General features: G+C 45.7%; 1 protein-coding gene and 2 non-coding genes across 3 annotated transcripts; 1 reads left to right on the top strand and 2 right to left on the bottom strand.

The window, feature by feature from the left end:
* Positions 1 to 3,353: 3,353 nt before the first annotated feature.
* On the bottom strand, positions 3,354 to 3,425 carry TRNAQ-UUG. The gene has a single exon. It is a non-coding gene; the product is annotated as a tRNA-Gln (tRNA).
* A 12,650-nt stretch (positions 3,426 to 16,075) lies between these two features.
* B4GALNT2 (beta-1,4-N-acetyl-galactosaminyltransferase 2) lies at positions 16,076 to 40,786 on the bottom strand. Its single transcript, XM_021704368.1, has 11 exons — positions 40,759 to 40,786; positions 35,785 to 35,959; positions 34,868 to 35,005; positions 28,073 to 28,179; positions 26,830 to 26,867; positions 25,065 to 25,245; positions 23,832 to 23,918; positions 19,754 to 19,941; positions 18,891 to 19,031; positions 16,755 to 16,974; positions 16,076 to 16,281 (listed from the first exon to the last, which is right to left on the bottom strand). Exons 1-11 carry the CDS (start codon positions 40,784 to 40,786, stop codon positions 16,076 to 16,078), a joined length of 1,509 nt encoding a protein of 502 aa, XP_021560043.1.
* On the top strand, positions 24,366 to 24,472 carry LOC123326757. The gene has a single exon (XR_006541304.1). It is a non-coding gene; the product is annotated as a U6 spliceosomal RNA (small nuclear RNA).
* Positions 40,787 to 71,658: the final 30,872 nt, after the last annotated feature.

The raw sequence follows: 71,658 nt of genomic DNA on the forward strand, positions 1-71,658 counted from the left end.
ATTTTTTCCCAGATTTATTGAGATGTAATTGACATGTATGATTGTGTAAGTTTAAGGCGTACAACATGATTTGTTTTACATGTGAATTGTGAAATGATTACCACAATAAGTTGGGTTGTTTTTTTTTTTTTAAAGACCGCAATAAGTTTAGTTAGCACATCCATCATGTCACATACTTACAATTTCAGAACATTCGAATTGCTTACCCAAATGCACCCAGTTAGTGGCAGGGTGATATTCATCAATGTTCTCCTGCAATGCCTAGGATTGAACCTGATTCTTCGAATGCCCTTGGGCTGGCTCAGAGTAGAGGATCTCTATCCTGACTCCCCAATCTGAGGACAAACTCTTGATCTCAGATTTCTCATCCGTGACCAGGACAGAAACATGTCTCTAGATAGGTACTTTTTTTTTTTTACTTTTTACATTGAAAAATACACATTCAGAATAATGAATACAACATAATGTGCATTTTAACAAATTTTTGTCGTGAACAAGCCATGTAACGTCCACCCAGGACAAGAAACGGAATAATACCAGTAGCAGGGTATCTGGCTGGCTCAGACAAAAGAGCATATGACTCTTAATCTTGGGATTGTGAGTTCAAGCCCTACATTGGGTATAGAGATTACTTTAAAAAATAATAATAATAATACCACCACCCCCGGAAGACTGTTGCTTTTCCAAACATGGCCCTCTCTCTTTCCCAGGGGTACTGGATATCCTTACTTACATGGGAATTTTTGCTTTACTTGATAGTTTTACCATCTAAGTTTACAGCTCTAAACAATATACAGTAGTTATTTTTGCCTGTTTAGCAACTTTATATAAATGGAGTCATATATTATTTGCTCTTTTGTATCTGCCTTCTTTTGCTCAATACTTTTTTAAAAAAAGACTCATCCATTTTGTTGGTGTATAATATCCTATTGTATGGCCTTACTGTAAATTATTTATCCATTCTACTGTTGGACATTTGAGTTCTTTCCAATTTTTGACTATCATGTTGCCAAAAACACTCTTGTACATGTCTCTAAGTGCTTAAATGCCCACATTTCTGTGGATATATGTACCAGAGCGAAATTGCTAGATCATAGGGTGTGAGTATCTTCAGCTTCAGTAATGTCAAATTAGTTTCTACTAGTTTACATTCCTGTGAGAGTTCACATTATTCTCTGTTCTTAAAAAGAGTCAGCACATCATTCTGGTGGGTGTATAGTGTTATCTCATTGAGCCTTTAATTTGCATTTTGCTATGATTAATGATGCTTTGCATCTTTTCATATGTATATCAGTTATTTTTTTAAAAGATTTATTTATTTATTTATTTATTTGAGAGAGAGCAAGCACAGGGTGGGCAGAGAGAAACGTAAGCAGACCCACCTCTGCTGAGTGCAGAGCCCTACAGGAGACTCGATCTCAAAACCCTGAGATCACCAACTGAGCCAAAAATCAAGAGTCTGAGCCTTTACCCACTGAGCCACCAGGGTGCCCCTTAAGATTTTATTTTTAAGTAATCTCTACACCCAACTTGGGGTTTGAACCCACAACCTCAAGGTCAAGAGCTGCATGCTCTACCCACTGAGCCAGCCAGGTGTGCCTATATCAGTTATTTTGGATTTCCTTTTTTTGTGCAGTGCTAGTTCAAATAGTTTGCTATTTTTCTATTAGGTTGTCTTTATTCTTACTGATTTTTTTATTTTAAATTCTTACTGATTATTACAAGTTCTTTAAATAATCTAGAGACCATTTCTTTACCAGTTATACATTACAAGTATCTTTTCTAATTCTGAGGCTTTTTCACTTTCTTTTTGGGGTTTTTTGATAAGAAGAACATAAGAGTATCATACTAATATGGTGACATAGACTAAGCTTTTAGAACTTTTTGTGTCTTGTTTAAGAGGACTTTCCCTACCCTGAGGTCATGAAGATATTCTCTTATGTTTTCTTCCAAAAGCTTTATTGCTTTTCCCTTCCCGTTAAGGTCTATGATTCACATGGAATGTATTGCTGTGTTTAGTGTAAGTTGGGAGGAATTTGATTTCATGTTTTTCCATTTGTACATCCAATCCTCCCAGAATAATTTATTAAAAAGTAGATTATTTTCCCTCCTGCTCTGTTGTGCTACCTTTGTCATGAATCACTTCTCCACATACGTGTGGGGCTGTATCTGGGCCCCCCGCCCCCCTTATGTTCCATTGGCATGTTTGTCTCTCTTGCACCAGGACCACACTATCTTAATTCCTATAGTTTATAGTTGATAATAAGCTTTAGTGTCTGGTAGAGCAAGCCCTCCCACCTCTCATGCCTACGTATTTTTGAGGGTGGGATCTTTCATACACACAAATTCATTCAAACGTATTTGCAGTGTGTGCGGGTGGGGGGGTGGGGAGGAGGGGTGCTCAGGGGAAATAAGAGCAAGGATCCTGTTTCCATGGCATCCTCCCAAGGGGCAGGCACATAGAGCCACAGTGCCAATCACCCTGTAGGGAGATCACAAATGCGTCAATGGGCTCCCTCGTCACTCACCCCAGGGGGCCAGACACCTCTCAAAACCCAGATACAATTCAAAGAGGACAACACTCCAGGCGCACCTCTTCCCCTCTATCCCAGAGACACACCCTTTCCTGCAAATCACGCGCGCCTGGCCGCCACCCAAAACACCACCAGTCCTGGACAGATTCGCCAAAAGACGTGCTCAACCCTGTTGGTGAACCCCATAGAGATTCCTACCCCCTAAGGGAGAAACATCCCACCCAGAGGGTGAGAAACGGCGAGTGGAGCTCCCCTGACCGGCTGGCCCCGCCCGAAGAACAGACACGGACAACCTCACCGCCTACTGCCTGAGTGCCGGACAACCAATCAGACCCACTTCGCCATCTGACCGACTCACAGACGGAATGGATCCAAACACACTCCCTTCTCCCCAGCCTGTTACTGTTTCCCGCGCTCCTTGGCTCCGCCCAGCATTTCATTCCCGGTTGACGAAGCAGCAATCGATCGCACTCCGCACACCCGCCAATAGGAAGAAGGATTCCCAGCGGCAGGGGGTGGGGGTGGGGGTGGGGGGGGTCTCCTAGTTCCGAAGGCTGCGGTCGGAAGCAGGCTCCCTGGGGTCCCTCGGGCTCCTTCGCCCTCCTTTCCAAGGTAAAGTCACTCTCGGTCTCCACCAACACTTTTCCGCCCGGCCTCTCACGCATGCGCACTGCGACTCTCAGGCCGGCCCTGAAAGGAGAGAGGGGGAGGGACCCTAAACCGCGATCCCCTAGGTCACGGGGGTAACGGCACAGCCCAAAGTGGCCGCCGCCGCCAGCAGTCCTCAAAACAGGAATTGTAGAACCAAAAGGTTTGAAGAGGTCCCACCGAGATTTGAACTCGGATCGCTGGATTCAAAGTCCAGAGTGCTAACCATTACACCATGGGACCCGCTGGCTGCTTTAGGCGGCCGGGAGGCTTCTCAAGCCACATGGCGCGCGGAGCTGCCTTCCCAGAGCGGCGGCGGAGGCCCGGTTCTCCCGCCCGGGCTCTGCGCTCCGGGCCCGAGGCCGCTCGGGCGGGCGGAAGCGGGGAGCCGCAAAGCATTTCGGCGGCCCCGACGTTGCCAGTGCCGGGTGTCATCTCCTGTCGCCGCTCTTCCTGCTCTCCTCCCGGGGTCCTGCCCTGCGCCGGGGAAGCCGGGAGGACGGCGGGCTGCGGCCGCTGCCGGGAGCGGAAGGCTCGGCGCGCGCATCCCGGGCTCCGGGCTTGTTTATTTATTTATTTCCACGAGCCGTTCCCTGCGCGGCCACTGTGGCCAAGCGGGGAGGGAAGCGCGCTGGCACGAGGGGGGACGGCGGTTCAAGGCCCGGGCCCCCCAAGCGCGAACGGTCGGGGCGTGGACTTGAAAGCCGCTTCTTTACCGAGAGCCAGAACGTTCTGCTTCCGCGTCCCGCTTTACGGGAGACTTAATGGGACTGGCGGGGGGGGGGTGCGTTTCAACCTGCGGGTTTTTGATCAGCGGGAGACAGACTCCCTCTTGGGCTTTTCCAGGTCAACTTTTTAATAACCTTTTGTAACATTTGACTCAGCAGTTTCACTTTTGTAACTTTATCCTAAAGGACTACGAGGGCCAGTGCCAAGTGTTCAAGGATGTTCTCTGCTGCGATGTTCACAACGGTGAAGAATAGAACATAAAGGCGAAAATCGATTTAGTAAATATTGACAATATCTGAACGATTAATACTGTGCAGGAATTTAGGGGACGAGTTTTTATTGTATTGACATAATTTTGATGTATTATGTATTACGCTGATTTATTGTATTAACATGAAAAGAGCGACAGGCCTAACCAAACCAAACCAACACCAAAAATCTACTTACCGGTTAGTATGTATAATAAAATCCCACTTATCTACAAACAGAAAAACTGTAAGGATGTGTAATAGACATTTGCCATTTATTTGCCCTGTGACTTGGGACCGGCTGCCTTTCTTGAGGCATCCAGCATGGTGTAGGTCTGGGTGACAGCAGGGCTATGCTCCAAGACAGATACACTCTCTCTCCAGAGTGACTGTGTGTCCCTTAGCCTGGCCAACTGGACTTAGAATCCAAAGCGACTGATGCCCAGAAACAGGGACGTTTTAGAACTTGTTCTGCTGCTGGTGGTAGCTGTGACACCCAGTGTCTCAGGGACACTGACAGCAGCCATGCCATGTCCACTGGCAGCCGAGGTCGGATCCTAACCAGAATGCCCCAGATCCTGACCTTGGCTGGGTTCCTGCTTGCCTAGTTTCCCCTCGTTCTTGTTCATTTTCTTGAGTTGCTTTCCCTCTGATGCCATGAGCTATCCGACTTCCTTCCAAGGAGTCCTGTTCCTGTTTAAATTAACCTAGAATCTGTTTCTCTTGCCTTCGGTCAAAAACCTGCTTAGCTCCAATCCAAAAAGGTCTGCTGTAGACAGATATCCCTGGGGAATACATTCTCACAGTTTATGATTTACTGTATTGCTTAAAAAAATTTTTTTATAACTCTTGTATATTGTCAGAAGAAACATTACAGTTTTTCCGTTTTGAGGAGTGAACCAAACTCACACTGAGTTCCTATGGTGAGATAAGGGTGTCTCTTTATTAGGCTGGAGTAACAATATCGAATTGACTTGATATCAAATGGCTTTAGTCTCTCTGGTTTCCCATCTGTTTCCTTCTTACAACTGCTCTGTACCCGTGAAAGTGTATTGAAATTAAATTTTCAGAAGCTACGTAGAAATCCTAAAGAGTTGCGATTATGCCCTTTGAAAGTGTACAGGAGATAGTTCCTTCTGTCCAGTAGGAGGACTTCTCCCTCCTCCCACTCCCTAGTTCTTCCTTTCCAGTACCCTCCACTTCTCAGCTGGAAACATCTTACCAGCCCAAATGAGACCCTCACTGAAATCCCCACTCGTGAATTCCTCAAGTAACATAAAAGGATCATCTCCCTGACAGCTTTTGTCATTACTTGCTGGAATTATAGGTAATTGTGTTCTGTGGCTCAGTCTCTCCCATCGTCCCTCCCCCATGTCCCTTTGGTTGGACTGTGAATTCTTCTGGGGACAAGGCTCAGGACTGGCTGATTTTTAAATATGGCTAGTGCCATACCAAACACACTCATTGAACCCCCTCAGAGGGCGCAGGAGAACTCAGGAGGGAGAAAGAACATTCTCTTTAACATCACATTCGTTAATTTTGAGACAACAGAGAAAAGAGAGACAATAGGTAATCCCCCTGCCCTGCATCACTAGTTTCTTTTAACATTAAATCCGTAATGCATGACACCCCAGGGATGGCATCGGCTTTGAGCACAGACTCTCAACCTCCACAAGGTGGCTCCTCAAGTGCAGGGAAGTCTGGGCTCTGTGGGAGGCGGGGTTAGCCTGGCTTCAGCGGTGGCACCTGGGATTGAGGGCTGAACTGAGGCAGAGGGTACCCCAGAAAGTTTAATGAGGTCAGAGGTTAAGAAAAGACAGCTAAAGTCCGGATTAGGGACTGTTAAGGTATTCTCCCAAGTTTCTTGTGAGCCTACAAACAGCTAGCGAATGGAACAATGGGTACAGTAATGTTTTGAGTGAAGTGGAAAGAATTCATGTTCACTGTCAAGTCCAAGTCAGTTTCCTTTATCCATGCTGACGCTGCTCACAGCTAGCTGCAATAGAGTCAGCCTTGCTCTGTGTCCTTGCCACCCAGGACAGGTGACATGTGCCACAAATCCCCTACTTTGCCTTGGGAGCCTCAGCTATGCCAGACAAGCCATAAGCCCCACCTTATGCCAGGTGACACGTGAGGCCCTGAGTCTCTGAGCCTGCTGCCCGGCCCCCTGCTCTGGACCTGGCATTCCAGAGGCTCTGACGGGGAAATCTGGCTGCTTACTTTCTTTGAACAAAGCAGCATCCACATTTTATCCTTTTCTTGAAGGTTTTTCACTTTCTCCTTTTGAAATAATTATGTTATCTTTTCAGGTTTTAAAGGTGAAGCATTTATTATGGAAAATGTAGAAAATGCAGTGAAGTAGAAAGATTTTTAAATAACTACAATTCCAACACGCACTTTTTAAAAAAGTTTATTTTCTTTTGAAGATTTTATTTGAGAGAGAGAATGAGATAGAGCATGAGAGGGGGGAGGGTCAGAGGGGAGAAGCAGACTCCCCGCTGAGCGGGGAGCCCGATGCTTCGCGGGCCTCGATCCTGGGACTCCAGGATCTTGACCTGAGCCGAAGGCAGTCGCTTAACCAACTGAGCCACCCAGGCACCCTAAAAAGTTTATTTTCTGTAGTAATCTCTCCACCCAACATGGGGCTCAAACCCACGACCCTGAGATCAAGAGTCCCATGCTCTTCTGACTGAGCCAGACAAGTGCTCCCCAACAAGCATCTTTGACATTTGATTTTGTCCACTTCCTGTTTTAAACTGCATTTTTACATAGTCTTCACTGTATAATTGTATGTTCTGCTTTTGTGCTTAACGTAATAATGACATGTGACTTAAAAACCTTGTTTCTTCTTTCCTTAAAACGTTTAAAATATTTACATGGGTAATACATGAGCACAATACAAAATTCACAAGGTATAAAAGGAAATGCACAGACAAATAAAACTTCTTGACTATAATTTTCTGCTCTCAGAGACAACTTCTGATGCTCTCCTTCTAGAGATATTTTATTCTTACATAAATATACATGAATATGCATACTCCTTTTTTTTCCTTTTTTTTTTTTAAAGTAAGCTTTATGCCCAACGTGGGGATTGAACTCACAACCCCGAGATAAAGAGTCTCACGCTTCACCAACTGAGCCAGCCAGGCACCCCATACTCCTTTTCTTTTAAAATAAGTGGAGGACGCCTGGGTGGCTCAGTTGGTTAAGCGAATGCCTTCGGCTCAGGTCATGATCCTGGAGTCCCTGGATCGAGTCCCGCATCGAGTCCCGCATCGGGCTCCCTGCTCGGCAGGGAGTCTGCTTCTCCCTCTGACCCTCCCCCCTCTCATGTGCTCTCTCTCATTCTCTCTCTCTCAAATAAATAAATAAATAAATAAAATCTTTAAAAAAAAAAAAGTGGAAACACTGGGGCATCTGGGTGGCTCAGTCGGTTAAGTGTCTGCCTTCAGCTCAGGTCATGACCCCAGGATCCTGGGATCGAGCCCCTCATCGGGCTCCTTGCTCAGTGGGGAGCCTGCTTCTCCCTCTCCCTCTGCCTGCTGCTCCCCCTGCTTGTGCTCTCTCTCTCCCTGACAAATAAAATCTTAAAAAAAAAAAAAAAAGTGGAAATACTGTTCTGCACTTTGTTTTACTCAGCACCATATCTTGAGGATTGTTCCATAATAGTACATACATCTAATTAAATGGTATTTTATTGAGATATTATTTACATAAAGTAAAATGCACAAACCTTAACTGAAGAAATCAATTATTATTATTTTTTTTACAAATGTATGCATAAACCTGTGTGACTATCACCTAGATCAAGATATACAGCATTTCCATCATCCCAGAAAGTTCCCTGGGATCTTTTCCAGTCATTCCCTGTCCTGCTCCCCTGAAATCACTACTCTGGTTTCTATCACTGAAAAATTAGTTTTGCCTATTCTTTAAGCATATATATATATATAAAGAACATACCACAAAATGCTATCTTTTGCTCAACATAGTGTTTTCAAGATTTATCCATGTCACTTTATATATCTGAGGTATGGTTTTTTCCTTTTGTCAAGTAGTATTCCATTGTAGGAATACCAAATGTATTGGTCCAGTTGATGGACATTTGGGTTGTTTCCAGTTTGGGGTTAATACACATAAAGCTGCCATGATCATTCTTGTGCAAACCTGTTTCGGGCTTGGGTATACACCGAGAATGGGATTGCTGGGTCATAGGGTAAGCGGACATTTACATTTATCAGGAATTGTCAAAGAGCTTTCCAGAGTGATTGTACTATTTTACCCTCCCACCAGCAGCATATGAGAGCATTTCAGGGGCTTCACATCTTAGCTAAGAGGTGGTATTGTTAGTCTTAAATTTAACCACTCTGGTGGGTGTGCAATGATCTCTGCTTGTGGTTTTAATATGCATTTCACTGGTAGCTAATGATGTTGAACTTCTTTTTTACATGCTCCCTAGCCATTTGGATATCTTCTTTTCTAAGTGCTTCTTCAAGTATTTTGCCCATTTAAAACAACTGCCTTTACCTTACTGATTTATAGGAATTCTTTATATATCTGGGATATGCATCCCTTTTTAAAAAAAAGATTTTATTTATTTATTCATGAGAGACAGAGAGAGAGATGCAGAGGCAGAGGGAGAAGCAGGCTCCCCGCGGAGCAGGGACCCCGATGCGGGGCTTAATCCCAGGCATCCCTTGCATGCAGAGAGCTGGGATCCTTTGCCAAGCACACAGGATAGGAGAGGGACAGATTATTCAGTTACATAATTAAAACTTTGATAATCGCTTGGTAAAATTTCAAGTAGGATAAGAGACATAGATTTTTATAAGGGAGACTTGTATGAAGCCAGAGCCGGAAGGCTGAAGGGCATAAGGCCCGCTGGAGCATCCAGGCAAAGGATTAAGAAAAAGAAGAGCTGCATTCAGGTATGAATCCTCTGTGAAGGTCATTCGATGTACGGTTCAGCGGAAGAGATGGGGTAGAGACAGCGACCAACTGGGAAACTGGTGATCCTGAAACTTGCTGGTGTCCAGAACACAGACTATGTGCCTATCAAGACTCTAGAATATCAAGAATGGGAACTGGTAGGAAAAATGAGCGTGTTAGCATGTATTAGTTATTCGTCTTTAGGATGGTCCCATAAGGAAGACAAGTTTCAGGCTGAAGGTGCCCTGTTTTAAAGCAGGTGTAATATGGTTTCTTTAAGAGTGGCTTGCAATCCAAGTTTCCTGGAAGTCCTATAATTTGGAGCCTTGCAGGTCCAGAAAAGCTGAATTCTCTACCCCAAGAGAAAGCACCAACGGAGACAGGAGACTTAGCTGGAGACCAGGTTAAGCAAAAGACCAGCCTATTTACATTACAATGTTTTCATCATTTTCTGCTCACAAAGAGGAGAAACCTGGGAGCAAAGAGCAGACTATAGTCTCTCTGTCCCTCGGAGGAAGATTTCAAATAGCCTCAAGGCAGAAGCCATTTAACTGAGTGCCAGAGGGTAAAAGAGGCATAGAGTCCTGTGGTTACCAGAACAGGTTTCCCAGTCTCAAAGACCATGTCTAGACAAGATGTCTGGAATTGACTGGAAATGACAGAAAACCTCTTAAGTTTTAGAAACCTCTAATAAGATTTCATTAGCAATTCAATTTCCTTAAAAATCTTACTGATAACTGCCAGTTAGTTTTACGCCTACGGCCATCCCCGGGCAGGAAGTGGGCAGTTAAAGCTTTGACAGGCCACAGAAGGGTCACCCTGCCCGAGGACCACTCAGATGGGGATATGGACGATAATGGACAAGGGGACCCCTCCTTGACAGAAGAACCTGGAACTGCCAGATGGGCTGAGCAAGGCACCCCCTCTACTGCTAGGCTTGGAATCCCTGATCTTCCTCCTGATCATAGCACACCTGTGGTCTGCCCCGCCTCTTTACCCCACCTGAGACCGTTTAAGACAAGTTTAAACTTGGGTCAAGTTTCTGGTACTTTTGTAGGTAAAAGCATTCTAATAGATAACCTTTTCATAGTGGCTTATACATATTTTTGGTCTATTAAAAGTCAAAAAAAGGGGCACCTGGGTGGCACAGTTGGTTAAGCCTCCAACTCTTGTTTTCAGCTCAGGTCGTGATCTCAGGGTCGGGAGATCGAACCCCGCGTTCGGCTCTGCGCTCAGCACAGAGTCTGCTTGAGTTTCTTTCTCCATCTCCCTCTGCCCTTCTCCACCACTCAAACTCTCTCTCTCTCTCAAATACATAAATCAATCCTAAAAATAAATAAATAAAAAACAGTTAGGGGGGAAACTTCCCGGGTGGAGGAGAGAGTATTCAGAAGAAAGCGGATCCCAATCCCATTTCCACTTCGGCCACGTGAAACGGACACACCCACACATGGCTGGTGGCCAACAGATTCCTCTTTGCTGAAAGTCATAGCAGCAGTTTTCCTTTCCTGAGCAGGGGGTGTGGAATGGGCGGGGAGAGGGGGAGACAGAGCAGGCTCGAGCTCCCCCTGGAGGCCCACACGATGATTTGCACCAACTTGTCCTGGAATCGGGGTTTAGCCGAAGTCTTAGAAAGGATGATTTCACTGCCTTCCTTGTCCTTCACTGTCACTTCCCTGCAAGGGATACTTCACTGTCCTGCAGTGCCCTGGAAGGAAACCTCTGTTATCGGTCTGGTCCGGGCTGCTTGGTTATGTCTGAAATGCAAGGCTGTTACTGTCTGTGACCTGATTTTTCTTCCAAACCACCCAAGGAGAAAACTTTTTAGTTACGCTTTTCTGTTTTGAAAACAGGCAGACACACAGAATGGTTGTATTATTCAGGACACTGTGGTTAGAAGTAACAGGGGCCAACTCAAATTAGGTTAAGCAAAAAGGAAGAAGTATAAGGGTATAGTGTTTCACAAAATCCCAGGGCAGGACTGTAGCCAGACCTCAGGAAAGAACCAGAAGGCTGTCAGGAGGCTCTTGTTTCAGCTCCTCTTTGTGCGTAGGTTGCTTTTTTTTTTTTTTTTTTTTCCCCTGGCCGAAGGCTGGCCTTCTCAGCTTTTCAGTCTGCTCGGTGTAAGGGGGCACATCTGTAGCTCCTGAGTGTGACATCTGGAGTCCAGCCATCCACAGAGCTTTGCTTTGCAGACTCAATTCAAATTCTAAGACAATCTGATTGGTCGCTGGCGCAGGAGCCTGGCTTTCCTGGTCCGATACATTTTCACCAAGGAGTAGGGTTCCACACTCTCTGGGTAGTTGACCAGCCTGCAGAATTGGCTCCCAGTTTAGGCAAACACCCTACAAGAGCTCCATTGTAACTACTCCTCCCTGCTGGAGTAGAAGGTTCCAGATCTTGGGAAAATGTGTCTGGAACATACTGATGATAAGCATGTCAAAATGGTCCCCACTGGGGGGACGTTGGAGAATGGTTTAATGGCCATGAAAGTACACAACTGTATCCTCCTGGATCACGAACACAATATTTAATCAGGAAGGCCAACATTTATGTGGAACCAGGCCTGGGACAAATCGAATATCTGTCTAAATATTTAAATATTTTATCTATATCTTAATTATTTCAAAATATTTCAATATTTAAAAGCTATGATACCTAAAGTCAGCAAACTGTTATAATACATGCTTTATCCTCCTACCTTGACAAATATATCTTTATAATGGCAAAATCAAAAATATTATCAAGCTGTGGTTTTCCATATGACTAAAAGTTGACAACATACCAAAGCAATGGAATTTAACAATCATTGTGCATGTCTGGTTGTTTAGTTGATGATCGGTGACATTTGGATAAGAAAAAAATATATGGATAGATGATGAATATAATTCATAATTTATCATATATTTATTCTGTATAATTTAATTTTCTTGCTTTTGTTTCAGCAAAATCACTAATCATGCTTTTATAATCAAGATTTTTCACGTAATTTTGTAGCCAATGACAGTTTGGGGTTGCTTTTTGTTTTTTGTGGGGTTTTTTGTTTGTTTTTGGTTTTTTGGTTTTTTGCCAATGACAATATTAATCTGCCAATAAACTATATCCCATGGACCAAAGGCAACCTATGGCTTGGTTTTACCCCCACAGGCTCAGAATCATTTTTACATTTTATTTTATTCTTATTTTTTAAGAGAATAATTTTATTTATTTCAGAGAGAGAGCGCATGCGAGCAGGGGAGAGGGGCAGAGGGAAAGGGAGAGAGAGAATCCCAAGCAGACTCCACGCTGAGCATGGAGCCTGATGCGGGGTTCGATATCATGACCCTGAGATCATGACCTGAGCCGAAATCAAGAGTCAGATGCTTCACCAACTGAGCCACCCAGGCGTCCCCATTTTTACATTTTATAGAGTTATATATTAAAAAAAGAAGAAAAGACTTCAGTGGCTCACAAAACCTAAAATATTTACTATCTGGTCCTTTACAAAAATTTTGCCAACCCTTAATCCAAAGTACGCCCCAAGGTTTGGTCTGCAAGCTGTCTGCTACTAGTTTGCATTGAGGTAAGGAGCTTGTATTAGAATCAAAACCATGTACATCCTGAAGCACACTGATTTAGTTGAGCTGACACTTTTTCATGGCAAGACTTTCTCGATGAAGAAAGCATTGTGTTGATTACATTTTGATGCATGCTCCTTACGGATTTGCGGACCAGCACACCGAGTAGTAATAATTTGAGGAATTAAAAAAGATGAGTGTGGGGGTGCCTGGGTGGCTCAGTCATTAAGCGTCTGCCTTCGGCTCAGGTCATGATCCCAGGGTCCTGGGATCGAGCCCCGCATCGGGCTCCCTGCTCAGCAGGAAGCCTGCTTCTCCCTCTCCCACTCCCTCTGCTTGTGTTCCCTCTCTTGCTGTGTCTCTCTCTGTCAAATAAATAAATACAATCTTTAAAAAAAAAAAGATGAGGGCGCCTGGGTGGCTCAGTTGGTTAAGCGACTGCCTTCGGCTCAGGTCATGATCCTGGAGTCCCTGGATCGAGTCCCGCATCGGGCTCCCTGTTCGGCAGGGAGTCTGCTTCTCCCTCTGACCCTCCCCCCTCTCATGTGCTCTCTCTCTCTCTCTCTCTCTCTCTCTCTCTCGTTCTCTCTCTCTCAAATAAATAAATAAAATCTTTAAAAAAATAATAAAAAAAGATGAGTGTGTTCAAAGTGCACAAAATTTAACTCAAGGGTAAATTGAGGCAAATGTAAAAAATGCTTAAAATTATTTTTTATGTTTTTAGAAATTATTTTTCTTCCAAAACACTCAAAGTTGGGGCATCTGGCTGGCTTAGTCAGTAGAGCATGTGACTCTTGATCTCAGGGTTGTGGGTTCTAGCCCCACATTAGGTGTGGAGATTGCTTAAAAAATAAAAACTTTCGAAAAAATTTTAAATACTCAAAATTATCTATTAAGATTAAAAGATAGGGGGCTCTGGGTGGCTCACTTGGTTCCAAGTGTCCGACTGTTGGTTTCAGCTCAGGCCATGATCACAGGGCTGTGAGATGGAGCCCCATGTCAGGCTCCTTGCTCAGTGTGGAGTCTACTTGAGATTCTCTTTCTCCCTCTCCTTCTGCCCCTTCCCCCTACTCACGCACTCTCTCTCTCTCAAATAAATAAATAAATGTATAATTTTATTTTACTTTATTTTTTTAAAGATTTTATTTATTTATTTGAGAGAGAATGTATAATTTTAAAGAAAAGATTAAAAGAAAATCAAAGTTACAACGGACACATACCAAATTTAAAAATCAAATTTATTTATTTATTTAATGAAATTTATTTATTTGTTGATTTAATTTTTGAAAATTTAAGACATTAAATATTTTTATAAAAATAAAAATGATTGCAACATCAGCTTTCAATGACCAACCGACTTGCCAAGTGTAAAGAATTTGTGTCACGTTTCAAGCATGATACATCTAGATCTACATATAGAAGAAGTAGTGCGTACAGATGGTTTCCTACTTTCAAATGTCCCTGAAGTCACGAAATGCAGTCACTGTGAATTCTATGCTAATTTTTTTAAGCACTTTTAGAACCACACATGGAGGGCAAGAGGAAACATTTGTCTTTTTCTTTTTTTTTTTTAAGATTTTATTTATTTATTTGAGAGAGAGAGAATGAGAGACAGAGAGCATGAGAGGGAGGAGGGTCAGAGGGAGAAGCAGACTCCCTGCCGAGCAGGGAGCCCGATGCGGGACTCGATCCTGGGACTCCAGGATCATGACCTGAGCCGAAGGCAATCGCTTAACCAACTGAGCCACCCAGGCGCCCTTGTCTTTTTCTTTTATCCGAGCAGCTGGCAGATCAAGTCTTACCTGCGCTCTAAGGCACTGCCACAGACTTTCTGTGCATCTGGATGCAGTCGTCTTGTGAGGACATAAGGTGTGGAGAAGCATTTCCCTGGGGCTCGAACACTATGAGTCCTAAGAGTGGATGTCTAGGGTAACAGGTTGTGCTGTACTCATGCTGAGCACTGGATCCTGAGCAACAGAGATGCCCAGGTGGTCATCAGCAAGCACTCGTGTCTGTGATATACTGTGTTCTCTAGAGCACAGGGCCCAGTGAGGGGCTTCTCTTTCCTGCTTCTCAAGGCAGGACTGAGTGGGACAATCCAGCATCATCTTCCTGTATAGCTATGTTATTGTAGGTAAAGTGCATGTCCTATTGCACCAAATGATTGTCCAGGTTAGTTAAAGCCACCAAAGCTTTTGCAACAGAATCTTGATGACATATGCAGTGGAATGAGGCATGTGTTCAATTCTGGGTTTGGGAGTATAAAAAACAAAAAATGATTGCCGGTCTATATCCATAGCTGGGAAATGCTGAATTAAACAAAATTAACCCGATTTCTTTACTGTGGGACTTCTCAGAGCCTTTAATATGCTAATGTGAATTGCAACTTTCCAAGAGGGATATGCAACTTTTGGTATTTTTCAAAATTATTGGGCCACCAAAACATTTTTCATGGAGTTTTATGCGTATCTCTGAGCCACATTTTCAGACATCCTGACCTACCTAGAGCATCTTCAGCAGGAAAGAGTGGAAGCCCAGTAGTTGCAGGAGCTGCCGACTCCTGAGATAACAGAGAGGGCCTTCCTCCACAACACGTGATGGCTCCTCTCTGCAGATGACATGGGTCTTGAGTGGTCAACAGGTGCACCACTGCACTTACGTGGGCTCTCACGGCACCTAGCTCAGGGTCGGAGTTCAATCCCTGGCGTTCTGGAATGTGTCCTGGCAGTAGCGCGTCTGATGCCAGGGAAACCTCTGTTCAGGCAGACAGGGGATTACAGTGCTCCCCTCCCTCTGCCTGAATCCTGTCCGTCCTCCAGGTTGCAGCCAAGCTCTCTCCACCGAGTCTCCTTCAGCTGCCTGGCCCTTTGTCACTCCTCCCTCCTCTGATCCCCTGATCCTGGCTGCGAAAGTCTGCTAGTGGACTGAACTGGACCAGGCTGCAACGTCCTCAAGACCAGGACCCTGTATTAGTCACATCATCTGAGTCCCCAGGGTAGCAACAAATAATCATTTGTGGAGGCTGGAGAGGATGCTTCTGACTCTGATATAATTTCTACCAAATAATCCTCAAAAACCCCCGCAGCCATTCTTTTGACCAAGGATACCAACCCTACACTATACTCTCTTGCAGGACATCCAATGAGAGGAATCGAGATACCGTGTGTGCGGATGCTCCGTAAATGGTACCGCATCATACAAATAATGATTGTTATTGATGGGCCTCTGTCGCCCTGCTCAGGGAATGGTCCATTTCTAATGACCCTTAGCCTCTGATGGGTATTTCTAGTAACTGAGCCCGACCCACCTGCCCCGCCCGCTGGCTTGTCCTTTACAGCATTCGTCTCATTAGGAGTCCCACCACCAGTATCCGCTGTCTTATACACCCACCCCCCAGTAAGTCTAGAGCATTTCTGATGCCCAGGCGCCTTCATGTAGAGCACTGGAGATGATTCTTGAAGTAGTGGAGAGCCAGCTTGAACTGGACCTGCTTCCTGGTGTTGGTCCGGAATGCTCTGTAGGTCTTCTCCAGGGTGGCCAGCTCCGGGTCGGCCACCGGAGAACGGGCCTGGTGACCTATTATCACTTCTGGACATGACCCCACGAGCAAGCTCCCGAGCCCATCGATAAAGAACTCTGCCAAGAGAGGGAGAACACGAGCTTCAGCCAGAGACGCAGGGCCGTATTCCAGGTCTGGGGGGGGAGAGGCAGGTGGGGAAGGGCGCAGAGCCCCCTGCCCAGGCTGACCGAGTTGGAAGGAAACAAATAAGCACATTTGTCAGAGGTGTAGCCAGAGAGGCAGAGAGACCCAGGTGAGCTTTCCAGCTGGACAGAACTGTGAACTCCGGAACTGAGGAGATCGGAGGGAGGGGACAGAGCTGCAGGGGAAGGGTGTCTCGCATGGGAGCAGCAGACGGGAGATAAGAAGTTACAGTGAGAGGGAGGAGGGAGGCAAGAAAGACCCTGAGCTCCCTCGTAGGGGGGTAGGAAGGGAGAGAAGCCCACTGTTGCAGGCAAGGACCACGATCAGTGGCTCGTGGCTCTTGGAAAGGACAAAGTCCTGAGGTCAGTCCACGGGCCAGCACCTTCCTCACTCAGCTTGTCCCTACCTGAGTGAGCCACCCGCTGCAGGCGGGGGTCGAAGCCAACTCTCTGGAGTCGCTCCGTGTGGGCCAGGAAGAAGTTGACAACACCACTGGTCACCACGCAGCGGGGAAAGCCATCCAGGGGTCTAAAAGAGCCTGGTCTCCGGTGAAGACAGTCCCCATTCTGACTCTTCTCCAGCAACAGCTTTAATTGGAACACATTCCCAAGTACACTGCCACCTACCTAACCAGTGGGCAGAGAAATGCATGTTAGAGAACACAGACTTGATATCCATGTTGCCTCTGCCAGGAAGCCTTCCTGGACTGAACCTCAGTTACAACAAGAAGCACACCTGTGCTACTCTCTTGTTGCTGTTGGGGCCAGAGCCTTCCACACATCACGGCTAGGTCCCTTGATCTTTTAATCCTGCTCACCCCAGAAAATCTCCTTGGTGGGAGCAGAAAGCACCGAGTCCAAAGGGCACACAACCCTGCCCTGCTCACCTGACAGCAAGCTCCCTCTTTCCAGAAGGTAGGGCACTCCGTTTCACAAGGAGGAGCAGTATTTGGGGTGCAGGCAAGCAACAGCCTGCGTGCACACGGGTCCCTTTGTGGAGTCCCCACTGCCGGGCTCCTTGCAACAAAACAAGCCGTGTGCCGTGTGTCTCAAGCTGCCTTCCCCCTCCTCCTCTGCTCCTGGCTCTCCTCCCTGAGCTGTCTGTGCACGCACTCACCGAAGATATGTGCGTTTCTATGTGTGAGCCCCAGCAAAGCAGGATGAGTCCTGAGCCATCATAATCATCTAGGGTGGCTCCTTGTCCCCCATCTTCTTCCTTTAGCAAACAGACCCTCTGCGTTGTAAGTGGACTAAATTAAGATACAGCCAGCTACGCCACTAAAGACGGACCCTCCCCACTTCCCTTGCGAGGTTTGACCATGTGTCTTAAGTCCTGGCTGAAGGGATGTGAGTTGGAAGGGATGTCTGCAACATCTAGCACATTTCGCAAAGACAAATGCTTGTTCTCCATGTTCTCTCCCCCTTTCTTCCGGCCACGCAGCTGAGGCCCAAGAGGATGGCGCAGCACCAAGGGAAGGAGGCTGGTCCAGGCGGACGCTGGAAGCAAAGTCAAGGGCCAGCTTGGATTTTTACACGACAGGAGCTATGCTTTCTATCTCACTGATGCTACTGTGATTTCCTCTCTGGAACAGGAGTAGCCAGAAGGTATCTTTGGGGACGCAGGCTGTTGCTTGCCTTCACCCCAAACACTGCTCCTCCTTGTGAAAGGGAGGGCCCTACCTTCCGGAAAGAGTGAACAGATGCCTTGGGGACTGTCCTCCCGGAAGAGATAACTGTGATCACAATGCCACTGATTTTCTTATCCATTTCCTGTTTTTTCTTTTCTTTAAAAAAAAACAAAAACATAGCTTTTATTGAGCTATCTTTGATATATTAAAATTGTACATATATTTTTAATTCTATACACTTAAGGTGTACAGCTTGATGTTTTGATATATGTCTACACTGTGAAAAGATCACCACAATCAAGCTAATTACCAACATATCCATCACCTGCATAGTTACCGTTGTGCGCGTGGCCAGAAGATTGATCTATTCTCTTCACAAATTTCGAGAATACAAGAGACTATTATTAACTGTAGCTGCCTTTTGCTTTTCTATATTTCAAATGACTTTTGATGTTCTCATTCTTCTTTTTCTTCTTTTTTAAATGTCATTAGGGCTATGTGTGCTTTTAAAACTTTGTACCATTCGCGTTTTTTTTTTAAATGGCGTGTGACAACCAGAGAGCGCTGCTGGGTTTCACCTCACACCAGTCCGGCGGGGGGAGGGGGGGGGGGAATTTAAAGTGAAAAAATAAACACCCCTTTTTAAAGACAGAAGAAGGGTTAATGTGGGGGGGGGTGTAATTTGCTCAAAGAAAATTAAATTTGGAGGCAGAAGCAGAAACCGCACAGCTCCTGATTCCTGGTGTGATGTTCTCAACCCGAGCAGTGCCGGCTTATTCCTCACCTGCATCAGCCCCTGGCCCTCCCCAGGACCTTCCCCCTCCTGCCCCTTCCTCTCCCCTCTCCTCCTCCCCTTCCCTCTCCTGGCTGTCTCTACAGGTTGCAACCGGGGTAAACCTGGCAACTCTCCCTTACCACGTCCAGCTCTGTTTTCTCGAGGACATCCACCAGCACCTCTATCTTGGTGTTGTTGTTGAAGAGGAAATCATCGTCCACCCAGAGAACGTATTTGGTGGTGACCTGAGAGATGGCCAGGTTCCTACCAGCAAACCAACCCTGCAGGTGAAATGAGGTTAGATCAGTGGTTGCCATCCCTGGGAGCTTTCTAAACTCCCAACAGCCAGGCTGCGCCCCAAACAGCGGTTGAGAACTACTGGGTTAAAGGGAGTCCATGTCTCAGAGACACTGGAGGAAAGACAGTGACTCCCTGAATCAAAGGCTGAGGCAAAGAAAGGCTAGGAAGTCCTTCCTTGGTCCTAGGACCAGTGTGGATGGATTGAAGTCCTTTTTCAACTGAGTCTCTGTGGCTCTCCTTCCATTGCCCCTGTTGGTGCCTGGAAGGTATTGTAGGGTGGGGCGCTATGGTACGTATAATACCCATTTCCTTCTGCGTGTCCTTGTAGGAGGGAGGGTGTGTGTGTGGGAGAGAGAGAGAGCCTCTAGCTTGGGTAGAATCATAGGGATAACAAGTTTCTCTGCATGTCAGGAATCCCTAGAATGTCAGACACCTCAAGTCACTTAGAAGGACCTCAATTAATGTCCATACCAATCTCGAGGGAAGGCAGATTAACCACTTATTAATGCAGAAACGTGAGAGTGATCCGATTTCTCTGTGAATTTGGAATCAGCAAAGGGACTCAGAGGACGGTCCCACCCCCTCTACTCCAGGATCATGCCACCGTGGGAAAGCCACTCAAGCGTCCCCATCCGGGGTGGAACCTGACTCTGGGGTCCTCTTTCCCAGGACCCAGATGTCTCCCCATCCGGGCGGGATGTACCTTCCCAAAGGGCATGGTGTAGTACTCCACATGGTTGTCATTAATCTTCAGGGGCTCCTTGCTGTCATCGGCCACGATCACTATCAAGTCTGGGTAGTACTCACGAATGCTCCGTAGCATGGTCATGAGCTTGTGGGGACGGAGGAAGGTTTTGGTGGCAATGGTCACCAGGTCTCTGAGCTTCCTCTCTGGGCAAGAAAAGGTTGATGTCAGAACTCTGCCTTTTGGGAAGCCTCACTGATTTGACTTGCACTGTTCTGGTGATTTCTTTATGCCGCAACTTCTCAGTGTGGGCCTCGTGCCCACCACACTTAGTAAGAGTTTGTTAGTTGGAATAGAAAATAAATATATTTACAACATAGCCAGCTTGTTGAAATTTTATCCATCTTCTAGAATTTCTTTCCCTGGTTCTGTTGGCCCAACTACGCCATCTCCTACTGTCTGTATGAATGCTTTGTCTTACCAGCACTTGGCTTGCACGCTGCTGTCATGTTAATCCTAGGAATTGAGATGCACAGAGCTCTGCCCATCAAGGGGTTCAAGATGGAGGGACACGGGGCAGGGCCGGGGAGTGGAGAAAGGTCTAAAGGACTTGAGACCTGCCCCTGTCATCAGCTGCACTCCTAGAGAGAAACACACTTGGTCTCTCTCCTCAGGAAGACATCAGTGGTCTGTAGCTCTCCTTGGAGAGTGGAAGGTCTGGACCAGATAGTCCAGCTTAAGGCGTGTGATACCACAAAAACTTGGAAAAGGAGCAGCTTTTCTGCGGAAAAGGCCTCATGATGAATCACCTGGAGCTATGGTGTGTTTTTGGGATTCAGTCATCAAACGTGGAGCCACGTCAGTGGACTGAGCCTGTGGGATATCTAGTTGGGGTGGGGTGGGCTCTGTTGGGACTTAATGCATGCTGAAAGCCACAACCCTACCCGTGGCTTATGGATGAGTGCTCCAGAACCCCACTGCAGAGCCCCTTCTCAGAATGACAGAAGTCAGAAGTCTTTCCAGAATCCTCTTTTTAATACCTGTTGCACCATTACACCAGCTCCCCCTGGGTCGGAGGGCATGAGGGAAAAGTGATCAGTGGGAAGAGTCAAGTAAATGGTGTTCAAGGGCATGCCAAGTGAATCGTGTCCCCCCTTTTCTTGGGCCACATGCCAAGTTTGGTTCTTTTGTTATAGTAAAGAGAGAACCAGGGGCATGAATTACTAGAGGATGTGGTCAAGATAGGGGGCTCCTGGCTAGGTTGGGGGTGTAGCTTTCTGTTTGAGAGTCCTTATTTTTTCCAAATATATAGCAGCGATAAAAATACAAAGATATAACTATGCTCAAAAATATACATTACTTCTAAGGAACAGAAATAAAAAGCAGTGATCAGAGCTGGGACCTGCCACATTCTGGGATCCGAAGCAGCAGAGGAGGCTGATTCTGAGGGGTAATGGAATTAAGGTGTCTCATGGGATGTGTGGGTCCAGAGCCAGGCTTTTTGCTAGAAGCCATGGACAAGAGCTAGGTTGCACACCCTCTATCCCTCGTCACTAGGTAGTGTGATGGCCAGGCAAGGAACACCAGAACAGCCACCACCCCTGCACACACCTCTGGATGCAAACAGAAATGACACCACCTCACAGCCATGACCTGCGCCAAGCCACCCGCAGGCCCAGCAACTGGTTCTTTAATAACCCAATATCACCGTGTGGCAGGAACCCTGAGACTCCAGTATAAAATAGACCAGAAAGCTGGGCAGACACGGAATAGATCCAACGCTAAAGCTATGAGATGGGAAGGAGTCAGGAGAGAGAAGGGAGAGGAATAAATAAGTGAGCGAAACCTCCTGCTCAAGATGAGCTCACCAACAAATATTACAGAACACTTAAAGAGAATTAGTATGAACGACAGCCGACGAATCTACCAAATCTATCGTGTACAGATGAACCCATTCCAGATAGACCGAAAATAATAGAGAAATCTGAAAATGATTTAAAATGAGAATGTTCAAGCAATGGCATACATACATTTTTTTCCCCTTTTTCTTTTTACAGAAACAATAGATTACTCTTCCCTCTCTTCTGTACCTGCTTATAACTTGGAAAGCATTTTGCAGCAGTATTAAAAAATCCCTCCTCCTGTGTTTCCCCTCCCTCCTTCTAAATGCCACTGCCTGGAATTTCATTATATGGATGGACCACACTTGATCTCATCAGTGCCTCGCACCTGGAAGGTTTTTGTCTTCGCAAACAATGCTGCAATAGAGAACCCCAAACAAACATCATTTCACACATATATAAGTATCTGTACGATCATTTCTAGAAGTGCAATTGGTGGGCCGAAAGGAATGCACATCCCAAATGTTGATAGGTATTGCCAAATCGCCTCCGGAAAGGCTGTGCCAATTTACATTTCCCACCAGGAGTTTATAAGAATTCCTGCCCCCCCCACCCTTTGTCCAATACTTTCTGATATGAATGTATTTTTCATTTGCACTTTTTTTTAGTATGAGACTGAGCATATATTTTAATGGCTAAAAGTATTGAATTTAATCTGTTGCCAACTGTGCGTTTTTCCATTGGCTTATTAGGTGTTTGGTTTTTTGTTTTGTTTTGTTTAGGTGTTTTTAAAAAAAAAATTGCCCACCTGGGTGGCTAAGATGGTTAAGTGTCTGCCTTCGGCTCAGGTCATGATCCCAGGGTCCTGGGATGGAATCCCACATCGGGCTCCTTGCTCAGCAGAGAGTCTGCTTCTCCCTCTGCCTGCCGCTCCCCCCTGCTTGTGCTCTCTCTCTCACTCTCTCTGGCAAATAAATAAATGAAATCTTTAAAAACACTTACTTATTTCAGTAATCTCTACAAGGTGGGACTTAAACTCCTGATGGCTCAGTCGTTGAGCATCTGCCTTCGGCTCAGGTCATGGTCCTGGGGTCCTGGGATTGAGCCCCGCATCGGGCTCCCTGCTCTGCGGGAAGCCTACTTCTCCCTCTCCCACTCCCCCTGCTTGTGTTCCCTCTCTCGCTGTGTCTCTCGCTGTCAAAAAAATAAATAAAATCTTTTTTTTTTTAAGATTTTATTTATTTATTTGAGAGAGAGAATGAGAGACAGAGAGCAGGAGAGGGAGGAGGGTCAGAGGGAGAAGCAGACTCCCCGCTGAGCAGGGAGCCCGACGTGGGACTCCATCCCGGGACTCCAGGATCATGACCTGAGCCGAAGGCAGACGCTTAACCGACTGAGCCACCCAGGCGCCCCAAAAATAAATAAAATCTTAAAAAAAAAACCAAACAAACAAACTTCTGACCCCCAGATCAAGAGGTGCATGCTCCACTGACCGAGCCAGCCCGGCACGGAGGCCTACCTATTAGGTGTTCTTATGGATTCATAGGCACTTTCAAGTAAAAGTACACCTTTGACTTTAGTTTGTGTTGAAGATATTTTTTTCCCCAATTTGTCCTTTGTCATTTGTCTTTGCTTTTGGTGGTTTTCTGCCCTAAAAACATTTAAAAATTTTATGTATTTTATGTGTGTAGTCTTTTCTTTCTGGTCTTTGTGTTTTGTGTCATATTTAGAAAGGTCTTATACTCTAAGATTATGTTTTAAACTCCACGGGGTTTTTTTCTAGCACCTAAAAATATGAGATATCTGATCAATTTGGAATTTATCTTGGTATGAGCTGTAAGATAGATTCAACTTTGTATTGTCCCATGTGATTTCTTGGATCATCCATCTCTTCACCCTTTAATTTGGAAAGCTACCTTGATCACATGGTAAAGCTCCAACATATCTGTCTCTGGGTTTCCAATTCGACTCCATTGATATATCTAGCCATGGTCCAATACCACACTATTTTTATTACTATTACTTATTAAGATGTTGTAATTAATTTTTTTTCAAAATAAGCACAACCACATAATAAGTTAAATACAATTAAGCAATATTAGGAGAATTTAGAATTTTCTTTCTTGTTTGTCAGGAATCATATCAGAGCAATTATTTTCATCAATTCTTCTCCTGCGCCTCAGAGCTGGTCCCTTCCGAGTTTCACCAACTAGCTACAAGATCCCGCCTTGGAGCCCCAGGAGCAAGGGTCTTACCTGGTCCAGGGTCATATAACTTGGGGATGACAGGATAGCGGATGGTCACTGGAAACTTGACCACCGAGGACTTGGACTCCAGACTCACTGGAGGGAGAAATAAGGTCAAGGAGGGCAGCACGGAGTCTAGGTCACTCTCCACACTGCCCCAAGGAAGCCGATTTGCAGCAGGGGTAAAGGTTCAGTAGAGAATGTCTGCCTGGGAGGAGACCCCACAGAGTCGACAGCATTCTGCCTCCTGACTTGCTCTGTGTCTCTGGGGTAACTGGCTGAATGCCTCCTTCTTTTTTTTTTTTTTTTTTTTTTAAATTAAGTAATCTCCCTGCCCAACACAAGGCTTGAACTCAGGACTCTGAGATCAAGAGTCGCATGCTCCACCAATGAGCCAACCAGGCGCCCCCTGCTGAATGTCCCTTAACTCGCATTTCTTCCACTGTGAGAGTCTGGTGGGGTGGAATGGGTTTGGAATCCATCATAGGGTCTGGATTAAGTTTGACTTTACCATTTATTACCTGAACTACCTTGGGTAAATTAGCGCTTGTTTCAGCAGTTCAAATACTCAAATTGGAAAGATACAGAGAAGATCAGCATGGCCCCTGCACAGGGACTACACACAAATTCGAAACATCTTGGGTAAATCACTTACGCTCCTCCAGCTACAAAACCAGGATAACACCACCTGCCCTGTTCTATCTCGCAGGGTCATTTGGTGAAAGGAAATGTTTGGGAATCTGAAAGTAGAGAGAGCGCTCTCTTTAGTTTGTGCTCATGCATAATCTATCCTGTGTTTCAGTTTTCTGTTGGTGTCCTGGGAATGCATCCTGGGTAGCTAGTCAAAAGAGAAAAGAGTGGCTTTAATTCCCCCACATCTCTCTTTTCCTGAAGGTGCCCAGGACAAGACACTGATGCACAGACTGGGTCCCTCCTCTCTCACAGGTCTTCAGCTCTGAGAGCTACGGATAATGGGGAACAGAGCCGGGTGGTTTCCAGGTGCATAGCATGAATGATCTGAGAGATGCATGTTCTTTCCTTCAAGTCACGCTGTGGGGTCAGTGGCAACATGGGGGTAATGTTGGGGACAGTAATTGAGAAGTTAGAGGTCTAGGTTTAGAAACAAGAGCAAGGGAAACATCCTAAATGCTGGCAGGCTTCCTGGAGGAGGAAGACTTTGAGAGGGCCCGGTGGTGTTTTCCCACTCCCTAAGCGTTTTGCCATCCAAGGACAGGCTCTCACCGACATCCACCCTGTGGTGCAGGTACACCGTGCTGGTGTATATCAGGTGCTGGAGGATGAAATTCAAAAGCTTCCGGTCACTGGTCGAAATGGTCAGCTGCTTCTGGCCTCTGCCCTGCACCACACTGTCTGGGATGTCAGCGAGAGTATTCAGTGTCCCCAGAGAAGCTGTCAGGGTGACCTAAGGTGGGTGAGGTAGAAAGACGCTAAATGCAAGGGAAAGCACATGCCCCGGACTGGCCAGCAGGGGGCAGAGCGCGTGAGGCTGAGAGGAAGCGCCCCCGGATGTCCCTGGAAGCTGGGGTCTGGCTCCAAAGCCCTCCACTGCTCTATCCCCGGCGAAGTAGAATGAAGTCCTGGGGACTCGTGTGTTCAAGGGCCATTGCTCTCTTAGGTCTTGGCTTACAGGATCCCATTCTAGATTTCTTCTTACTCCCTCTGACCGCCCCTTTTGATTTCCAACTGCCTCCGACCGCCTCCTCCTCCGCCTCCGTCTGACCTCCCGGTGGAGTTTTTCCAAGGTTGGTTCCGTGCCCTTTTCTCTGACTATTCAACACCGTCACACTAGAGGAGGCGGCTTTAAATACCATTCAGATGCTAATGGCTTAAAAATGTGTGTCTCTAGCTCCCGTCTTTCTGAGACCCAACTGCCGGGCTGGTTGCTCTGCTAGGAAGTGCCACGGGCAACCGAAATCTTTACAACTGCTGATTTTTCTCTATAAACCTGTTTGCCACTCTCTCCCTGGTTCCCCCTGCCTCGTGAATGGCGCCTTCATCCATTCAACTATTGAAGTCCCTAAAGGAGGTCATTGCTCTTCTGAGGGAGTCTTGTTGGGTCTACCTTCAACATGGAGCTAGAACTGGTCCCTTTCTCTCCATCCCATTGCTACTCCCTAAAGCAACTCTCCTCTCCTGCCTTCTCGTCCTCTGGGCAGCCGGGTATTTTTATGAAAAGTACACTGGGTTATGTCACGCCTGCTGAAAACACTTCGGTCAGCCAACAGGTGTTTTCTGAGGTCCAAATTATAGGTCCTGGGAAAAGAGTAGTGAATACAACCAACTCCCCACCTTCAAGAGGCTTATATTCTAGTCGGGGAGAATGGCGGTAAGCATATCATGATGCATATAAAATAATTCAGGTACAGGAAAGCACCACGAAGAGGATAACACAGAGCACCTGGAAAGTGGCAGAGGTGGGGGAGGGATGCTTTGCTGGTAGTGGGGGAGGGCAGAGCAGGCTGTTGAGGATAGAGTAGTCTGTTTTGCAGATTTGCTCACTCATCACCCACTCCAACCTCTGGCATGCAGAGTGGGAAAACTAAAACTACATTTCCCAGACTCCTTTTTAGATTAGGGTTCTGGATGCAGTTTGCCTCCCAGCCATCACTCTATGGGCACAAGGGCTGGATTTGGAGCTACATTAAGCGGGGAACGAAAGGCAGGGCACGGAGCCCCGGTCTTGCTGACTGGCACTAACCCTGGCGGAGGCAACACGCACCGGCAACATGCAATTCCTCTGGCAGCAAGGCCAGCAGCATCTGTGCTGGCCCGGGGCTCTGGAGGTCCTTGGAACTGCAGCCACTGAATGGCTGGAAAAATCTGCCTTCTGGAGGCATCCTACCCCCTCTCCCCACCTTGGACTCGTGTCGGATATTTAATCTGGATGAGCACTCTGTCAAAATCCAAGACCCATGACCATTGGGCACGACCAGCCATCATTGGGCAGTGATGCCAAGTGCAAAAAGGGGCTGGGAAGGGGACTTGCCTCATAGATGGGGGCCTCTGGTCCTTCAAACTGGAGACCTGGAGGACAGAAAAAAGGATAAAAAACACCATTTGAGAGGATGCCAAGGGCTCCCTGATGCTCGCTACCTTCCTGATGACTCCTACAAATCCTTCCACAATCCTTTCCGGGGTCACCTCTTATCCAGGGTGTTTGCTGACCACTCCCCTCTCCCTGGGGTCCTGTTAGGGGGTGTCCCATGGTCCTTCTCAAATTCCAGTGCATCTAAAGCCTCTGATGCCCACCCTCAGCATTGGACATGTTCTGTGAATTAATCCAGCCCCTTCCAGGATCTCTGTTACTGAAGGGAAGGCAGCAATGGATAAGTAATGAATCATCTTTATGTGAGGTCCCTAGAATAGTCAAATTGGTAGAGATGAGACAAGACATTCTACTGAATGGTGGTTGCCACAGGTGGGGGTCGGGTGGGGGGAAGGGAGTCAACGTTAAATGGGTACAGAGTTTCAATGGGGGAAGATTATAAAGGTCCGGAGATGGATGACGGTCGCAGCTGCAGAACAATGAGAATATACTTAATGCCACAAAACTGTGTGCTTAAAAATGATTAATATAGTAAATTTTATGTTTTGCATATTTTACATGCAAAAAAGGGAATCATCCAAAATGGCAAATCACCTTTTTAAATGACTATTCAAAAATACTAGCAATTCCTCCAAATGTATTTACTTTAGAATCTATCTCTGTTCTCATAATATGACTAATTCAAGTTCTAATTCAAATATAGCCTCCCTATGGGGTCTTAGATAACTTAAGTCATCTGTGAAATTGGCAAAATGACATTTACCTCACAGGGATGTGGTGCTGAACTAGAGAAGTGTGTAGAAATCCCTTGTGGAGGGGGGTTTTAACCAACATAAATGTTCTTTTCAATATACTCTCCCAGGAGATGGGCTCATCTTTGCCTGGGCTCATGATGCTGGAGGACCTCAAAAAGCCAATCATGTCCTACGATTCCCTGAGGCACACAGATTTCTGTCCTCTTCTGTGTTATCTCAGATCCCCGGGGAGGTCACATCGGCTAAGGGTGGTTCCCAATGGTGGAAACACTGAGACTAACCATTAAATGAAATCATGTCAAGCTTCCCGCATTGTGCTGAGTACACAGCAGATACTCAGTGAATGACTGTTCGCATCCACTCCCCCATTTTGCTTAAGAAGAGTTAAGAAAGTTGCCTGGCTCCTCTCCACATGAAGATGTACCTACCTGGGATGGGAACTGTGTGCAGGGGCATCACCTCTACCCCATGGACCGGGTACCCAAAAGGGAGGTTGGGCTGAGCCAGCAGCGGAGGTGGACGGGGCAACCCTTCTCTGCAGGAAACAGTAGCAGAACCGTTAGCAGCTGCTCTCACGCGCCCCCCTGGTTAGTTCTGACAGTGGTACCTGTGCCCAGAGCTCCTTGCTGCCCATGGGGAGAAATGGAAAGTAGATGGTCCTGTTCACCCCTCCATTCCCTCCCTCCTTTATTCACCCCTCCATTCCCTTCCCTCCAGCCTTGAATTCTGCAAAGGAATGGAGGCAGTTTACAACAAAGCACATACAAAATTAAAAACACAACCCGGGAGAAAGAAGAAACAAAATAACAAGACCATCTGGGTGAACCCAGCGGCAGCAGCCAAATGCCAGGGTCACATGTGAACTTCCTGGTAGTCAGGGTATAAAGCGATGGACAGTCAGTACTCTGGTCTTATTATCAACAGGACAAAGCAAACAACTTCTGAGGCAAATAAACCTTTTCCTGGCACTGAACTCAAAAAGAAAATACATCACAAGAAATGTGATTTGTTGCCTCGGTATTTTCAGAGCAAACGCGGTGATGATTGTTGTATGATTTTGTTGTTATAACAACCTCAGTCAAGGGCAAGCACATAACAAGCCAGCGAGATGGATTCTTTGGGGGACTACGGTAATATGGTTGAAATGCAGCCTTTGGGGATCCAGCGTGGCCAAGGGTATCATTTAGATCACCTGGAAGAAAAATTAGACTACTCTAGTGAATATTTGAGAATACGAAAGAGACAAAATTTAAAAATGGGAAATGATGTAAATAGGCAATTAAGAGAAGAGGAAGTACAAATGGCTAATGCATAAATGAAGCGTGCTCAGTTTCAAAATTAACCAGGGAAATGCAACTTTAAAAACAATGAACCGGAGGTGCCTGGCTGGCTCAGTTGGTCAAAGAGCCTATGACTGTTGATCTCAGGGTTGTAAATTCAAGCCCCACGTTGGGTGTAGAGATTGCTTAAAATAAAATCAAATCTTAAAAAACAACAACAACAACAACAAGGAAATACCTTTTTCATTAATGTTTCAAAACGTAGTGATAAGGAGTATTGGTTAGTATTGGTTAGGGGGTGGTGCTACCCTTACCCACTCGTCGCGAAAGTGTGAATTAACATAGGTCCTCTTGAATGCAATTTGCCAGTATTTATTAAAAGTAGAGTGAGCAATTCAGATGCTAGTTAAGGGGAGAAACACCTCCCTGTGTAAACAATGACGTGCATAAGGAGGTTCATTTCAGCACTGTTGAAATGAACATCCTGGGGCACCTGGGTGGCTCAGTCGTTAGGCGTCTGCCTTCGGCTCGGGTCATGATCCCAGGGTCCTGGGATCGAGCCCCGCACCGGGCTCCCTGCTCTGCGGGAAGCCTGCTTCTCCCTCTCCCACTCCCCCTGCTTCTGTTCCTGCTCTCGCTATCTCTCTCTCTGTCAAATAAATATATAAAATCTTTAAAAAAAAAAAAGAAGTCACTTCGGGGTGCCTGGTTGGCTCAGTCAGTAGAGCATGTGACTCGATCTCAGGGTTGTGAGTTCGAGGTCCACATTGGGTGTAAAGATTACTTAAAAATAAAATCTTTAAGGGGCACCTGGGTGGCTCAGTCATTAAGCATCTGCCTTCAGCTCAGGTCATGATCCCAGGGTCCTGGGATCGAGCCCAACATCAGGCTCCCTGCTCGGCGGGAAGCCTGCTTCTCCCTCTCCCACTCCCCCTGCTTGTGTTCCCTCTCTCGCTGTGTCTCTCTCTGTCAAATAAATAAAATCTTAAAAAAAAAAATGAACATCCTCATAAGCATCTTAACAAAATAAGGAAAGAATGTAAATATAATGTAAGATTATTATAAATTATGTAAATGTAATAATGAAAATTTCCCTCAAATCTGAATACCATTCAATAGGATAATGGCTTAATAAAATTCAGTGTATTCATATTCATAGCTAAATAGCAATTAAAAGGGAAGAACTAGATATATAGATAGCTCTTAAAAATGTACTTAATGAGGGATTCCTAGGTGGCTCAATCGGTTAAGCCTCTAATTCTTGGTTTTGGCTCAGGTCATGATCTCAGGGTTGTGAGTTCGAGCCCCACGTTGGGCTCCAAGCTGTGCGCGGAGCCTGCTTAAGATTCTCTCTCTCTCTTCCCCTCTGCCCCCTCTCCTTCTGCCTCCTGCCTGTGCTCAAGCACTCTCTCTCTAAAACAAAAACAAAAACACACTTAAAAAAAACGATATTGAATGAAAAAAGCAAATTCTAGAGTGATTTGTTCTTATGGTATCAATTACATTAAAAACATACACACAGTTGGGTGAAACAGGTGAAGGGGATGAAGCACCGAATCATGTATAGTATTGTTGAATCACTATATTGTACGCCTGAAACTAATATAACACTGTATGTTAACTACACTGGAATTAAAATAAAATTTAAAAATATACACAAAAACCCAAGAGTATATGTTTATGTGGATATAGATACATATACATATGTATGTGATTATGTGTGTTCATCTGTGTGTATAGCAGTATAAAAAATTGTGTGGAATAATATATACCAAACTCCTAAGGGCAGATTGGGTTGGCAAGAGAGCATATCATATAAGGAAGGGAAGCAAGGAGAGTTGAGGGGGTTGTTCAAGTGGACTTTTTTTAAAAGAGCATTATCCATATACTACTTTTTCTTTAAAGATTTTATTTATTTATTTGAGAGAGAGAGAATGAAAGAGAGATAGCATGAGAGGGAGGCGGGTCGAAGGGAGAAGCAGACTTCCCGCTGAGCAGGGAGCCCGATGCAGGACTCGAGCTGGTACTCCAGGATCATGACCCTAGCTGAAGGCAGTCATGTAACCAACTGAGCCACCCAGGTGCCCCGTGTACTTAACTTTTTAAGTGAAGTATATTATGGAGCCAATCAGACTCAAATGAACCTGAGATCTTACCCAATATCAAGCTCCACTCATGATTTCAAGGATACAGACATTATGTGGCAGAGACCGAGCACGCAGAGGTCCCGGGCATCGGGGGTGGGTCCCGGCCACGCCATCCCACATCAGACGTGTGCTCTCTGGCAGAGGATAATAGGTGTGATCTCCAAATGGGGTTTTGTCGGATTCCCTCACACAGCAGAGAGCATGTAAGTTATGAATCATCTCCATTTTATACCCGCAGAGAGTAGTCCAGCTCCGGTGACATTTGCCAGGGGCTAAAGATTCTGGGTTATTTATTCTATGTGATCCCTTTGGCCCTGTGCTAAAGTGGGCACAAAGAGACCAAGAAAATCCCATTCCTGGAGGGGGAGAACCCAGACTGAGACACCAATAACTAGAATACTAGGTCACTTGTTCAGTAACAGGAATGAGGCCAGCTCTGAATGCTACCTTCCGGAACATTCCTTTTGTAATTCTCAGAATTGGAAACTGCTCTCACTCCTCAGACCTACCACAGCACTCCCCCTAACTAGTATCCTAACCCTGAACTCCTGAGTTCCACACCGTTTGCTGAACACACCCGGTGGGCCACAGAGCACCCATGGTCATTGCACACTGAGCTGGGGCTCTGTGCGTGATTATGGCAGGGGCAGAGACGGTGAGGTGGAGGGTGGAAGGGACCTGGAGAGGGCACGCTACTGTATCCTCTCTGGTCCGCTGTGAGCTCCCTGGGAGCAGGATCTAGATCAGCTCTGTCTCTGTACCTAACTCAGCACCTTGCTCAGAGCAGCCAGGGTGTTTCTTGGGCTAACGGAGAAAGAGTTGAGGCACGGGTGGGAGCTGAGCATCTTCTTCCCTGGCTACGGCCATGATGACAGGAGACCTGGTTCACATCACTGATTATTACTGGGCTCTGTTCTTGTACCTGCGTTGCTAGGTATAATCCCAGGAGAGCCGGGCATTTCCCCAGGTGAAGGAGGGGCAGGTGAGGACACGGCCAGCTCGTAGCCTTCCCTGTTTGGAGTCAGTTCCTTCTTATAATTAATTCCTCTGCCCAGCTCCCTCTGGACCAGCATCCCCTCCTAGGAGTCCCCTGCCTCACATTCTCCTAGCCCTTTCAGTTCCCCCATCTCACTCTCTCCAGTGTCTTCAAAGCTCCCTGCATCTTCTCCCTCCCCCCACCACGCACCTCCTGCAATGTGCACACCTGAGGTGGTCCTTGCTGGAAACAGCCCTGGCCTCTTTCTCCCAGCAGCCCCAACCTGCCCAACACAGAGACGGAAGCCATCATCCTGCAGGAATCTGCCCCTCTGTTTCCCCGCACACCATCCACGTATTCCAGAGATGCTTGTTGAGCCCTACTCTGTGTCAGGCGCCTCAAGTCCCCGACTAGCGGGGCCTCCCAGACAGTGGCCCAGAGAGACCAGGAGACACAGCGGGAACCACACTGGCAAGAGGCTATCAGAGGGGGGTACTGGGGCAGAGCCAGGCACGGGTTCTGCTTGCTGTGAGAGCTTATCACATCAACCTATAGTTGTTTCTATAGTTTTCTCCTGTCTACTATCCTCTACATTCATCGATGTTACAAACATGATACAGTTTTAAGCCCTTCCATGTGTCAATTCATTACATGTCACAACGCTAGGTACGATTACTGTCCCCATTTTACAGAAGAGGGTAAGCAGCTTGCCCAAGGTCATCTGGCTGGGATGTGGAGGATGCAGGACCCGAATGCAGCCAGTCAACCTCCCTTGGCAGCACTGTTAGCTACAGAGCCCTACTGCTCCTCACACAGCTGGGTGGGGCCAAGGTTCAAATCCATGCCAGAATCATGTGTCTATCCCGCTGGTTCTTTGACTTCAGTGCTGCCTCCTTCGGGTGCCCCCAGCTCTCTTCTGTGGAGTCATCCATTTGTATGTAGCTGGCGGGTGGGGAGTGGTAGCTGATTCCCCAGATCGACCCTGGAGGGACCCGACTCGCCCTTTCCCTTCCTTGATTCATGACTCAGGCTCAGCCAGCTGAGCACCTGGGGACCGTTCATCCCAGAGGTACAGACACCGCTGTTCCAGCAGCACAAGGAACATTGACCTTCCGCCTAACGACGCAAAAAAGCCTGCCTCCCGTACACCTTCCCTGCTGTGTATTCTCCACTGAAAAGGCAGAGTGATATTTTATAAGAGGATCTCAGATAAGAACTTGCCACTTTTAAAAACCATTCAGTTCTTGGGGCGCTTGGCTGGCTCAGTTGGTTGGGCGTCCAACTCTTGATTTTTGCTCAGGTCATGATCTCAGGGTTGTGAGATCGGCCCCGGGTTGGGCTCTGCATTCAGCGTGGAGGCTGCTTGACATTGTCTCTCTCCCTCTCCCTCTGCCCCTCCCCCCACTCATGCTCTCTCTAAATAAATAAATAAAATCTTAAAAAAAAAAAAAAAACAACTGTTCAATTCTTTGCATTACTCAGAAAGCAAAATGCACGCTCCACCTCCCGGTTTACAATGGCCATCATGACTGGCCTCTCTCTGGGCTCATATCCCACCAGCCCTCCCCTGAGTTACTAGAGCTCCAACAGCCACCACCTGCTTGCTTGTCATTCAGCCATCACGAAAGCCCCCCGCCATGCCTGAGGCTCTGGGCCCTGGATTAACTCTTCCTTCTGAGATGCTCCTTTACAGGAGATTGTGGGGACTCCAGCTTGATATACAAATCAGAGTTCAAGGTCACCTTCCTTCATCATCCCATTAAATTTTAGGCCATCAAGTAACATTCTACCACACTATTTGAATTTATTCTTCCATAGAGCACTTATAACCATCTAATATTTAGGTGATTTATGTATCCCTTAATGAATTATGTATCTCCTGGAAGAACTATAAGAGCAGTAATATTAATAGTAAACCACAACAATAGCAGTAGGTGATATTTTTGTAGTGCTTGTATATGTCAGGCCCTTCATGAGTTACTAGCTCTTTGTATGTTAATACAACGCATATTACAAAGCCTTCGTAAGTCTATGAAAGAAATATCTTTATTATAATTTTTCATATGAAGATACTTAAGTACTGGGAAGTCAAGTAACTTGCCATCCAGCCTATTCTAGAGTTCAAGTCCCTAATCATGGTGCTCTTATTTGTAGTTTTTATTATTTTACTGTAACTCATAAATGATTGCTAGAAGAAAGGAAGAAAGGAAGGAAGGAAGGAAGGGAGGGAGGGAGAAAGAAGGAGGGAGGGTAGGCCTGTCCAGCCCTTCTGTGCTCCCTTGGTTCTTGATTTCTTATCCTGGTCATCCTATCACCTATGGTTTTGAGGAGGTTCCAACATCCTTCCCACAAATACCCTTTTAATATAAGCCCATCAGAATCAATCACTGCTCTTTTCAACAATCCTGGTCCATACACCCCAAGTGTGGAATTCTGGGCCCTGCACATAGCAGGGGAAAGTATGTTCTCAACATATAAATGAATTAGAGATGCACCTTGCTGTGAAGTCACCTGCTGTGAAGGCCTGGGTGCCCCGAGCCTCTGCCACCAACACCACATGGCTGTCCCAGACTATTTTCATTCCTTTGCTCTGTTCTTACTATGAAATGCTCTAGACATGCAAAGTTTGATAAATCTTCATCTATGGGTTGTTTTCCTCCATTCTCTCTCCTTGCTTTATTCCTAACAGCTCCCCCCCGCCCAGGGACTCCTGCAAGAGAGGAGTTCCTCCCTGTTTTCTTGGGACCCACACCCTCAAGACACTGTAGAGAGAGCTTTTGCTCTACCCCAGGATCCAAGAGCCCTCAGGGTCTGCATTACCTCCTCTGAAAGTGTTCAAATTCAGCCTGTCTCCTTGCTTTCACCGCAGGGAGCTCACTCTGGCCATAAGCATCCTGAAAGTTATAGCTTTCCTGCTGTGTGGTAGCTTCGCATTTGCACTGGTTTTTCGGGAACAGCCTAAAACCAGAGAAGGACTGTGAGCAAGGAGTGGGTGGGTGGGCTGGTGGGTGAGAGAGAACCTGGGGTCTAATCAGTGTGTGGTTCACCCTGAGCATCTCCTTTCCCATATACCCAACTGTCCTACTTGGGAGGAGATTCTGAAATCCCAGCAGCGGCCCCTCCCAGAGATACAGGGGAGGGGAGGAGAGGGAATGGGGAAGGGGAAGAAGGCCCCCTCTCTGGAATTATCTCCTGCACCAAATGTCTTTAAACTTGAGTCATGTGAGGGGCGCCAGGGTGGCTCAGCCGTTAGGCGTCTGCCTTTGGCTCAGGTCATGATCCCAGGTTCCTGGGATCGAGCCCCGCATCGGGCTCCCTGCTCAGCAAGAAGCCTGCTTCTCCCTCTCCCACTCCCCCTGCTTGTGTTCCCTCTCTCGCTGTGTCTCTCTCTGTCAAATAAATAAATAAAATCTTTAAAACAAATAATAAACTTGAGTCATGTGAATGCCAGTGGCATCTGGGCCCCACCAGAAGAGGAGGCCAGCAGGACAGAAGGGCAGCATCTTTCTTGCGATTTTAGCCAAAGAGGCCCTCCAGAGTTTTAAGGGACCTTGCTGGGTGCTGTAGAGAACACACTGCACCCTGCAGACTAAACCTTTTCCAGGTCCCACAGTTTGGATCATTTGAACAACAAGCACAGGTTTGGGAAAGCAGGGAACTGGCTATAAAATGGGCACAGTAAACCACAGGAGGAGCAAGGGAGACACCGGACCAACGTGGAAGAACTTGACTCTCACCGGATTCCATCATAGGTAAAGAGGTTCCTGAGACGTTCCTCAGGTAGAAGCTTCGGCATCTGGTTAGCCAGAGCAGAATGAGGGAGCTCTGGCGTGGGGCTACTGAACTCCGCACTTCTGAACATAAGTACAACAATGCCAAGTCCTATGAGGAAAACTAAGATCCTGAAGAGCCGCGGAGACTCACACCTGTTGGAACACGAAAGAACAAATTCCATTAACATCTTTTTTCTTGATCACGTAATAAATGACTGTATTGTGTAATATACGTGGGAATAATAACTTGAAGAAAAATATAAGTGAAATATCTTATACTACTTGCCAAAATTGGTGTCTGATTTTAAAAAAGAGTAAAGAATCAAGCTGCAACAAAGAGACTCAGAAAAATCACAAAGCAAAGAATGGGCAAAAACATCCCAAGGGGGACAAAAAAGAACATAAGGTTTGCAATATTTATGTCAGCATAGTTGAATTCAAGGCCAAAAAAATGTATTAAATAGGACAAAAAAGATCACTTGCAATGACCAAATACATGACCCACAAAACAGACGTAGTGGTCATGAACTTTATCCACTAAATAATAGCATTAAGGTACAGAAAGCAGGGCACATGAGCTGCTGAGTCGGTTAAGCATCTGACTCTTGATTTCAGCTCAGGTCTTTTTTCTTTTTTTTTTTTAAGATTTTATTTATTCATCTGAGACACAGAGATACAGAGAGAGAGAGAGCGAGCATGAGCAGGGAGAGAGGCAGAGGGAGAGGGAGAAGCAGGCTCCCTGCCGAGCCAGGAGCCGGATGTGGGGCTCGATCCCAGGACCCTAGGATCATGACCTGAGCCGAAGGCAGACGCCCAACCATCTGAGCCACCCAGGCACCCCTCAGCTCAGGTCTTGATCTCAATGAGTTCAAGCCCCATGTTGGGCTCCACGCTGGGTGTGGAGCCTACTTAAAAAAAAAAAAGTACAGAGAGCAAAAAAAGAAAAAGGCAGAAGGATTACAAATACAAAGATAGTCATAGATTCCAACATTCTCACATCTAAGACCTAACACTCTCACAACTCAGTGCTTCACAAATCAAGTCTCAAAAATATATAAATGATATAATTCATATTCTGTTAAAGAGCTCTTAGAACACTTACAAAAATTGGCCACACAAAGAAAACTGTAATCAAGTAGAAATAGTTCAGATCATGTACTCTGACAGTGCAATCAAAATATAACCTAATGAAAAGTCCCCTTCCCCAACAGCATGGAAATTTTAGAAAAGCTTTCCAAAGCAACCATCAAATCAAGGACATCAGAGCAAGAATATAAAGATAATAAAGGCACTACATTCCAGAACTATGTAACACACTCAAACTGTCCTGAGAGGAAAAATTGAAGTTTTAAATACCAATTTCTAACTATGAGACATAAAATTAATAAATTACACAATCAAATAAGAAGGTTGAAAAAAGAACAAAGAAAAGCAGAAAGAGGAACTCAGTAACAATGCAAGGAGAAAGTGGTGAATTAGAGAAACCTAAACTGGAATAATTGCTAAATCTAAGCCCTGAGTAGACAGCTTTTGTGATATCTGCCTAGTTTATAACCTCCCTTCTGTAAGACTTTTCTCCTGACTCACACCGGTGACACCTAAGATCCCAGCTCCGTGCTACACGATACTCCCCTGGCAATGGTGGATTGGACCAAGGGTGAACACCTTGTCTGAGGTGGGCCAGTCAACCACAATTTCTTCCCCGGGAATTAGAAATGAGATCAGGTATCCTGGTCCCCTGAACCAAGAAGAGAAGGGGGAATAGAAAGTGAGAGACACAAAGTGAAACCTGGATCTTGAACACCCCAATGAAAGGGATGACTTTCTAGAAAAACACAAACCTCACGGGAGCTCAACAGACCCATGAAAGTCTCTGAGGAAATTGCAAAGGCCTATCTACTCTCCCTTTCAACAAAGTCTCAGATCTATGTTTCAAAAGTAAACAATTCTCGTTTATAAAAAAAAAAGCTTTAGGGGCGCCTGGGTGGCTCAGTCATTAAGCATCTGCCTTCGGCTCAGGTCGTGATCCCAGGGTCCTGGGATCGAGCCCGGCATCGGGCTCCCTGCTCCGCGGGGAGCTTGCTTCTCCCTCTCCCTCTCCCCCTGCTTGTGTTCCCTCTCTCGCTGTGTCTCTCTCTGTCAAATAAATAAATAAAAGCTTAAAAAAAAAAAAAGCTTTACAGTAGTACAAACATAAGTACTTATGAATAGTGATATAAATGTGCTAAATACATAATAGTAACAAGAATGCAATGGTATGTTACATGAACGATTCATCATTAACAAATGGAGTTCTTTCTAGGAGTGCAGGGATGATTCAATATTATGCATAATTATTATGCAATATTAATAAATTTCACCAGGTGAAAACTCAGAATACGATTTTATTGACAGATGATCTTAGAAGCATTTAATAAAATCCGACATCTATCCTTCATTTGTTAAACATCCCTCATTTAAGAAAGGACCCAGAAGAAATGACATCACACTAATCACAGGTACATCTAACACCTAACACCTGCTTCTTGGTCTCTGAATATTCTTCCCCTCTAAAGGAAACCAGAGTGCCTTGGAGAACTGGCCAATTCTCAGTTTGGGGTAAGGGAAATGTAAAGTGAGTCTAGGACATCCCATAGTGCCAGAAGGGACAGGACCTATCCGCGCGCTCAGTGCAGGGTCTGCTTGGGATTCTCTCTCCCTCTCCCTCTGCCCCTCCCACTTGTTCTCTCTCTCTCTTTCTCTAAAATAAATAAATCTTAAAAAAAAAAAATCCATGAGTCTAATGACACTTCAAGGAAAAAAGTGCACTTTTTAAAAGATTTTTACTTATTTATTTGAGGGGGGAGGGGCAGAGGGAGAGAATCTCAAGCAGAATCCCTACTGAGCGCAGAGCCGGACACAGGGCTCTATCTCACCACCTTGAGATCATGACCTGAACCGAAACCAAGACACTTAACCGACTGAGCCACTCAGGTGCCCCGAGGTGCATTTTTAACTAACTTTTTAATTATAGAAAAATTCTAAGCAGATATAGAAAATAAAGAGAGTAGTCAAATGAAGCTCCAGGTACCCATCATCCACCTTCCGCTCAAGGACAAAATGCATTTATCTATTTCTTCCCATTCCCCTTACTTTCCAAATCATTTTGAAGCAAATCTTGACGTCATATGATTGCATCCGCGACTATTCTTGTAGATAGCCCTGAAGGGTACTGGGGTAGCTTTGTACTCCACGTGACTGAGCTGGACCCATCTTTCCAGGAACTCCTTTCCCTGTGTGATGCCAGATGAGGGACAGCCACGAGAGAAATTGGCATAAAATTTGGGAGGCAGGAGTGAAACTGGAGCCATTGTTCTCCGAAGGGCGTTCTGTCCTGTCCTTCGTTAGGGGCAGTGGGGGACAGCAGAGGCACGGGCAAGTTCCATCCACTTGGTCTGCTTCCCCCCCACACCTCATCCAGCCCTCCTGCCCAGTGACTGGTCCTGCTGGCTGACAACTCTCAGGTCACGGTCAGAACTTCCTTTGTGAGCTCACAGTAGTAGCCATGAAGAATGAACGATCTTCCATAACCTTCTCCACCAGCTCTTTCTGTGGTTGTCCTCCAGAAGACGGATGCTTCTGGACTCCTGTAAGTTCCAACTCATTCACTTTGCCAAGGCTGGTTCATGAATTTTCTCTGGTCCCTTTTTGAGCCTTTACTCCCCCAGCTCGTCCCACAAGTGTACCAATTACTGTAATGAATTTCTTTTTTTTTTTTTTAAGATTTTACTTATTTATTTGTCAGAGAGAGAGAGAGAGAGAGAGAGCCACGCAGAGGGAGAAGCAGACTCCCTGCTGAGCAGAGAGCCCGAAGCGGGACTCGATCCCAGGACCCTGGATCATGACTCTATAATGAATTTCTTATTCTGTAATAGTCATAGTAGTTCTGTTTCCTTGACTGAGGCTTGACTGATACAAAGCTTCTTACACACATCACCCCTGCCACACATCCACACGATACTGTTATCACAGCTGAACAATTAACAATCATTCTTTAATACTATCAAATGTCCACAGGGTTTAAAACTCCCCATTGTCTTTTTTTTTTTTTTTTTTAAGGATCAAATCAGGATCCAAAGAAGGTCCATGCATTGATTGATATGTCTCCTAAGTTTTTTTTTTTTTTAAGATTTTATTTATTTATTTGACAGAGAGAGAGACACAGCGAGAGAGGGAACACAAGCAGGGGGAGTGGGTGAGGAAGAAGCAGGCTTCTCACTGAGCAGGGAGCCCGATGCGGGGCTCAATCCCGACCCTGGGATCATGACCTGAGCCGAAGGCAGACACTTAACGACTGAGTCACCCAGGCTCCCTCCTAAGTTCCTTTTAATACATAGGTTCCCCTGCCTCTTTTATTTTTCTTGCAACTTACTTATTGAAGAAATCGTTTTGTCTATCCTACACGGTTTGGGTTTTCCACATCTGAATTTCACTGGTTTCAGCCCCCTGGAGTCATGTGCCTTTGTCCCCAGTATTTTCTATAAATTTGTAGTTAAATCCAGAGGCTTGATCAGATTCAGGCGTGACTTTCTGAGAACACTGCTTCCGAAGTGATGACAGTCTGTGCCCCTCCCTTGAAGAGGTGGGGCGCAGAATAGCTCTGAGCTGCCCCTAATGATGATCGCCTTACTCAGCGGTTCTCAATCTTTTTGGTCTCAGGACCACTTTACAATTTTATTTTATTTTTAAAGGTTTTATTTATTTTATTGAGAGAGAGAGCACGAGTCGGGGGAAAGGCAGAGAGAGAGAGAGAGAGAATCCCAAGCAGACGCCACGCTAAGTGCAGAGTCCACCGCGGGGCTCCACCTCCCGACCCTGAGATCACGACCTGAGCTGAAATCAAGAGTCAGACACTCAACCGACTGAGACACCCAGGTGTCTCCACTTTACAATTTTAAAAAATTACTGAAGACCCCAAAGAGGTCATTGCATTGGTCATATGGAAAATATTGGTGCCCTGAGTTAATGCCAGTCTTCCAAATGTTAACGCTTCTCATTATGCAATGTCAAAAGTCCATATTCATTGGGGCACCTGGGTGGCTCAGCCATTGAGCGTCTGCCTTCGGCTCAGGTCATGATCCCAGGGTCCTGGGATCGAGTCCCACATCGGGCTCCCTGCTCTGCGGGGAGCCTGCTTCTCCCTCTCCCACTCCCCCTGCTTGTGTTCCCTCTCTCTCTGTGTCTCTCTCTGTCAAATAAATAAATAAAATCTTTAAAAAAAAGTCCATATTCATTAATATCAACACCATCCTCATCAGAGAAGTCTCTACAAACTAAGAAGCTGTCAAGCTCGTTGCAGGGGACAGAAGTTGTACAAAGTTCTAATTTTTTTTTGAAAGCTTGAATTTTAAAATTGGCAACAAATACTGCCAGTTGTTTTGCTGAGGGAGGTAACAGGATCACTTGGTCCATTTTTTGAGAAGACATCTATCAAATACCATGGTTGATGAGTCGTACTTTTAAGTTAAAAAGCTCTCCATTAAAAACAAACAAAAAAACAGCTAGTTCATCTCACAGCTCAAATTGCGCAACTGTTTTCTCTTGAGAGAACGACCACTGTACTTCAGTATATAGCAGGAGTGTTTTATGGGTACATTTCATCAAAAAGATATATTTAGAGGCGCCTGGCTGGCTCAGTTGGTAGAGCATACGACTCCTGATCTTTGGGTCGTGAGTTCAAGCCCCACGTTGAGTGAAGCCATTACTTAAAAATAAAATCTTTTGGGGCGCCTGGGTGGCTCAGATGGTTAAGCATCTGCCTTCAGCTCAGGTCATGGTAACAGGGTCCTGGGATCGAGTCCCACATCCGGCTCCCTGCTCATCAAGGAGCCTGCCTCTCCCTTTCCTTCTGCCGCTCCCCTTGCTTGTGCTCGCTCTCTCTTTCTCTCAAATAAATAAAAAAAAATCTTAGGGGTGCCCAGGTGGCTCAGTCGTTAAGCATCTGCCTTCTGCTTGGATCATGATCCCTGGACCCTGAGATCGAGCCCCGCATCGGGCTCCTTGCTCAGTGGGGAGCCTGCTTCTCCCTCTGCCTGCCACTCCCCCTGCTTGTACTCTCTCTCTCTGTCAAATAAATAAATAAAATCTTTCTTTAAAAAAAGAAAACCTCCATTTGGAAGGAAGCACAATCGTAAAGTCTTCAGACAAAAGCCGTACAGTTCATTGAGTGTTTGCATATGGTATGCAGCTTAACAGGGAAAGCCTGAAAAAGAATGAGAGGGCTATTCATATTTTTAATAAAAGGCTGTCTTTGTCTTGTGCAGAACATGTAGAATATATCCTTTAATTTAGTAACTATTTTTTAAAAGGCAGTGATGCTTTGTTATTGAAACTAAAATGAATTTTAATCATAGAATTTCTGAACATCTCATAATTTATATATACCTATCAGTTGTTTACCACTTTTCTTTTTGTTTGAAGCGTGATTTTTTCCTTTTATTCCCAACCTCTCCTTTAAAAAAAAAAAAAGGAAGTGAATTTCTAGCAATGAATTGAGAAGTCTAATATGACAGGTTTCCTCCACTCTTTGAAACTAGAGCGATCATATGAGACCTTTCCTAAGGCAAAACGGTGCAAAGCAAAGAAGCAATTACCATGAATTTATATAGAAAATTTTTTAGTGTTCCCAGACCCACAAATTAACCACACCTAGGCTTTTCTGATACCTCAGGAATGTCTTGCTAACTTATGCACAAAATAAATTGAGATAATGCAGTTGCTCGCAGACACAGTGCAAAGGTTTGGGGGCTTGATTTTGAGATGCTGAGTGTAGTTCCTGGGAAAGGTGCTTGGTGGCGCCACTGCGTCTGCTCAGGGTACACGCCGCCTCTGCACAGAGGGCTTGCAAAACAGACCAGGGGGGCTATTTTTGCTTTTCACCTTTTCATCTTTTTTCACAAAAGCAAAATTCCTCTTTGGATTTCTTTTGGTTAACAAAAGCAAGTACTAATGTAGGTCTTTCGTATAAGTGAAGTGGTGTTACATGAACTTGCAAAAAAAGCAGGGGATACTTGCATGTGCCTTTTGAGCTGTGAAACCTACTTTTTTGGATACTTGATAATTTGTTTTATTATGATAGTTTTTGTTTTATTACTTGACAATCCGTTTATAAAAAATTATATATGTTGATATTACTTTGATTATGTATTTATGTTGTCTGGGAATGTATGTTACAATTCTTTGGGAGAAATAATTTGTCAAATGTTCACCGGCTTGCAAAACCGTACCGTGAGAGTTCAAATACCTCAATAAATATCGAAATGCATTTTTTTTAAGTAAATTACTGGATAGACATAGTATAAAGCCTTTTAAAAATTAAGACCTTATTGGATTGGATACAACCTACATGTCTATTTAAAGTGTGTAGTCACAGAAAAAAATATCTGAAATAACATACACCAAGTTGTTAATTATAGTCAATGCTAAGAATCGGAATACAGTGAGGAATTTTTCAATCAACGTGTTCTTATATCAACATATTCCTATACTCTCTCCTAACTTTTTGCACTGATCAAGAATTAATTTTGTCAATGAACAAATAATTAAGAAAACCACCAGGATATTAGGGAAATATGAATAAAAGGAAATAAATTCCTTATTCTTAACTAGAATAACTCCATATTTCAGAGATGTAACTTCACTCTGTTAATCTATAAATTCAACGTAATAAGCACACCAGTGAATCTACAACAGGATTTTGTTGTTGTTGTTGTTAAAACGACTCTAATGGGAACTAACACGAGAATAGCAAGGAAAATATAAAGAAGAGGGATGGCTGCTGTACTTTTACTAAAGAATAAAATTATTAGAAAGCTACAGTTATTAAAAAGCTTGATACTGATTCCAGAATAAGCCAATAGGTAAATGGAATAAACCAAAGACCAGAAATATGTGAGTATGTATAAAAATTTTATATGGAGGGCGCCTGGGTGGCTCAGTGGGTTAGGTGACTGCCTTCGGCTCAGGTCATGATCCTGGAGTCCCGGGATCCAGTACCGCATCGGGCTCCCTGCTCGGCGGGGAGTCTGCTTCTCCCTCTGACCCTCCTCCCTCTCGTGCTCTCTCTCTTTCTCTCTCTCAAATAAATAAATAAAATCTTTAAAAAAATTTTATATGGAATTTTCACTACTTTGTTATATATTTCTGTAACATCTGCGTTTTCTAAAACGGCATTCAGACAAGGATGGATGCACTTAAACTAATCAAGTTATAGAAACACATGCAGAAAATGGGCCTTTACTTCCTCTTACTCACGTTGGACCGCGTAATCAGACCTGCCTCAACTTTGGGGTTCTGATTTATGAAACCTGGTTCCAGCTAGCGACAGTGTTTGGGATGCAGTCATGGACAGGAACAGACAGAGAGAGACACAGCGAGAGAGGGAACACAAGCAGGGGGAGTGGGAGAGGGAGAAACAGGCTTCCGGCTGAACAGGGAGCCCGATGTGGGGCTCGATCCCAGGACCCTGGAATCATGACCTGAGCCGAAGGCAGACGCTCAACGACTGAGCCACCCAAGTGCCCCTAAAATAGCCTTTTATACCTATTAACAACCAAAAAGTTCTGGTGAGATTTTAGGCAAAGGTGGTATAAACACACTGCTTTTGCATACTATAGTTAGGAATTTGGGGTTGCAAATATCACAAACCCATTCAAATTATATACATAATAACTATGAATTGTTATAGAACAACACAGGTTTGAACTGTGTGGGTCCACTTATATGCAGATTTTTCTCAACAAATATATTGGAAATATTTTGGAGATATGCCACAATTTGAAAAACTCGCAGACAAACTATATAGCCTAGAAATACCAAAAAAGAAAAAAGAAAAAGTTAGGGTTTTTTTTTAAGATTTTTATTTATTTGTAGAGAGAGCACAAGCAGGGGGAGCAGCAGAGGGAGAGGGAGAAGCAGGCTCCTCACCGAGCAAGGAGCCTGATGCGGGACTCGATCCCAGGGTCCTGGGATCGAGCCCCACATTGGGCTCCCTGCTCGGCGGGAAGCCTGCTTCTCCCTCTCCCACTCCCCCTGCTTGTGTTCCTTCTCTCGTTGTGTCTCTCTCTGTCAAATAAATAAAATCTTTAAAAAAAAAAAAAAGTGATACGTGGATTTTCGACTGTGCAGGAGTTGGGGGTGGGGAGTCACTGCCCATAACCCCCGTTTTGTTCCAGGATCAACTGTAATTCTATAATAATAATTATTAATTGTTTCACCCTATTGAGAGTACAAATAATATCATCTTTATTTTCTTGAGCTCAATTAAAATTAGCTACAACCCACCTCGCTATAAGAGCCCAAAACCAGTCCCATGGAACTTCCACCTCCTCTATTGGCACATCTAAGAGCCTTAGGGGCAAGAGGGACTTCTGCCTCCAGTAAGAGTGGACTGAGCAGTTCAGACCAACTTTCCCACTGTTGACAACCGGAAAAGCTGAAACAACACGAAAACCAAAAACACATCTGCTTCAAGGACTCCGATGGCTACTAAGGTAGTGAATTACAGGGGCAGGACTGGACAGGTAATGGAGGCTAAGGAATGAGGTTACTTTTCCCTCTGGATGTGTTTACCAATTCCTAAGGGGGCAGCTGAGAGGCTGAACATGCTTTTCTCAGCCTTTTAGGATTAGGGGAATAGATATTAGAGTCCACGATCCACTACGGGTGGAGGTGGGGGTGGGGGTTACAGGTGAATCCCTTCGCTTTGCGTGGGAACTCCAAGGGACTACTCCAGGAAAAGGGGTGAAGCTGAATCAGGCTTGGCCGCTAGGCTGCCCATCACCTCTCGGAAGTTGAACTGAGGCAATCACACATTCCCCGTGCTCCCGGTGCCTAGCAGAACAAAACGTAAATCGTCATTTCTGGAGGCAGCCTACATCTTAGATTATTTCCACAAGCTGTTTTGTAAAGATGCTATGTAGCACACATGGAGATAACATTTTTTTAATGAGGCAAGTAGGGCAAAAGCAAACCAAATCACAAGGCTTCAGAGATCGGAGTTCTCAGACACATTGTAAAATAAGCAGACTTACAATGCTAAAGAATTGTAAGTTAATGATTTGAGAATTTCAACACAGGACTGAAGAACTGAAAAAAGAACTAGATGGAAATTTTAGAGATAACAAATAAAATAACAGTATCGACAGCTCGGGTGGTTAAACTAAACAATTAGGCAAGACTAGAAGAGGGAGCAGAAGACAACCACCAACATGAAAGGTGGAAGAACGAAGGATTTTAAATACTGGAAAGGGACACCTGGCTGGTTCAGTCGGTAGAGCGCCAGACTCTTGATCTCAGAGTTGTAGGTTCAAGCCCCATGTTGGATGTAGAGATTACTTTAAAAAATAAAATCTTGAAGAAAAATAAATTACTGGAAAGAAATAAGGACATAAAGGATGCACTGAGTATAGGAGGAGAGAGAGGGTAGGGTAGAGTAATATTTGAAGAAAAAATGGTTAAAAACTTTCAAAACTAATGAAAGATCCCAACGCATGCTTTCCAGAAGCTCTACAAGCCACAGGGAGGAAAATGTTAAAATAAATAACACACCAAAGGACATCAAAGCAAAAATGCCAAAAGCTGAAGGAGACAATCTTTTAAAAGCAGCCAGAGAAGAAAAGATTACCTTCAAAAGAGGTTGTTAGCAGACTTTCCCACAGGATACATGGGAAGCCAGAGACATTGAAATATCTTCTGTACCAGAAAAAAATATTCAAGAATGAAGGTGAGAGGGGCGCCTGGGTGGCTCAGTCATTAAGCGTCTGTCTTCAGCTCAGGTCCTGATCCCGGGGTCCTGGGATCGAGCCCCGCATCAGGCTCCCTGCTCTGCGGAGAGCCTACTTCTCCCTCTCCCACTCCCCCTGCTTGTGTTCCCTCTCTCGCTGTGTCTCTCTCTGTCAAATAAATAAATAAAAAATAAAATCTTGGGCGCCTGGGTGGCTCAGTTGGTTAAGCGACTGCCTTCGGCTCAGGTCATGATCCTGGAGTCCCAGGATCGAGTCCCGCATCGGGCTCCCTGCCCGGCAGGGAGGCTGCTTCTCCCTCTGACCCTCTTCCCTCTCGTGCTCTCTGTCTCTCATTCTCTCTCTCAAATAAATAAATAAAATCTTTAAAAATAAATAAATAAAATAAATAAATAAATAAAAATCTTTTAAAAAAATACAAAGATAGACTGGATGGAAAAAAGAAATCCAATTATATGCAGTGTTGTAAGAGACACATCTAAAACACATGGATATAGAGATGTTGAGAATAAAAAAGGAAGATAAATATACCAAGTAACCAAAATAAAGTTGATATCTCTGTATTAATATCAAATGAGGTAGACTTTATTTTTTAAATTTTTTTTTAAAGATTTTATTTATTTGACAGAGAGAAAGTGAGTGAGAGAGCCTGAGCAGGGGGAGGAGGGGAAGCAGGCTACTCTGCTGAGCAGGGAGCCTGATGATGCGGGGCTCGATCCCAGGACCCTGGGATCATGACCTGAGCCGAAGGCAGACGCTTAACAACTGAGCCACCCAGGCGCCCCACTAAGATAAACTTTTTAAAGTGAAAAGTTTTTTATTTTTTTTAAGATTTTTAAAATTTATTCATTTGAGACAGAGAGATACAGAGAAAGAGTATGAGCAGGGGCAGGTGCAGAGGCAGAGGGAGAAGCAGGCTCTCCTCTGAGCAAGGAGCCAGATGTGGGACACGATCCCAGGACCCTGGGATCACGACCTGAGCCGAAGGCAGACGCTCAACCGACTGAGCCACGCAGGCGCCCCACTGAGGTAGATTTTAAAGACAAAAAGCCAAACCACAGATACCTCAAAGTTGTAAAATATTCAGTTCACAAGAAGAAATTCCTTTTTCTAATAACATTGCCTCAAAATATATAAAACAAAATACTGAAAGGATTACACGGAGAAACAGACAAATCCACAATCATGGTGAGAGATTTTAACATACTACTCTCCCTAACTAACAGAGCAAACAAACAAGAAATTAGCAACCATTTAGGTTATGTGAACCAGACAATCAGCAAACTCGATATAAAAAACATACAGAACATTGGCTGTAATAACTGCAGAGTACGCATTCCTTTCAAACATACACAGAACATTCCAGATGCTGGGTCAGAAATGAAGTGTCCAAAATGTCAAAGAATTTAAATAATATAGAATATATTTTCTGGCCGCCATGCAATTAAGCTAGCAGCGAGCAACAAAAACGTGTAACTAGAAAATCCCTATTTCGGAAATTCAGAAATACACTTCTAAGTAACCACGGGTCAGGAAAGAACTGACAACAGAAATTAGAGGATGGTGTGACACAAACAAAAACAAAAGTACCACATACCAAAACCTCAGGGAAGCAGCTAAAAAAGCAATAGTTGGAAAGAAATATACTATTGCAACATCTTCCATAAAATCCCCTAGTGACCTGCTGATCTTAACCCTCTGTTTTGTCAACCATTTCCTTAAAAATGCATTGAGACGTCATAAAACTGGCATTTTAGCATGGCTGTTATGCCCTCCCTTAGCTTATTCATTATAAGTCCAGCTCCACCACCTGCCCACCGGGGTCAGCCATGGTGGATCAGAAATGTCGGCCAAGGCTAACGTGAATGTCAGGAAGAGGCCATGCACGTGGGTAACAGCCCACAACAGAGAAGCATACCGAGCTCAAGATGGCGCACTGGAGCCCCTTTGGCTGAGAGGGTAGGCTGCGTGGAACAGTGGACCTTACTGGTTGAGGTGGGGCAGTACGCTTTTCACGTCCTAGAGATAATCTCTGAAGGCAGAACCTGAGCCGGGGAACAACACATTTAATCAAAGCTTCTGTCTCTGATCTCTTTCTTCATAGAATGAACTTGCATTCATTCAACCGTGAGTGCCAACTGCACCCAGCACTTGGCTAGGCAGCGAGCAAATGGAAATAAACCAATTGTGGTCCCTTTCCGCGAGGAACACATCATTTAATAAGGGGGGGCTCATCATATAAACAAATATGGTCTAGGTGAGAAAGAGAGGGGAGAGAAGGAGGGCGAGATGCGGAGAGAGAGAGAGAAAAAGGAGAAAGACTTTCTAAAATTTGAAAAGGTCCATATGCAAAGGTAATCCTGATCACTGATCAGAACTTTTCATCTCTGGACGATGGACGCTAGGATCACTTTTAAACCTTGCTCGTGGCGTTTCGTATTACTCACCCACTCTGTTTGACAAAACAGTACAAGTCATAAACCTGGATTTTGACCAGAGCTCTTTCAGCTTCCAGCTGAATCATACCATCTCTCTCCACAGCTCACCTCTCTGTCAATAATGGAGTCTGCTCACCACACAACTGGGAGGGTGCTTTCTCCTCCAGGAGAAATGAGTACTGTAAGTGATGACTATATTCCTCACTACAGGACCTTTCAGCTGGGTGAGCTCTAATTTTTCCAGTTGTCCATTGCACTTCCAAGAGAGCAAATGATCTGAGCGTCGGTCCATGGATTAATGATCGGCTCCCAAGCTTGGATTACTCGCTAAAATCATTTGTGAAGTTTGGGTGTATCCCACAAGCACATGTTCCTAGTTCCACAGTCAAGGGGACCCATGGCTGCAAGAGAGGCTAAAAACCGCCGGTCTGGACAGAGGGGTTTGGGAGGTACACAGGGTGCCTGACTACCTTTGTTTCCCAAAGCTGTGTCACAGTGCCCTGCACCCAACAAGGGACTCCTAAACTCGTTACATTAAAAAATATCAACAGGGGGCACCTGGGTGGCTCAGTCGTTAAGCATCTGCCTTCGGCTCAGGTCATGATCTCAGGGTCCTGGGATCGAGCCCCATGTCGGGCTCCCTGCTCAGCAGGGAGTCTGCTTTTCCCTCTGCCCCTCGCTCTGCTCGTGCTCTCTCCCTCTCTCTCTCTCAAAAAAAAAAAAATTCCTAGTAACCCATTTCACAGAATGAGGTAGAATATAAATGGACAATTTTCTGCCAATACACTTGAAAATGCAAAGGAATTAAAAAATTCTTAGAGAACACAACTTACAAAAACTGACACAGTCAAAAAAGAGAAAAGTCTGCATAATCCTATAATGCCAATTTTTAATGTATCAAAGGGACACTATTACTAAGATAAACTTTTTAAAGTGAAAAGTTTATTGATTTTTATTTTTTTTTAAGATTTTTTTTATTTATTCATTTGAGACAGAGAGAGAGAGAGAGCATGAGCAGGGGGAGGTGAAGAGGCAGAGGGAGAAGCAGGCTCTCCTCTGAGCAGGGAGCCTGATGTGGGACTTGATCCCAGGACCCTGGGATCACAACCTGAGCCGAAGGCAGAGGCTTAACCATCTGAGCCATCCAAGCCCCCCAGTTTATTGCTTTTTAAAAACCATTTTATTCTGAAATATTTATGGACTCATGAGAAGGTGCAAAAATAGCAGAATAAGTACAATAAATCCCATGTACCCTTTATCCAGCTTCCTCCAAGAGGACATTTAAGATACATCTTGGGGCGCCTGGGTGGCTCAGTCGTTAAGCGTCTGCCTTCAGCTCAGGTCATGATTCCAGGTCCTGGGATCGAGCCCCATATCAGGCTCCCTGCTCCACAGGAAGCCTGCACTCCCTCTCCCACTCCCACTGCTTGTGTTCCTTCTCTCGCTGTGTCTCTCTCTGTCAAATAAATAAATAAAATCTTTTTTAAAAATCCAAATTCCCTATTAAAAAAAATAATAAAGAAAAATAAAATACATCTCAAAGAAGAACAAAGTAGGGGTGCCTGGATGGCTCAGTCAGTAGAGTGAACAACTCTTGATCTCAGGATCATGAGTTTGAGCCCCGCTTTGGGCGTGGAGCCTACTTACAAATAAATAAATAAATAAAGTTCGAATATCTCTTTGAGACCATGCTTTGAATTCTTAAAAAAAAAAAAAAGTAGGTTGCAGAATGGCATATATGGTAGGATCCTATTTGTGTAAAAATAAAAGTAAATAGGGCGCCTGGGTGGCTCAGTTGGTTGAGCGACTGCCTTCGGCTCAGGTCATGATCCTGGAGTCCCGGGATCGAGTCCCTCCCTGCTTGGCGGGGAGTCTGCTTCTCCCTCTGACCCTCCTCCCTCTCATGCTCTCTGTCTCTCATTCTCTCTGTCTCAAATAAATAAATAAAATCTTTAAAAAAAATAAAATAAAGGGGCGCCTGGGTGGCTCAGTTGGTTAAGCGACTGCCTTCGGCTCAGGTCATGATCCTGGAGTCCCTGGATCGAGTCCCGCATCGGGCTCCCCGCTCAGCGGGGAGCCTGCTTCTCCCTCTGACCCTCCCCCCTCTCATGTGCTCTCTGTCTCTCTCATTCTCTCTGTCTCAAATAAATAAATAAAATCTTTTAAAAATAAATAAATTAATTAATTAATTAATTAAATAAAATAAAAAATAGAAAAAAATAAAAGTAAATATATCAAATTGTTAGCACTGGATATCTCTGGGGAATGGGAAGAAGAAAAAAGAGAGAGAGAAATTTATGGTCTTGAACACCTACATTAGAAAAGGTGAAAATCTGAGTCAGGAAGCCAAACATCTACTTCGGAATTTAGAAAAAGATTGGCAGGGATGCCTGGGTGGCTCAGTTGTTAAGCGTCTGCCTTCAGCTCAGGTCATGATCCCAGGGTCCTGGGATCGAGTCCCATATAGGGCTCCCTGCTCCGCAGGAAGCCTGCTTCTCGCTCTCCCACTCCCCCTGCTTGTGTTCCTGCTCTCGCTATCTCGCTCTCTGTCAAATAAATAAATAAAATCTTTAAAAAAAAAAAAGATTGGCAGGTTAGGTTCAAATAAAGTAGAAAGAAGGAAATATTAAATGTGAGGGCATAAATTAATGAGATAGGAAATATACACTACGGGTGCGGAGCCGTCTGCCTTCGGCTCCGGTCATGATCCCACAGTCCTGGGATTGAGCCCCACGTTGGGCTCCCTGCTCAGCGGGGAGCTTGCTTCTCCCTCTCCCTCTGCCCCTCCCCGCTGCTGATGCTCTCTCTCTCTCTCTCAAATAAATAAACAAAATCTAAAAAAAAAAGAGGAAATATACACTACAAAGAATCATCAAAGCCAAAAATTATTTATTTTTAGAAACTAATAAAATAAACTCATTGGCAGGATCAAGAAAAAACAAGAGTAGGCACACATCGCCAATGGCAGGAACACTGAGAGCAGCACTAGAACCTTACAGCCATTAAAGAAGTAATGAGACTATAAATTAACAATTCGTACCAATAAATTTGAAAAGCAGAGTAAATAAAATTCTTAGAGAAGAATACAACTGACAAAAACCGACATGGGCAAAAAGAGAAAATTCTGAATAATCCTACAGTGCCAAATTTTCCTTTTTATTTCATTTTCTATTCTTCCCAAGAATACGAAGAGAGGGAACACTCCCCAGCTTATTCTGTGAAACAGCATAAACATTTTACCAAAACCTGAGGAGGATGTGATGAGAAAGAAAAATCACAGCCAGGGGCACCTGGCTGGCTCAGTGGATGGAGCGTTGCTGGACTCTGATCTCGGGGTTGTGAGTTCGGCCCTTCATTGACTGTAGAGATTACTTAAAAATAAAAATAAAATAAAATAAAAGAGAGAAAGAAAAGTCACAGCCAGGGGCGCCTGGGTGGCTCAGTCGGTTAAGCGTCTGCCTTCGGCTCAGGTCATGATCCCAGGGTCCTGGGATCGAGTCCCGCATCGGGCTCCCTGCTCCGCGGGAAGACTGCTTCTCCCCTCCCCCACTCCCCCTGCTTATGTTCCCTCTCTCGCTGTGTGTCTCTCTGTCAAATAAATAAATAAAATCTTTTTTTTAAAGATTAAATAAATAAAATCTTTAAAAAAAAAAAAAGAGTGCCACATAGAAACAAAGCAAAGCCTCCAGCCAATAATCACATGAGTCAGCTAGGAAGTGCATCAATGAGTCCCAGTCAAGCCTTCAAATAATTAATTTTTCATTCAACTGCATTATGTTAATATCTGGTAGGGTGAGGATTATTATTTTTAATGACTTAACAAATACATTTTTTTAAAACTTTCTCAGCTTTGGGGTGCCTGTGTGGCTCCGTGGTTAAGCATCTGACTTCAGCTCAGGTCATGATCCCAGGGTCCTGGGATCGAGCCCCGCATCGGGATCCCTACTCAGTGGGGAGCCTGCTTCTCCCTCTCCCTCTGCTGCTCCCCCTGCCTGTGCTCTCTCTCTGTGTCAAATAAATAAACAAAATCTTTAAAAAAAAAATACACTTTCTCAGCTTTAATGTCTCATGTGGTAATGGGAATAGATACAACTCACATAAAAACTCCTAGGGCACCTGGGTGGCTCAGTCTGTTAAGCATCAGACTCTTGATTTTGGCTCAGGTCATTTTCTCAGGGTTGTGAGATCGAACCCCACGTTGGGATTCTCTCTCTTCCTTTCCCTCTGCCCCTCCCCCGCCTCTAATAAAATTTTAGAGATTTTTCTTAAGTTCCTGGGGGTCCTCCATCATTTCTAAGAATGTAAAGGGTCCTGAGACCCAAAAGATTGAGAACTGCTCTTCGAAGTTCCAAGCAACCATTACTCTTACTGTGACGTTTTAATAATACATATGAGCTTCAAAATAGCACCATCTATTGCTTATCCTTTATAAAAATTATATTTTTCATGGAATTTGATCTGAGCAACTCAGATACACAGCTGGCTCCCAACACACACCCAGCTCGGCTCCATAGGTTCCTTTCGAAGATAAGCTTGCAACCAGGGTAAATGGATAGCACTGGGAATTGTTCAAGCTGGCTCCGGGAATAGCTGGGCTCTAACCCATGTGGTATTACCTATTCCTCCATTTAAGCCGTGGATGTGAAACACACACAAATAGCACACCTTTTCTTTTTTTTAGCCCCCACCCCAAGGGAGTGAACCGTCCCCAGAGGTACCCCAATACCAGGCCAATGCATGGAGATGGATAGAGCAAACTCCTATTCCATCTCCCCCTCCTCTATTTTAAAGATGAATAAACCAAATTTCAGTCACCTCAATTCTGTCATTATGTGCGACCACTGACTTTTTCATTAGTGTTTAAGATTTAAAACAGCAAAAGGGCACAAACTGCCAAGTATAACATTTTGTTTGGTAAGTGCCAATTTTAATTCATACATAAAATAGTTTATCCAATTTTGGTATCTCTAGAAATTACAGTTTACTTTAACTGTCTTTAAATGGAAGAAGCAAGAGAATATTGTTAATTATTACATAATTATTACTGAAAATAATTCTGTCCTGTAGAGGAAGGGGTGTTAAAAAATGAGTAGCTAAGAGGAGCAGGTGGGTGGCTCAGTCCATTATGCATCTGACTCTCGATCTCAGGGTCGTGACTTTAAACCCCACGTTGGGCTCCAGGCCGGCATGAAGCCTACTTTAAAAAAAAAAAAAGAGTAGCTGAGAATGACAAATATGCTAGAGTCACCACTTCTCCAAGAGGTGAGGACAGTTGTGTTCCTAGTACCCAGCCCGATGCCTAGCAAATAGATTATCAAACATTTGTTGAGTGAAATATTACAAATAAAATGTCCCATGCAATCGAAAAGCATCAGCTTTAGCCTCAAATGGAGCTGAATTCCAATCTGCTCCTTCCAATGTATTCCTCGGGCAACTTCTTTCCTCAATTCTCACAACTGCAGAGTGGACATAATAAGAGAATATTCTCCACCGGGTGCTGCTAGGAGCAGTGCTGGGTCAATCTAGGGTCAATCTAGAACAGGGTCTACACCTAAGAAAAAAGTGCTCAACAGCATATGAAATGAGATGAACTCACCAATTTACTGAGTTTAGCACCTGGCACGGCACTATAATGATCATTTCTTGGGTTGGCAGAGGGACAAAATCAGACATACCCATTTCAAAATCAGACTTTTTTTTTTTTTAAAGTAGGCTCCACGCCCAACAGGGCTCAACTCACTCTGAGACCAGCACCTGAGCTGAGATGAAGTGTGGGGACGCTAAACCGACTGAGCCACCCAGGCGCCCCCAAATCACACATTTTTTTTAATTAAAAAAAAAAGAAAAGAAAAAGAAAACTAGGGGCGCCTAGCTGGCTCAGTCAGTGGAACGCTGGGACTCTTCCTCTCTGGGTCGTGAATTCGTTGGGTGTAGAGATTACTTTTCAAAAAAAGAATTTTTTTTAAGATTTTATTTATTTATTTATTAGAAAGCGAGCAAGCGAGAGACAGCATGAGAGGGGAGAGGGTCAGTGGGAGAAGCAAGCTCCCCGCTGAGCCGGGAGCCGGATGTGGGACTCGATCCCAGGACTCCAGGATCATGACCTGAGCCAAGGGCAGTGGCTTAACCAACTGAGCCACCCAGGCGCCCCCCCACACACACCAAAAAAGAGAAAACTAAAAAAGTAAAGTTTCAAAGAATTAGTTTCTTCTGAGGAAGAAACGTGAGATTCCCCCCCACCACCACCACCGCCATGGTCACCCACGGTGGTGCAGGCCAACACCCTTAAGATCACGGAGCTATAAAGATAGCAAACAACATCAATTAAAACCAAGACCTTTTGTGCCTTCCAGCTGTCCATGTGTGAAGGAAAAGTCAAATCTGCCAAGGCCTGGCCAGCTTTAAATTCGTTGGCACTGAGCCTGATGCCAGGACTGCTCGGTCACACATTAAGGAACCCGGGGTGGGGGAAATGCCGGGGAAGGAGAGGGAGCACTGGAAGGCAAGCCGGAACACTCATGCACGCAGGGCTGCCTCCCTCCCCCTCGCCACATCCTGTAGAACCTGGGCTTCGTGTTAATGGTTATAAAGCATTAATCATCTCACGAACACTTTTTTTTTTTTAAGATATCATTTATCTACCTGACAGAGAGAGACACAGCGAGAGAGGGAACACAAGCAGGGGGAGTGGGAGAGAGAGCAGCAGGCTCCCCGCTGAGCAGGGAGCCCGATGCGGGGCTCGATCCCAGGACCCTGAGATCATGACTGGAGCCGAAGGCAGACGCTTAACGACTGAGCCACCCAGGCGCCCCTCACGAACACTCTTCTGCAAGATTTCGCAAGATGACTTCCTTGTCAGTGTTCAATGATGGTTCTAGTATTGAAAAATACAAAGAAAATAAACTTTGGGGGTAAAAAGACACAGAATGTATTTTGATGCCTTTTTGTGGGCTATAAAAATTGAAGCGGACTTCCACGTCTACTTCCGCCGCGGTGATTATTTCGCTAGTCCTGGGGCTCCTCAGCGCCCCGGCGACCGAACAGACGCTCACTCTGCCTGGAGGCTGCGCGCCTGGGCGCCTGAACCCCGACTTTCCAAACTCCTCCGAGTTGTTTTCTGAGCGCCCTCAGCTTCCCCTCCGCCCGGAGCCCGCGGTCCCCTGGTCGGAGCCCCCGGGTCCCAAGCCGCGCCCTCCGGGCCGAATCCCACGCTCGGGACATCCGAGCGACACCTTCCCTGGGACCAGAGGCAACCTCCACGTCCAATTTTCCGACTGGAAAACCAGGGTTCCTGGGGGCGCGGCGTTCGAGAAAGAGCAGGGGCTCTCCACGGCGTCCCGTCCCCTTTCCGCCGCCCTCACCTACGTGGGGGGAGGGGGGGCAGGTAGGGCTCAGTCCGGAGACGGCGGCGTCCCCGCAGCGCGCCCGCGCGCCAGGGCCCCCCGCCCACTCTCCTCTGCTCCCCCGACACTCACCTGCACCAAGTCATCCCGAATCCCGCCGCCCGGCGCGGGCCGCGAGGTCGTGCGGGACGGCTCCCGGGCCGACTGCCCCAGGCAAATTCCTGGGAGCGGGCAGGTGGAGGAAGCGGGAGGGTTAGGGTCGGTCCCGCCCACGTCGCCACCAACCCCCGCCCACCCCCGGCTCCTGCCGTGCGTCCAGCCAGGTGTCAGGGGTCCGCCCCAGCGTCGGTGTCGTTGTTTGGGGACCCCCGAGCCCCGCAAGAACAGACCCGCCACGGGCCCACGCCCTGGGGAACTGGAGAAGGTGGGGAGAAAGCCCACAGCCCCCGCTGGTGACACTTCCTAGGTACCTGCTGGGCGCTACACGCTTTATTTGCGTTGTGCCATTTATTTGTCACAACGGCCCTAAGAGGAGAATACAGTTATTAGCCCCACTTTTAGGACGGGGAAACTGAGGCAAAGTGGGGTGATCAGCCAGGAGGTGGAGGGGCTGGGCTGGGAACCGCGTCGGCGGGGGCTGGGGGGGAGGACTGGGCAGCCCCCGGCGAGTGGAGCATTTTCTGCCCCGAGCGGGCCAGCCTCGGCCGCGTCGGTGGTCCGAGTTGACAGAGGGGCCCTCTCTGCCGGGGACCGCGTGGATCGAGCGCGCGAGCCGAACCTCCGAATGCCCAGCGGCTGGGAGAGGCGGGACAGGAGCGCGGTCACGGCGTCGCGCGCGCCTCCCTCCTCCCGAGGCTGCCGGGGCCGGTCCTCGCTCCGCGCCCGGAGCCCCGAGTGCTCCCCGTTCCAGGCTGCAGTCCGACCCCCGCCCTTCTCTCGCCATCTCCCAGCCGCTATCTGGGACCTCTGCTCCTCCTCGGCTGGTAAAGGGACTTCTGTCTCCCCCTTAAAGAGCGACACAATCCGTGCGGTCACCTAGTCTAGCCTCCCGACCACCTCAGCCCCTCCCTCCTCCTCCGGTGGAAGCTGGGCGCTGGGGAACCCTGAGCCACGCCGCCTGCAGACAGCTCACACAGCCATTCGCCAAGTTTGGCCTTTGAGCCCCCCTCCATCCCCCACCCCACACTCCACAGGGCCTGTTCTGGCAAAAGACGCGGGGTGGGAAGCTGGAGGGGGTTGAATCCCTCTAACATACCTGTGTGGCCACCCAGTGCCTCTGTGCCTGGAAGAGTCCAGTGCAGTTCAGATGAAAATATGGCAGGACGCTTTTCACAAGCCAGGTGCAGTGCCGGGCAGCTTCCTGTGGTTCGGCTCCAGTGGGACTGTATTGCTTTTACCATGACCTAGCTTACATTAAACAGAAGGATAGCATGCAAAATGCTTGCCAAATGACCGGTGTTTCTATTTTGATATAGTATGTACTTAATTATAACCCTGCTGTGTCCCAACAAGGTTTTAAGACAGATGCATAACAAGAGAAGGCAGTGTAAATAAAAAAATTAAAACAAAATGATAGTCCAATCAATCAAACCAGGTAAGTCCAGAAACAGTAGAAGAATATGCTATAAGGATCTACAATCTTGGTGAAGGTGAGTCCCAAGTTCAACTCCCACTTCTCCGCAGCCAGCAGAAAAGAGAAAACCTTGCTGGAGGGGGGTTCTAAGGTAGCAATTACAGATGACTGCTTTCTAGAAAGAGCTGGAAAAGGGATGTTCTGCTTTCCCGGACAAGACTAATCAGTAAAGCCTTGTACTTACCATGTGTGAGTAGTACAGAGACCTCATTGCTTACAAAAGGCTGTCACATACATTATCCTCCTTACTTCAACCCTTGTGATAATGCTGTGAGCTACCTTTCAGATGTGAAAACCCAACCCAAGAAAGATTTCATGATTTGTTTAAACTTTTGTGGCCAGTGACAAAGCTAGAAGCTGCTCCCAGGAATTGGGTCCGTAAAGGTGGGTCCAGGCTGGCTGCCCCGTACCCCCTGCCTCACCAGCCCTGCCTAAACAGGAGGACTTTTCTCGGGACTCAGAAGTGGGGACTGGGTTCATTCAACCATAACTTCTGCCTCGTGGAAGCACTGTGACCTGTGATTTCCCGTCCAGGATGAATCCTCTGTGGCTGGGAGTCTCAGCCCACTCTGAGGGTGACTAGCAGGAAGGGAAAGTTAGCTAAGTGATGTCGTGTTTGCTGATTTTCAGCCCGACCAGCCAAGAGCTCTAACACCAAGCTCTTCATGGCGGAGGCGGGCGTGGTCCCTGGGTGTGGATCCAGAGCCAAGCAGGGCGGTAGAGAAGAAATGGCCGCTGAAGACTACTCGGAGCACGGATGGGTGGCCAGCCCTGTGCACATCCCACTCCAGATGCTGCCTGGGGTCGATCCAGAGGTAGCCTCTCCCTGAGCCAAACTCCCTCAGGCTTTGTCACCATGGCTGGTTAGTGTTTACCACCAGGACGTGAAAACCACTTCTCCCTGACTGTGGGCCCATAGCTGGCTACCACCTTAACAAACAGGCAAGTTGTTAAGTAAATTTAATCACCGCTGTGCTCAGTCATTCCAGCCATTCCCAGTGTCCAAGACAAAAACCTCTGGCACGGTGTCACTTGGCCAATGGCCGGTGTCTTTATCTTTGATAATCAGGCTCTTTTCTACTTGTCCCCTGGGGTAGAAGCTTGGGGTGGCCCACAACGAAATCACATGCATCCAGCAGATCCTGGTGCCATAAGTGAGCCTTCTAAATGTGTTCTTTGAAAGACTGATTCAGCCAGCTTGGCATCCTGATCCAAGAAAACAGTGCTCTTGGCCAAGAGGAGGGGTGCTCAGCGAAGAAGGAAGTCAGATGATTTCTGACACCCTCCCAAAGCGCTGGTGCCTGATAGTCACTTCTTAGCTCCAGAGGAAGGAGATCGCCTCCTATTCATTTGGCTACTCCCAGAGCTCCACACAGGGCTGCCCAGCGTAGGAACTATTCGTTGACTGGCTGAGTGAATGATTGCCTTGAGCAGTGGGACTGTTTTCTCATCGGTAGGCACTACCCGCCCCCCTCCCCAAATCCAGCCCTTGCTCATGCTCAATAAATGGATGTCGGAAGAAAAAGAAGTTCTGGTGTTCAGGGGACGGAAGGGGTAGGGACAAAACACTCTGATGTTCGTTCCCAAACTGGCCCCCAAACATGGGAGACGAGGAGAGACGGAAGAAAAAATGGACCATTCCAGATGGGCAGGTGGCAGTTCTAATAAGTGAGGGAACTTGCAGAAGTCCGGCCACCGCAGGCAAGCAGCTCTCCGCATCTCCTCGCCGAGCTCTTCAAGTGTATACCACAGGGGCCTTAACTGGGTTCGGTCACATGCACTGTCCAGATGGTCTTCGGAATGGCTCTCGCTGTGGGGGCAGTGGGCAGAGCATACATTCCAGGGCCAGGGGAGAGGAGAAGGAACCTCTAATTGTTCAGGTTCAGCCTGAAGGTCAACCAAAGGTCACATCCTCTTGGTCACCTACCTCCTCCAACACGTATTTGCCATGATCCCACAGGAAAAGGAAGTGGTGTTATTTGCTTGAGAATAAGACTTAAGCTCTGGGTGCACGAAATTAGACCCTCCAAGGGGTAAGGTCCTCAACAGACTGAGCTAGGATCTCAAGGAGCTGGGAAGGCTGTTCCAGGGCTCACAAGCCTTTCCCTCTCCCTCAAAGACTCCTCCACACCCCCATGCTTCTGTTGTCTGGCTTTTATCTTCAGCCTCTGGTTAAATGTCACTTCCTCAAAGAGGCTTGTTCCAGACCAGGTCAGGTTCCTCTTTTGATGTCTATAGCACCCAGTACTTTCTCATACTTGTGCATTCATGTGTGCGTGCGTGTGCGCACGCGCGCATGTGTGTGTGTGTGTAAGTGTCTGCTGTTTCCGATGTTCCCTGAAAGCAGCACCCCTTGTTTTGCTCACCACTGTGTGAGCAGAACTCTCAGCCCTAGCTGGGCTCTTTGCTCAGCCCTAGCACAAGGGCTGGCTCGTAGTTGATATTCAAAAACCGTCTGCTAGAGAAAGGAAGGAATGAATTTTATCACATCCCGCAATGCTCAGGACAATGGTGGGTCTTCGGTGTTGGTCCGTCTCACTCTTATATGCGAAAGGTGAACCTCAGAGCCTTGTGGAAGGATCCAGGGGGACCAGTGCCACCTCTGCCGGCTAGGAAGCCCTCCACCTGCCCGCTGCCTGGTGTCCAGGAGAGTCCCGGTGAGAGACAGAAAGAAAGTCAGGAAGGAGCAGAGCCACATCTGGAACAGTGAAGCCAGGACAGAAGTCGAGGATGCTGCCCTACTGGCTTCAGCTTGACCTTGACTTTGACCTTGACTCAGGTGGACCAGGGCAAAGGGAACACAGACTTGGAAGGCTGCAGATTGCTTCTCAGTTGTCTTCTGAATTGTCTGGATGCCTTCACGAGGCAGTATGGCATACTGGTCAAAAGACGAACTCTCGAAAATAAAATAATAAAAAAAAAAAAATTTTTAAAGATGAACTCTAGAACCTGGCTCTGCTCCTGCCCCTCACCTGCTGTGTAACCTTGGACAAGTTATTGAACATCTCTCCGCCTCAGTACCTTCAGTTGTAAAACTGTAGGTGATAGGGACACCTGGGTGGCTCAGTCGGTTAAACGGCTGCCTTCGGCTCAGGTCGTGATCCCGGGGCTCCTTGCTCAGCAGCTCAGCATTTAAATGCTCAGCATTTTAAAAAAATGTAGATGATAATAGCATCTGGGTGACTCAGTCGGTTGAACATCTGACTCTCCACCTTGGCTCAGGTCATCACCTCGGGGTTGTGGGACCGAGACCCGGGTTGGGCTCAGTGCTCAGTGGGGAGTCTGTTTCTCTCCTTCTCTCTCTCTCCCTCCACCTCTGTCCCCCGACGCTGCTCTCTCTCTCTCTCTAAAATAAAGAAATAAATCTTTATTTATTTATTTATTAAAGGTTTTATTTATTTATTTGACAGAGAGATAGAGAGCACAAATAGGCAGAGAGGCAGGCAGAGGGAGAGGGAGAAGCAGGCTCCCTGCTGAGCAGGGAACCCAACGCAGGGCTCGATCCCAGGACCCTAGGACCATGACCTGAGCTGAAGGCAGACGCTTAACAACTGAGCCACCCAGGCACCCCAAATAAATCTTTTTTTAAAAAAGAGAATTAAGTGAGTTGATACATGTGAAGTACTTCAAACAGTGCCCAGGAAGTAATACTTCCATAGTAAGTGTTAGCAATTATTATTTGAAGGGAAGGTTTTGTGCTTTGAGAAGTCTCTTTGTGATTACTAGGGTTTAAATTAATATTGAATTGAGTGAAGTCCCAAGTGCAAGCTCTATATTCAATGAATAGATCTTCTTATTTGCTGTGGAATAACTGATCGCTTCTGATGCTTCACTCCCCTGTAATAGAGTTATATATCACACACTTGCCCCTGCTTCATGCTGGGCCCTGCCCTACCACTCTAGGCTTGGCCATAACATCTGCTTTGGCCAAATGGATGTTAACAAAGGCTGAACTATGTTTGTGTGAATTGGCTTTATCTCCTGAGTTCCAGTGATCTGCCATTAGAAGAGCATGCCCAGATGGTAGTTGTCCTTTCAGCCGTGGCTCCGGAAGAAAACCCAGGAAGCAGAGCCAAATGGAACCCATGACCAGCAGCCTATAGCAGAGTCCCCCAGCTGAGTCCAGCCTAGATCTGCTGAACATAGTTTGGTCTTTGAACCAAAGAGCCTGAGACTAAATACTTGTTGTAAATTTTATTGCAGTGGTTTGTTATGTGGACTATTGTGGCAAAAGTCAACTAAGACATACTTCTATCAAAAATCCAGTAAATGTTAATCCTGGGTTTCAAGGGAAACTTTGATTAATATTTAAACTTCCTTCAACAATGCTATGTGTCAGTCAATGTCAACTTCACCGGCCAAGATACATGACTTACTCAAATGGCCGAAGGGAGTTTGACTAAGGAATGATTTACAGTGCTGTGGTAGGGTGAAGCCCTCAGCAACTAGCAACAGCAGGAAGCCGCTACCACCTTGGGCTGAGGGGCAAGGGGTGGAGAGAGAGGAACCTGAATCCAGTCAGCCCTGTGGCTTTACAGCCAGTTCCTGGCAACAACCCTAGCAACAAGCTATAGGAGACGTCCCACTGTACAAGGGAAATCCAGCTCTTTGGATGGTCAGATAGTCTTCTTTTCCACAACAATCTTATTTAATTAAATTCCCTAAAACATTTCTACAGATTTTCCTCAACATACAATGGGGTTCCATCCAGTAAGCCCATCATAAACTGAAAATATCGTAAGTCAAAAATGCACGTAATGGGGGCGCCTGGGTGGCTCAGTTGGTTAAGCGACTGCCTTTGGCTCAGGTCATGATCCTGGAGTCCCGGGATTGAGTCCCGCATCGGGCTCCCTGCTCGGCAGGGAGTCTGCTTCTCCCTCTGACTCTCCTCCCTCTCATGCTCTCTGTCTCTCATTCTCTCTCTCTCAAATAAATAAATAAAATCTTTAAAAAAAAAAGAAAAAAGAAAAAAAAATGCACATAATGTACCTAACCTACTGAACATCATAGTTCAGCCTAGGTGACCTTAAACATGCTCAGAACACTTATATTAGCCTACAGTTGGGCAAAATCATCTAACACAAAGCCCCTTTTATAATAGAGTGTGGAATATCTCCTGTAATTTATTGAATACTGTACTGAGAGTGAAACCCAGAATGGCTATATAGGGTACAGAATGATTATAGGTTACCGATTGTTTACCCTCACAATCAGGTGGCTGACTGGGAGTTGCTGCTGCCCAGCATCACAAGAGAGCATTGTACTGCATATTGCTGGCCTGGGCAAAGACCAAAATTCAAAATTTGGAATACGATTTCTACTGAGTGCATATTGCTTTTGTACCACCGTAAAGTCAAAAAATTGTAAGTCAAACCATCGTAAGGCAGGGACCTCCTGTAATTGCATTCTGAAGGGTAATATATTTCTATTCATTTTTTTCTCTCTTTTAAGCACTTCTGATCAGACAAGCAAAACGTCTCTAAGTACTTTACGCAGGAAAACCTAATCAATTAAATGGGTTAAAATACAGTAAATCTCAAGTTCTCTTAAAACATCTTGTCACTTTATAAACTTAATTCAGTCTCACACATTTCTCTTAAATCTCACAAGTCTATGGGCACCTGGGTTAAGTGTCTGCCTTCTGTTCAGGTCAGGGTCCCAGGGTCCTGGGATCAAGCCCCATGTCGGGCTCCCTGCTCAGTGGAGAACCTGCTTCTCCCTCTCCCCCTGCCCCTCCTCCTGTTGTGCTCTCTCTCTCTCAAAATAAATAAAAATCTTTGAAATAAATACCACAAGTCTAGAATCAATAACCCCATTGCTTACTAACACACAAATTATTCCTGAATATGGCACCAAAAATATAGTATGAATACAATGGGTGTGATTTATTTCATTATTTCATCTCTGTATTTAACTCTGAACTACCCAGGAATTAAAATAAACCTCATTACTAAGAAAACTAGTTCACTCTACCCAGAAATAATAGGGTTACCATCTCAGCAGGCTGAGTTGTTTACCAGTTGGAAATTTTTCACTGGGATCCGAGACTTCACCACTCCCTGATTTAAATAAACACTCAGCTAGCTGGGACTCACAAATCCGTATCCTATAATTAGGGAATCCTCATAGGACCTATCCCTTTAAGTCCACACTACACCATTATCTAATCCTTTTGTTAAATTTGAGTATACTGAAAAAAACAGAAAATTAAAAAAAAAACTAGAAAAAAATTGAGTATACTGAAGTCTTCACTCTCACCAAGATTGCAACTCATTTTTTTTTTCTTTTCTTTTTCTTGAGGTGTAGTTGACACATGATGTTGCATTAGTCTCAGGTGTACAACACAGTGATTCCACAAGTCTCTACCTTATGCCATGTTCACCACCAGTGTAGCCACCCCCTGTCACCATGCAACGCTATTACAATACCATGGACTATATTCCCTGTGCTGTACCTTTCATCCTCAAAGATCTCATCTAATTTCCTCACTGCTTGGGAGGAATTTGCGTTTCTTTCATTTTATTAAGGAGAGGTAAATTAAGGTAAGGAGAGGTAAATTAAGGTAATCAGAGGGGATAAAAGCATAGACTCTGGAGCCAAACTCCTGGTCTACGTTGTAGCTGTGTGACCTTGGGCAAGTCTTTTAACTTCTCTGAACTTTAGTTGTTTCATCTGTAAAGTGATCATGATAATAGGGCCTCATTCATAAAGCTGTTGAGAACATTAAAGGTTATTACAAGTAAAGCACTTAGAATAGTGCTTGACACATGAGTAAATACTATCCACTTACCTATACTTATTCACTAACATCTGTAAGACTCTAAAGTCTCTTTAATGCCATTTGATTCACTTCTTCACACCTTTCTGTAATTCCATCAAAACATCTTTACGCGCCGTCTTCTATGCACATTCTCCCTCTCTCTTCAGGTGTAATTGTGTCTGAATATACCTCTGGGGCTGTGTGTGGCATTACACGACACACAGAAAAAGCATGTCCTTGGGCTGAGCAGCAGAGCACCAGAGCTCAGTGGCCCTGATATCAAGAACATCATTCTAGACTCCCCACTAATACTCATTTCTAGAGTAAACAAGGAAAGAGATCTTCCTCAGAAACAAAGAAAGACCTGCGTGGGGATACCAACTCCAGAATTCCCACAACACCATTTCCCCTTGAAAGCCAGCACCACCAGTTCTAACCTTGGCTCAGAATACCTGGGATTGTTTGGAATCTGCGTTGACTTACTTTTATGTGTCAACTTGGGTAGGGCCACTGGGTATTAAAATATTTGTGTCTGGTGGGGTATTTCCGTATGAGATTCACAGTTGAATCCATGGACTGAGGGAAGCAGATGTGGGTGGGCCTCAGTCTGTTGAAGGCCTGAATAGAACAAAAAGGCTGAGTGAGAGGGTATTTCTTCTCTCTGGCTGTCTTCAAGCTGGGACAGCAATCCTCTGCCGCCTTCAGACTTGGACTGGAGCTCCCCCATCAGCTCTCCTGGGTCTCCAGCTTGCCAACTACCGATCATGAGACTTCTCAGCATCAATAATCACAGGAGACATTACTCCTTGTAATGAGTCTATCTACAGAGAGATAAAGATATCTGGATCTCCTATGGGTTTCTGGTTCTGTTTTTTCTGGTGAGCCCTGACCAATACAGAGTCCTAGCTTGGAACATCCACTCTTAGGAAGGGGATTTGAAACATCAGGCTTCTGTCTCTGTACCACACACTTCTACAGCTTGGCCTGGGCCTGGGGCTGGGGCTGGGAAGGAGCTGGGAGGAAGTGTGTTCCGGGATGTGAGTGAGACAGGTAAGGGGAAGAGTGCCTGCCCTGCTCTCCCCATTACAGGAGCGCTGCCCACGTCTTTCCGCCACAAAGACAGACAGTATCAAGGACAGCAGAGGAGGAAAACAGCATGAGCTTGGATCCTCAGCGACACGGGGGAGCCAGGCTCCCCTGGCTTCTGGGAAAGGTCTCCCTCTCTCCTGGACCCTTACAGGCAATATTTAAACATGTTCACACATCATTAAGAAAAGAGAAATTCTCTCCAGTTTTTCCTTCAGCCACTCCTCTCCTCCCTCCTTTTGCAGCCAGATTTCTCTGAAGAGCTGTCTGCACTCATTGCCACCATCCGTCCACCAGCCACACCTGCCTCAATATCTCTGTTACGGATCCCACTCCATGGTGTCCCAAAAATGGCTTCTGCTAAGATCCCCATGACCTTCGCGTTGCTAAATCAATGTACACTTTCAGTCTTCAACTTTTTCGTGCTCTCAGCGGTGTCCTAAGTCTAGAGAGTGGGGTTATGTGTACCTCCTTAAACTCAACTGCTGACGAACAGACCACATATAGTAGACCGCATTATTGTTCTCAGTTATTCACCCTTCCTTGTATCGGTGCTCTCTGTGACCTGCCCCTGCAGTTCCTCCCACTGGAGGTGGAGTATCCTGCCCCACTCTGCTGGTGTTGGGATTGGCCAGTGGAGTAGGGGCAGAAGTGAGGGTGTGCAAGAATGAGCCCGGGACTTCTGCCGTGTTGCATGTGTCTACTCACGTTGCTGGGCTGCTACCGTTGTCATGAGAAAAAGATGCCCTGGTTCCAGAAATATGAGAGACACATGAGCACAGCTGCTCCAGCTGCCCCACTGACCTGTGAACATGGGTGTGATAATTAATGCTTACTGGGCTTTTTAAAAGATTTATTTACTTATTTGAGAGAGACAGAGAGAGGGAGCATGAGTTGGGGGGAGGGGCAGAGGAAGAGGGAGAAGCAGACTCCTTGCGAGCCTGATTTGGGGCTCGATCCCAGGACCCTGAGATCATGACCTAAGCCGAAGGCAGACACTTAACGACTGAGGCTCCCAGGCGCCCCAGTGCTTACTGTTTTAGGCCACTGAGTTTGGGGTTGTTTGTTATACAGCATTTTTGTAGGAATAGTAGCCCGATACACTGTGTCCTCCCCGCAAAACAGTCATAAGCCTCAAAATTGGTCAGTGTAGAAATCAAAGCTATTCGCCAATGGCTGTCTTCAGACTCTTCTTGCATTTCTCCTCTTCCAATATCTTAGCAATGGAAGAAGAATGGAAGGTTCTAGGAATAAGACATGTCAGCTCTTGAAATTTTGTGAGGATCTGACATTTCCACATCAGAATTTGGGATCTGGGAATCTGTGGGTTTGGACCTCACAGAGGTGACCAAATATTAATATCAGAGAATTCTGGTCCAGGAACCATTATCTGGAAATCAACCAAATTTCGTTTCAGTTTTCTACCAATGGGTATCCATTTTTTTCCTTGGTTAGTAGTTATGATCACAAATTCCCAGTGGTCGATATTTTTACCATAAATATGAACACAGTTTCCTCACTTCTGAAAACAATAAAATGCTCATTAAATTCTGAAACCCCTTCCACAATTTCTATTGTTTTCTGAGTCATGTACCTGGCACTGGCCCTAGAGCTTCATCAACAGCAGTAGTTTTAGCCGTATTTCATGGCTAAGTGACCTGTAAAAATTTCATTTGTAAATTATTCCATCTCTATGTTGCCAAGTTAATCTAGTTTCTTAGCGATCTTTCTCTAATCAGTGTGGTCCATCCATGAAAAACTGTGAGGCAGAATTGAACTGTCTCCATAAATAAGTACACTTTGTATATATGAACTTGAACTATCTGGCTTTTATAAAGGGGACTGTCTTACAACACAAGAAACAACAGGTGTTTGTGGACAAAAAGGAACTCCCTTGCACTGTTGGTGGGAATGCAAACTGGTGAAGCCACTGTGGAAAAGAGGATGGAGGGTCTTTAAAAAGTTAAAAATAGAACTACCCTATGATTGAGTAATTGCACCACTAGGTATTTACCCAAAGAATACAAAAACACTAATTCAAAGGGACACATGTACCCTTATGTCTATAGCAGCATTATCTACAATAGCCAAGATATGGAAACAACCAGAGTGTCCATTAATTGATGAATGGATAAAGATGATGTGGTACAAATCTACAATGGAATATTACTCAGCCATAACAAAGAATGAAATCTTGCCATTTGCAATGACATGGATGGAGCCAGAGGGTATTATGCCAAGCAAAATAAGTCAGTCAGAGAAAGACAAATACCATATGATTTCACTCATATGTGGACCTTAAGAAACAAAACAAATGAGCAAAGGGAACAAAAAGGGGGAGAGAGACAAATCAAGAAACAGACTCCTGGGGCACCTAGTGCCGCATACATTTTTAAATGGGATTATCCTTGTGCCCTCTACCATGTGGCTCTAATCATTCACCAGGGAACCAGATCTAACACCCCAACCAGTGCATGGTAGCTCTCTCACCCACCTCCAGTTCTGTGCTGTGGGACCACAGAGTCTTTATACCATTGTGCCCATGAATTTCAGGTCCATTGCCTGGACTAGGAATATTTACAAACTACCTAGTCAATTCATAAATCCTCTGCTGTCCATATACCACTGACTCCAGGTTCTACTCCTATTTCTCAGACAGCTTAAGAAAATCTGGTTTCGGGCACCTGGGTGGCTCAGTTGGTTAAGCGACTGCCTTCAGCTCGGGTCATGATCCTGGAGTCCCGGGATCAAGTCCCGCATCGGGCTCCCCGCTCGGTGGGGAGTCTGCTTCTCCCTCTGACCCTTCTCCCTCTCATGCTCTCTCTGTCTCATTCTTTCTCTCTCAAATAAATAAATAAAATCTTTAAAAAAAAAAAAAAGAAAGAAAATCTGGTTTCTCAGAGCCCAGACTTACTTAGGTAGCTCTTTTCTGCCCTGTGCCACAGGCCCAGACAGAAACCAAGGGCGGGGATGGTTTGGATGTAGTTTTTATCCCCTGGACCCGACATTCTCCTTCCAGAGAGAGAACATGGTAGTAAGTGAACCAGTACAATGATCACCAAAGCTGCGTAAGAGGCTTCCGTCTGTGCTTAGAGCCATTCATCCATTACCCAGTGCACCCCCACCGGCTCCCAACTTCTCTAGAGCTGCTGTGCCAAGGAACAGAATGACCTCTCATTCCAAAGGACACCCTAATGGCATTGTTGGCCTGTAATCTGACTCCCCTGCAAATACTTACCCAGTTGTGTTGGCCCAGTAGCTAATTCGGAGGCTCCATAAAGACCCAGGTAGTCAGGTGACCAGTGTGTAAGCTTGTTTGCAGTTCACTGTGAGCATACTTTCGACCTTTACATTTTATAAAGGTGTTTCATTCAACTGGGTGGCATTGTGCAAACTTCAGGTTACCTGATACCATAGGCTTTAGTTGGCTATTTGGTGGCAGTGTTGTAAGGTCCCAGGCCTGAGAGAAGCAGAAGGACCAAACAGAGAAGGTAAGCTGAAGTGGGGCTCTGCTTTGGTCTTCAGATTTAAGCATAGGTAAAGCTCTGGGAGCTTCTGACCACACTCCTTTATCTAGGATAGATTAAGCAAACGAGAGCTAGGCTGCCCCGTTATTCAGTGTTGTATATACCTGGTCTTAGCTTACACACATGACCTCAGGAGCCTAAGCTCTTTCCAGCATTCAGGCACTTACAAGAAAGCTGCTGGAGCCCCAGCCACGCTGTTCATATACTGGATAACAGGAAGGAGATACACTGAGTATCTGTTAGGAACTGAAATCTCCAAGAAACAGAGACTCTCAAAAGTGTGGCATGAATAACTTAGAAATCTTATTTAGCTTGGGGGGCTCCTGGGTGGCTCAGTTGGTTGGGCATCTGCCTTGGCTGGGGTCATGATCTCGGGGTCCTGGGATCAGTCCCACATCGGGCTCCCTGCTCCGCGGGGAGTCTGCTTCTCCCTCTTCCTCTCTGCTCTCCCTGCTTGTGTACTCTCTCTCTCTAAAATAAATAAATAAAATCTTAAAAAAAAAAAAAAGAAAGAAAAAAGTCTGATTTAGCTTGTATAACAAAAAATCTAGAGGAAGGTAATTCAGAGCTGGGCTGGCAGCTTTACAACACCGGGGACTCTGGTTCCTTTAGCTCCCCGTTCTCTGGTATTCCTAGGATGGGGCTTCATCCTCAGGCTTACAGAAGGACTGCTGACGTTGGAGCCATCAACTCCACATTGCGAGGGGGGCTGATGGGAAAGGACCAAGTCGAAAAAGCGGAGACTGCCAGTTGCATCTCACCCCTCCTTAACAGGGGGCTTCCGCTGACATCTCATTGGCCAGAACTGTGTCACGTGACCACCCCAACCATTACGATAGGCTGGGAAATATGGTCTTTCAGCGGAACTTACTGACGCCCTGAATATATTGAGAGTCTATTACGAAAACACAAAGGGAGAATGAATAGGAAGACGCCCAGCAGTCCCTGCCACACCCAGAAAAGACTTTGCCACTTGGACTTGGGTGGCTTAACGTACACTAATTCCCTTGAAAGACCTTTTATCCAAGGCAGGGCTTGAATTTTGACTCACCCTTCTATTTGTAAAGCCAACTACATAAATTTCTTTAATTAATAGACTGAGTTTGCAATGCATACCTGCCAAAAGCCCTAGCTGAAAAACTAACATAAAAACTGATTCAAAACAGGTGGATCCCGAATAACTCCAAAAGAGGCAACTATAGGGGCGCCTGGTAGGCTCAATCCGAAGAGCATGTGACTTGATTTTGGGGTTGTGAGTTCGAGCCCCACATTGGGTATAGAGGTTACTAAAAATAAATAAATAAACTTAAAAAAAATTGGGGTCACCTGGGTGGCTCAGCTGGTTAGGCGTCTGCCTTTGGCTCAGGTCATGATTGCAGGGTTCTGGGATTGAGCCCCACCTTGGGCTCCCTACTCAGCAGGGAGCCTGCTTCTCCCTCTCCCTCTGCCTGTCACTCCCCCTGCTTATGCTCTCTCTCTCTGTCAAATAAATAAATAAAATCTTAAAAAAAAATAAATTAGAAGAATTAAAAAGACACCATAATATGACATATTCATAAGCCAGGATAATAATGGGGCTCCCACAAGAAGGCATGCCCAAAGAGATACTCTTCCAAAAATAAACTCCTAGATAAAAACTATAAAGTGTATAAGGAAACCCAGCACCATGAGAGATAGCCAGCAGATGCAACAAATTGTGAACTAGAAATGGTAAGACAATTTGGAACAGACTTTAACATGAGTATGGATAAGATCCACCTACAAAAATCAGTATCATTTCTTTCTTTCTTTCTTTTTTTTTGGTTAGTATCATTTCAGTAACACTGTAATACCCAATTAAAACATAACTTTAGGGGGCGCCTGGGTGGTTCAGTCGTTAAGTGTCTGCCTTCGGCTCAGGTCATGATCCCAGGGTCCTGGAATCGAGCCCCGCATCGGGCTCCCTGCTCAGCGGGGAGCCTGCTTCTCCCTCTCCCACTCCGCCTGCTTGTGTTCCCTCTCTCGCTGTGTCTCTCTCTCTCTGTCAAATAAATAAATAAAATCTTTAAAAAAAAAAAACAAAACTTCAGGGGTACCTTGCTGGCTCAGTCAGTAGAGCATGTGACTCTTGATCTCTGTGAGTTTGAGTCCCACATTGGGCATAGAGGTTACTTTTTAAAAATTAAAATAGGGGCACCTGGGTGGCTCAGTGAATTAAGCGTCTGCCTTCAGTTCAGGTCATGAATCCCAGAGTCCTGAGATTGAGCTCCGTGTCAGGCTCCCCACTCGGT

This window comes from Neomonachus schauinslandi, chromosome 15, assembly GCF_002201575.2.
Source record: "Neomonachus schauinslandi chromosome 15, ASM220157v2, whole genome shotgun sequence".
Taxonomy (NCBI): Eukaryota; Metazoa; Chordata; class Mammalia; order Carnivora; family Phocidae; genus Neomonachus; species Neomonachus schauinslandi.

Excerpts from the sequence above, each read along its gene's own strand:
- B4GALNT2 (XM_021704368.1), bottom strand. The coding sequence starts at position 40,786 with ATGACCTCTTTGGGGTCTTCAGTAATTT. Across the intron at positions 35,006-35,784 it reads TTTACCTATGATGGAATCCG|GCTGTTCCCGAAAAACCAGT; the intron begins GTGAGAGTCAAG and ends CTCTGGTTTTAG. Across the intron at positions 16,282-16,754 it reads GCAGCGGGTGGCTCACTCAG|AGTTCTTTATCGATGGGCTC; the intron begins GTAGGGACAAGC and ends CTCTCTTGGCAG.